General features: G+C 34.8%; 2 protein-coding genes and 1 non-coding gene across 3 annotated transcripts; 2 read left to right on the top strand and 1 right to left on the bottom strand.

Moving 5' to 3' along the window:
• Window positions 1-29,675: 29,675 nt before the first annotated feature.
• Window positions 29,676-54,817, top strand: LOC139853926 (protein HEAT STRESS TOLERANT DWD 1-like). The gene is made up of 13 exons (XM_071843263.1): window positions 29,676-29,877; window positions 49,839-49,861; window positions 49,966-50,135; window positions 50,668-50,746; window positions 51,061-51,243; window positions 51,325-51,423; window positions 51,938-52,106; window positions 52,210-52,316; window positions 52,885-53,024; window positions 54,019-54,091; window positions 54,260-54,372; window positions 54,465-54,582; window positions 54,680-54,817. The coding sequence occupies exons 1-13, from the start codon at window positions 29,676-29,678 to the stop codon at window positions 54,815-54,817; spliced, it is 1,614 nt and encodes a 537-aa protein (XP_071699364.1).
• Window positions 54,818-57,261: 2,444 nt separating this feature from the next.
• Window positions 57,262-59,138, top strand: LOC139855794 (ubiquitin-related modifier 1 homolog 1-like). The gene is made up of 4 exons (XM_071845039.1): window positions 57,262-57,405; window positions 58,404-58,479; window positions 58,579-58,661; window positions 58,852-59,138. The coding sequence occupies exons 1-4, from the start codon at window positions 57,383-57,385 to the stop codon at window positions 58,967-58,969; spliced, it is 300 nt and encodes a 99-aa protein (XP_071701140.1). The 5' UTR covers window positions 57,262-57,382; the 3' UTR covers window positions 58,970-59,138.
• Window positions 59,139-59,374: 236 nt separating this feature from the next.
• On the bottom strand, window positions 59,375-59,455 carry TRNAL-AAG (transfer RNA leucine (anticodon AAG)). Its single transcript has one exon. It is a non-coding gene; the product is annotated as a tRNA-Leu (tRNA).
• Window positions 59,456-72,089: the final 12,634 nt, after the last annotated feature.

Genomic DNA, 72,089 nt, shown 5'->3' with positions numbered 1-72,089 from the left:
ATATTATAATTATTTATTGAATAATAATACCTTTAGTTTTTCAAATACTAGACACACTTCAAAGTATAATTTAAGATCGTCTATATAATTGAAAATATTATTTCATATGATGTTTATGCTTTTAAGAATATATTTCTTTTATGCGCCAACGTTTGTTTTAATATCCTTAGGCTTTCTAAATAATATATCTTGATATCAATCGAATCGAATGACAAGTGCTACTATCGTTTACTTAACTAATTTGAAATAATAATATATATTTAATATACATAACCACGTTGTAGACACACGTTGCATGTTATTTATATACTTAGATTTACAATTACCATTTTGACCTATGTATATATTCAATTTACGTTATTTAAACAAAACCTTTTTAAATAACAAATTCTATCCTATCGAGAAACGTCTTCGTTTAATAAAGTTAAGTCACCTAATGCATAAGTCATAATGGTTCCCAGTTTCTAGATGAAAGTTCGTAAGGTTAAGCCTCAAGGATAATCAAACGTATATAATTATTTTAATGTAACGTATCGAATGGGTTTATCTAGTCGACGAACCTTATCTCAATTATTTCTTCTATATGATCAAGCATTATGAAAGTTAAATAATTAACTTAATAATAACACGAGAAAATTATTGTAAGATACGTATTAGAGATCAAACAGAAATTTCCACTAACTTTTGTCCAACTCTCGTTATGTGACACCTTGTTCTTACTTGTAAATTACTTTACCATTTATTCCGAATACCATTAAAAAAATAAAGGTTTCCTAGATCAAAGTGGACCTCATAACAGAGACTCGTAATCATAATTCAATGTATCTGATAATTCAACCACTTGATATTATCTTTTAATCTCGTCGATAAACTTACATCGAACAAATACGTTCATGTAAAGTATTATTCATTCAATACCTTGATAGCATTTCCAAGTTCATAAAATAGATCTCATAGCTTATATTCATATCAACTAATCCGTTCAATGTTTTATTAATATATATCTCAATTTAATAATCACACAATTGTATATGTATACATAATTGTTCGTGAATCTTTAGGCATGGTTAAAGGGTAATTGATTACATGAATATAGTTTCAAAGCTTTCGAGACTCAACATTAGAGATTTTGCTCATCGTGTCGGAAACATATAAAGATTAAAGTTTAAATTTGATCGGAAATTTTCGGGTCATCCCAGTGTTTACCGTTATTGATACGACCTATTTGTTTAGGTCAAGACTAGCATTGTTCTTTGCACACGTTACTTGTTGAAGTACTTATTACTCGTGCACACAAGGTGAGATCATAGTCCCATCTTTCAAACAACTTTTATGCTTTAAACTATGGGATGAGAAACATATACATATCATACTTTTACACTTTGAACACAAGTACGGAAACGAACATTTCACGTACGGGTTTGAACAAAAATCCTCAATTCAATTATCATTAGTTACACTTGCAGGGTGTAAACGTGAACTTATATTATGTAATCACATGGGCTTGACGAGCCTCATTCAGACGGTTCGCTACCGTTAGCGGATGAATATATTTTCGGGTCTAGTGTATGTTCTAACACTACGCAAAGGGTGCAAAATAGTTAAGTTTGATAATTGGGTGCCCGCGAAACAAATAACAACTTTGGAATGCAAATGATTTTAATAATCATATTATATTAAATCTTGTGGTTCAAATGCAACGTTTACTAAAACACCTATGATTTCACCAACATTTTCGTTGACAGTTTTCTATATGTTTTCTCAGGTCCTTGAATGCTTATGGATACATGCTTCCGCTTACTTTTTGATACTTGCTTGGATGTCGAGTATACGTGCATTGTTGGAGCGTCTTTTGACTAGTTTTATAAATTGTGTCGCATAGGTTTCATTTGTACGTTAAACATTGAAATGTAACTAGTCATTGAACTACTTTTATAAACTTGAAACATCCTTTTACTTATGAAATGAATGCGACATATTTTGGTCAAACGTCACGTTAAAGACTTATGACCACGTAACGGGACCTAAGTAGTCGGCGCCGTCAAACATGATTTGGTCGGGTCGCTACAGATGGTATCAGAGCGTTGGTTGTAGGGATTTAGAGGTCATTGGTATCAACCCCGAGTCATAGGGTACATTAGTGAGTCTAGACTACAACCGGCATATAGACTTGAAGTAGGAATTGCTTGACTACTTGTGCATTTATACCCGAACGTTTCTACTCATATCTACTCTTATTTCATCTTAATCTCACGTCATTTAATTTAATTGACACGCCACCTTGACTTAGTGAAATAATGTCGAATGCATATATGAATTAGGGTAATATAATTTCCGGGATTATATTACGGTGACTCATATGAACGTTCCGACATTATGACATAAAGAATTTAAGGCAAGTCAAGGAAAATTTCTCTCTATCCATATTCCATATCATGGTTAGTATTATTAAGAATACTAATCAACGATATTCTTGTGTTTTGAAGGAACAATGGCTCCTCGCTGTGGACCACGCCGTGAGACACCCGAACAAGCTCTACAACGAATGGTAGCCACCGCCGTAGAGGCGGCCATGGCCGGTAACTCTACCAACAACAATGATAATAACAACAACAACAATCAAGGGGCCGGTAACTCAAGCGACGGGTGCTCCTATAAAGCTTTCATGGGGTGCAAACCTCATACTTTTGATGGGACCGGGGGACCAGTTGTACTCACTCGATGGTTCGAACAAACGGAAGCCGTTTTTAGCATAAGCAGTTGTCGGGATCAAGATAAAGTCAAATATTCCACCCACACCTTTGCTGGTATCGCCCTCACATGGTGGAACACGTATATACAATCAGTGGGTACCGATGAAGCTCACGCCCTCTCTTGGGCCGATTTAAGGGAAAGGTTGATAGTCGAATTTTTCCCTCGTGAAGAAACCCAAAAGCTCGAACAAGAGCTAAGAACTTTAAAGGCGGTCGGAAACGAACTCAAGGCCTACAATCAATGATTCGCCGAGCTATCCTTGATGTGTCCCAACCTCGTGAACCCCGAATCTCAAAGGGTTGAACTCTATATGGATGGTCTTCCAAAGAGCATCAAACAAGGAGTGATTTCATCCAAACCCGCTAACCTACAACAAGCCTTAAACATGGCCCGCCAATTGATCGAAACGGTTGATGAAATCGTAGTTCCGGCACCTAAGGCCGAGGATAAAACGGGCGGCAACAAAAGAAAATGGGAAGCCCCCCAATCAAGCAACAACTACAACAACAACTTCATCAAAAAGCCTTACACCTCCGACGCCAAGAAAAGTTATGGCGGAAATAAACCCTTTTGCAACAAATGCCACAAACACCACTATGGTGAATGTAGCAATCTATTTTGCCACCGGTGCCAAAGGGGTGGTCATGTGGCCAACGATTGTAAAAGTGCCGCCCCCGTCACTCAAAAGGTGCCCAATGCACCAAAACCGAGTACTTGTTATGAATGTGACCAAACGGGTCATTTTAGAAATGCATGTCCGAAGAAGAAAGCCAACCCTAACACACGCGACCGAGCTTTCAACATCAACACCAAGGAAGCCCGAGATGACAATGAATTAGTCACGGGTACGTTTCTCCTCAACAACACTTATGTTACTTGTTTATTCAATTCGGGTGCCGATAAGAGTTTTGTATCCAAGACTTTGACTCATTCTTTTAGCACTCCACCACTCCTGCTAGATACCACTTATACCATTGAAGTGGCCAACAGGAAACTATTGAGTGCCGACACATATTACCGGGGGTGTACGTTAAACATTTTGGGTAATGAGTTTGAAATTGACTTGATACCCAGGGAACTAGGAAGCTTCGATGTAATAATTGGTATGAATTGGCTAGCCAAAATGAAATCTCACATCCTTTGTGATCTTAACGCAATCCAGATTCCTATCGAGAACGGCGAACCTTTGATCGTATATGGCGATAAGAGTTGCACCGGACTCAACCTCGTTTCATGCATTAAAGTTAGAAAACTACTCCATAAGGGTTGTTTTATGATCCTTGCTCACGTTAAGAAAGTCGAGTCCGATGAGAAGCACATCGATGATGTGCCAATTGTTAGTGACTATTCCGATGTATTTTCCGACGAATTGCCGGGTCTTCCCCCTTATCGACCGGTTGAATTCCAAATCGATCTTATTCCAGGAGCCGCACCCGTAGCACGTGCACCATATAGACTCGCTCCATCCGAAATGCAAGAATTGCAAAGTCAAATCCAATAACTACTTGATCGTGGTTTTATCCAACCTAGCCATTCACCTTGGGGCGCTCCGATTTTGTTTGTTAAAAAGAAAGATGGATCCCTGCGAATGTGCATTGATTATCGTGAACTAAACAAATTGACGGTTAAAAACCGATATCCCCTTCCTCGCATCGATGACCTCTTTGATCAACTACAAGGGTCTTGTGTATATTCGAAAATCGATCTCCGCTCGGGTTATCATCAATTAAGGGTTAAGGGGGAAGATGTCTCCAAAATCGCTTCCCGAACTCGTTATGGTAGTTATGAATTCCTTATCATGCCATTTGGTCTCACTAATGCACCGGCGGTGTTCATGGATCTTATGAAACGCGTGTGCAAACCGTATCTTGACAAATTCATTATACCGTTCATCGATGATATTTTGGTTTATTCTAAAAGCGAAGAAGAACACGAGGAACACCTCCGACTTGTGCTTGAACTTTTAAGACAAGAACGACTCTATGCCAAGTTCTCCAAGTGTGAATTTTGGTTGAAGGAAATTCAATTTCTTGGTCACGTTGTAAATGACCAAGGTATTAAAGTCGATCCATCAAAAATCAAAGCCATTAGTAAATGGGAGACTCCTACTACTCCTACTCACATTCGTCAATTCTTGGGTCTCGCCGGATACTATCATAGATTCATCAAAGATTTCTCTTTGGTCGCTCGTCCTCTAACTGCGTTAACTCATAAGGGAAGAAAATTCGTTTGGGCAACCGAACAAGAATCCGCATTTCAAATCTTGAAAACGAAGCTAACCACCGCTCCTATCTTGTCACTTCCCGAAGGCAACGATGATTTTGTTGTGTATTGCGACGCCTTGAAACATGGTTTTGGGTGTGTGTTGATGCAACGAACGAAAGTCATTTCTTATGCTTCTCGACAACTCAAAATTCATGAACGAAACTACACGACACATGATCTCGAACTTGGAGCCGTTGTCTTTGCACTTAAAATGTGGAGATACTATCTTTATGGAACCAAGAGTTGTAATGACCCGCACTTTTTCGATCGTTCTATACTTATAAGATTAATATTTACATAAATTAAACCTTACCAACATGATAAGCAATCCAAATTGTTGAGACTTATGTTTTTGAAATGAGTTTTACACAACGTTTGACCGTCTAGTTTGACCGATGATATCACGAACTATATAACATATGATAATTATACGTTTGTGTATATATATGTATATATACATATTTAACATGATCTAAGGATGTTTTAATATCTCATTTTGTATTAATAACAATAAGTTATAAGTATATTTTGAAACTACTAACTTAAGTTTTCAAAACGATAACCATACGCAACGTTATTTGACATAAATACTTATAACATATAATGTTTATACATATATCGTATATGTAATGTATTTAATCACTTTTAAAGACTTAAATACATAAAACAATATAAGTATATTCACAAAAGATAGCTATATTTGAATTCTCATTCCATTTTTCACAAGATTTTCTATACGTATATCTAGAGTATATGTACTCGTATCATACCTAGCTTCTATACGTATTTACTATTGGTATATACACATCAAATCACCACCAACCAGCCCTTGTTCAATGCCTTATGTATAAGGTAACTACTTTTGTTATCTAGTATGACAATTTCACATGATTAAAAGATTTTTTTCACAAAATTACAAACTTATACACCTTTTACACCACCATTTATACTCCATTCCATTTTCATTTTACTACACATTTCCTTTAACTAAAACACACTCTTAAGAAACTCCATAACCATTCAGCTAGTATCCATGAAGATCTAGCCATAAAAACATCACTTAAACACCACAAGAAAAACCTTACAAAAACACTTCAAGAATCCTTTCAAGAACACAAGTTTACTTCCAATCTTTCATCCAATTCCATCACTCTTTTGGTTCTAGGTCTTTACTCCTCTTTTACAGCAATCTTGTCCAAGTAACTTGAGGTAGTAACTATGTTCATAACCTTATTCGATTCATATATGTATAGCTATCTTATTTTATGGTATAAAATTTTAACAACAAGAACATAGTTTGAATGTTTTCAAACTTGTTTGCAAACTAAATAGATCCTTCTAACTTAACTTTTAAAATACTTCAAGACCTGTAATATTTCATAAATATATGCTAATTTAACAAGGTATAACTTGGTTTTTCAAAGAACACCTTAAAAACTGAATTTACGACGTTGGAGTGCAACCGGGGGCTGTTTTGGGTTGGATAATTAAAAACCATCTTAAACTTTGAATTGGAGGTTTATTTTCTGGAAAAATGATTTTTACTATGAATATGATAACACATAAAAATTTCATGATTTAACTCAAAGTATAAGTATTTTTAGAAAAATAATCATTTAAGGTTGTTTACATGATGGAAAATGATTAACTTCATAAGTTTCACTAAAGTTTGACCTATGACCTGTGATTTCGAATACAAACAAAGGTATTTACAGTTCATAGTCTTAAAGAGGGACTCGATCCAAGGAAGTGGCAAGTTGAATCAACGAAAACGGAGTTGTAACGAAGAAACTATGACCAAAACGAGATCGGATATCTAAGACTAGTTTAGCTACGAAAATAATTGGAGAAAATTAAATAAATCACATCTTTTTAAAATAACATGATATTTTATATATATGTACTCATAATTTAATTTTATATGGTTCAGGATCACCCATAAACAATACGAGAAGATTAATCATAAGATCCCATGATTGTACGCAACACGTCATTTGACAACACCGGTACTTTATGTACGCAACACGTCATTTGACAACACCGGTACCGTGGGTCAAGATTAATCTCGACCAATACATATACGATGGGGGTTTTTATTTATTTCATTGGGGGTTTATTAAACACTTAAAAATGAACCATTAAAATTGAATTACTAACATCGGACTGCTAACTACGGACTAAGGAATTATTAAAAGTATTAAAAGTATATATATGTGACGTTTGTTTAAAAAGAAAAGGTATTGATATATTATATATGGATAGGTTCGTGATATCAATCGGAGACCAAGTCAAAATTACATATCTTCAAGACGAAAGTGAGTATATAGTCCCACTTTTAAACTCTAAGTATTTCGGGATGAGAATACATGTATTTTATGTTTTACGTTATGGACACAAGTAACTGAAAAATATATCCTACGTTGAGTTGTACCACTGGCATACTTCCCTGTAGCTTGGTAACTGTTATTTACAGCGGTATTGTAAACGCGAATCCTGTTGATAGATCTATCGGGCCTGACAACCCCAACCGGACTGGACGACCAGTATTCAACGGTTGCACAGTACTTCGTTTTGTGACTACACTTGGTACGGTGTAGTAAGATTTCATAATAAAGGGAATATGCGACGTGATTAAATGTTAAGTATGGTTACCAAGTGCTCAACCACTTAGAATATTTTTATTAAAATGTTTATATATGAAATCTTGTGGTCTATATTTATATCGCTGCCGGCATTAAACCTATATCTCACCAACTTTATGTTGACGTTTTAAGCATGTCTATTCTCAGGTGATAATTAGAAGCTTCCGCTGCAACATGTTGAATTTAAGCAAGATCTTGAGTATGCATATTTGTGTCAAAAATAAAACTGCATATCCGAGGAATTGTAATGTAAAATATGCTAGAAATCGTATTGTTATCATCACATGTAAAGTTTGTAAGTCTAAGATTATCGCTAAACGATAATCATCTTTATATTGTCTAAAGCTTGTATTAACATAAGAGTTATGGTTTGTAATGTAAAATAAATGCAGTTGTTCTTTTAAAAATGTCACATATAGAGGTCAATACCTCGCAATGAAATCATACGTTATCTAACTCGTTCTTATGGTTAAGGACGGGTTATGACATGTGGTATCAGAGCGGTGGTCTTAGCGAACCAGGTTTGCATTAGTGTGTCCAACTGATAAGTCGTTAGGATACATTAGTAAGTCTGGACTTTGACCGGATCTGATTTAACAACCATTGCTTATCATTGTTGGTTAAAATTTATATGTACTAATGGGTTAGTTGTTGTGTGATAGATGTCGGGCTCAAAACTTATTATCACATTCAGCGACTCCGAATCAGAATCTTCAGATGGTGTTTCAGTCATTAACCTATCCGATGACGAAAATAATATCTTTGGGGAAGACTCACAAATTCCGGATGAACCAACAATAAAGAACCCGAAAAGTGAACCCGAGGAGGAAAGTGAACCCGAGGAGGAAAGTGAACCCGAGGAAGAAATACAAGAAATTACGAAAGACAAATTCGAACTAGGAAAGAAACGAAAGGCTAATGAATTAGAAAATTCAAATCCTGAGTTTAGTAAGGATGATGTGGCACCAACTCCACTAGACACTACCACCCCTATTCCCGCTATTCCTATTCATTCTATCCCGGCATCCAGTTCTTCAGCCCCACAGCCAAAATATAGGCAGACAGCCAGGATAAGCGTTAAGCGATTCTTTGAACCTAAACGTCCTAGAAAATAGACCAAACGATGCGCTGCCGTATTAAACCATGGAATCATATAATGTTTTGTATAATATTATTAGTGTGGTTTGCTTAATGTTCGATGTAAGATAAGCATATGTAAAATAGTGAAGTGTGAAATGCAATAATTTTCCATGGTTAAGTATTATTTGGGTGGTAGTAAATGATTTTCGTACTAAGCTATTAAGTATGAACTTTAACGGGTAGGTACTACCCTAGATATAATTATAAAATGCTAATAAGAAGAAAAGGCTTTTATAATAATACCTGGTTCATATTATTAACAAGCTATAATGTACTATAAATATACACTACATCTATAATATTCCATGTGAATAATTATTTTCTTTCATTAGGAAATGGCGCGATTGAATCGAATGACGGAACAAGAAGTCGAGGAATTCATCAACCAGCGAGTGAACGACAGAATGCTATGGGTCGAAGCTGCAAGAGCTGCTGCAGTTAACCCAAATCCTCGTGTAGGATGCACCTACAATACTTTTCAAGCTTGCAAGGCCTCATCATTCAGTGGAACGGAAGGACCGATCGGTTTAACCCGGTGGATAGAAAAGATGGAGACTGTGTTTAAAATAAGTGGTTGTGTTGAAAAGGACATGACCAAGTATGCATCGTGCACTTTACAAGATAGTTCACTCACGTGGTGGAAAAATTATGTGAATGCTGTAGGAGGAGATGTAGCTTATGATACTCCTTGGGAAGAATTCAAAACAATGTTAATCAACGAGTATTGTCCAAGGAACGAGGTTAGGAAGTTGGAAGATGAATTACGAAGCCTGAAGTTTGTTGGTACTGAAATCACCAACTACAATCAGCGATTCATGGAATTAGTTTTGCTATGTCCTGAATTGGTTCCAACCGAAGAACGGAAGATTGAAATGTACAAAGATGGTTTGCCCAAAAAGGTCAAGGCAAATGTTACAGCATCGAAACCTAAGACAATTCATGAAGCTATAACCATGGCAAACGAGCTAATGGATCAGGTCATCTTGGATAAGAAAGCATCCAATACTGATGTGAAGGTATCAGGTAACAAAAGAAAGTGGAATGGAAGTTATGATCGAGGTAATCAACAACAATCTTTTAAGAAACAAGAAACCACGCAAGGTGCGGGTAGTGGTTCAGGCTTTGGTTACAAAGGACAAAATCCTTTATGCAACCGATGCCACAAACATCACTCTGGTTACTGTAATGTGGTATGCAACAAATGTAATCGAAAGGGTCATCTTGCTGAAGATTGTAGGGCTCTCGTTACAAATGCAAATGGTACCAAGATTCCTGCCACCAATGCAAATAGAACTGCTTTGGCTACCATTACTTGTTATGGGTGTGGAAAACAGGGTCATTATAAGAGCCAGTGTCCGAATCCAGAGAAGAATATCGGACCTGCACGAGGGAGAGCATTTGTTATTAATGCTAGAGAGGCGTGTGAAGACCCGGAGCTTGTTACGGGTACGTTTACCATTAATAACTTATCCGCATCTATTATATTTGATACTGGTGCTGATAGAAGTTACGTGTGTAGAGACTTTCACGCTAAATTGAATTGTTCATCATTACCTCTAGATGCTAAGTACATGATTGAGTTAGCTAATGGTAAAATAATTAAAGCCGATAAAATTTGCCGTGATTGTAAAATAAATTTAGTCGGAGAAATATTTAAGATTGATTTGATACCCGTAGAATTAGGAAGTTTTGATGTAATAGTCGGCATGGACTGGATGTCCAAAGTAGGAGCTGAAGTTGTGTGTGCCAAGAAGGCAATTCGCATTCCTGGTAAGGATAAAATGCCGGTGATGATTTATGGAGAGAAGGGTAATTCAAAGCTAAAACTCATTAGCTGTTTGAAAGCCAAGAAGTGTTTAGAAAAGGGATGTTATGCTATTCTAGCACATGTTAATAAAGTTGAAAAGAAAGAAAAAGAGAAGTGCATCAACGATGTGCCTGTGGCAAGAGATTTTCCTGAAGTTTTTCCGGAAGAGTTGCCGGGATTACCTCCATTTAGATCTGTAGAATTTCAAATAGATCTTGTACCAGGAGCTGCACCGGTTGCCCGTGCTCCATATAGACTTGCACCGTCCGAATTAAAAGAACTTCAAAGTCAGTTAAAAGAATTACTAGACCGTGGATTCATACGACCAAGCACTTCACCGTGGGGAGCTCCAATTTTATTTGTTAAGAAGAAAGATGGATCTTTTAGGATGTGTATAGATTATCGTGAATTAAATAAGTTAACTATCAAGAATCGGTATCCACTACCGAGAATTGATGACTTATTTGATCAACTGCAAGGATCATGTGTTTATTCGAAAATTGACCTAAGATCGGGCTATCATCAATTACGTGTCAAAGAAGAGGACATTCCGAAAACTGCTTTTCGGACACGTTACGGTCATTACGAATTTTTGGTCATGCCGTTTGGATTGACGAATGCGCCAGCTGTATTCATGGACCTCATGAATCGAGTTTGTAGTCCATATTTAGATAAGTTTGTTATCGTTTTCATTGATGATATTCTTATCTATTCCAAGAGTGAGCAAGAGCATGAGCAGCATTTAAGTTTAATATTAGAGTTGTTGAGAAAAGAACAGCTATACGCTAAATTTTCTAAGTGTGCTTTCTGGTTGAAAGAAGTGCAATTCCTTGGCCACGTTGTTAGTAGCAAAGGAATTCAGGTTGATCCAGCAAAAATTGAAGCCATTGAAAAATGGGAGACTCCTAAGACACCAATGCAGATACGCCAATTTTTGGGTTTAGCCGGTTATTATAGAAGGTTTATTCAAGATTTTTCCCGAATAGCTAAGCCGTTGACAGCGTTAACGCAAAAAGGGAAGAAATATGAATGGACCTCTGAGCAGGAGAGTGCATTTCAATTACTGAAGAAGAAGTTAACTACGGCGCCTATTTTATCGTTACCAGAAGGGAACGATGATTTTGAAATATATTGTGACGCTTCGCGACAAGGTTTTGGTTGCGTTCTTATGCAACGGAAGAAAGTTATTGCATACGCATCCCGAAAATTGAAGATTCACGAGCGAAATTATACGACGCATGATCTAGAATTGGGAGCAGTCGTGTTTGCATTGAAGATGTGGAGACACTACTTGTATGGAGTTAAATGCAATGTGTTTACTGATCATAAAAGCCTTCAACATATTTTTGATCAGAAACAGCTGAACATGAGGCAACGTAGGTGGGTCGAGTTAATAAACGACTATGATTGTGAAATTCGTTATCATCCCGGGAAAGCGAATGTGGTGGCTGACGCACTAAGCAGAAAGGAACGAGAACCAATTCGAGTACGAGCGATAAACATAAAAATTCGCATGAATCTCAACTCACAAATCAAAGAAGTTCAACGAGAAGCACTTACTAAAGAAAACATAAGAAATGAAATAATGAAGAAGTATGAGAAGCAACTCGTTATACGGGAAGACGGAATTCGATATTTTGCAAACCGTATTTGGGTACCGAAGTTGGGTGGATTAAGGAAGTTGATATTGAATGAGGCACATAAGACAAGATACTCGATACATCCTGGAGTTGGAAAGATGTACCAAGATCTTAAGACACGTTATTGGTGGCCTAATTTAAAGACAGACGTTGCAACATATGTTGGGGAGTGTTTAACTTGTTCTAAGGTCAAAGCAGAACACCAGAAGCCGTCAGGGTTACTTCAACAACCAGAAATCCCAGAATGGAAATGGGATGGTATTACCATGGATTTCATCATGAAGTTACCAAAGACTGCCTGGGGATACGACACCATTTGGGTGATTGTTGATCGTCTCACCAAGTCTGCACATTTCTTGCCTATAAAGGAAACGGATAGGATGGAGAAACTATTACGATTGTATATAAAGGAAATTGTTTCAAGGCATGGAATACCTATTTCCATTATATCTGATCGTGATAGTAGATTTACCTCAAAGTTCTGGCAATCACTACAGGAGGCACTAGGAACTCGTTTGGATATGAGTACCGCATATCATCCGCAAACGGACGGGCAGAGTGAAAGAACAATTCAGACTCTTGAAGACATGCTCAGGGCATGTGTGATCGATTTTGGAAACGGATGGGATAAGTATCTACCATTAGCAGAATTCTCGTATAATAATAGTTATCATGCGAGCATTAAAGCTGCACCATTCGAAGCATTGTACGGAAGGAAGTGTAGATCTCCTATCTGTTGGAATGAAGTAGGAGATCGACAATTAACTGGTCCCGAGATCATACATGAAACTACTGAAAAGATAGTACAAATCAAGGAGAGATTGAAAACAGCCCGTAGTCGCCAAAAGAGCTACGCCGATGTCCGAAGGAAACCATTAGAGTTTCAGATCGGTGACATGGTTATGTTAAAGGTGTCACCATGGAAAGGTGTAATACGTTTTGGAAAAAGGGGTAAACTGAACCCAAGATATGTAGGCCCGTTCAAGATCATCGAACGCATTGGACCGGTAGCTTATCGACTCGAGTTACCGCAACAACTCGCTGGAGTACATAATACCTTTCACGTCTCGAACCTTAAGAAGTGTCTTGCAAAGGAAGACCTCACCATTCCTCTTGAAATGCTCGAAGGGGTCCCGAGTTTACTTGGGAACGAGAGGATCAGATGAAACAAAAGTATCCACACTTGTTTCTCGATGACGCAAAATAGGTACAATTTTAAAATTTCGGGACGAAATTTATTTAACGGGTAGGTACTGTAATGACCCGCACTTTTTCGATCGTTCTATACTTATAAGATTAATATTTACATAAATTAAACCTTACCAACATGATAAGCAATCCAAATTGTTGAGACTTATGTTTTTGAAATGAGTTTTACACAACGTTTGACCGTCTAGTTTGACCGATGATATCACGAACTATATAACATATGATAATTATACGTTTGTGTATATATATGTATATATAAATATTTAACATGATCTAAGGATGTTTTAATATCTCATTTTGTATTAATAACAATAAGTTATAAGTATATTTTGAAACTACTAACTTAAGTTTTCAAAACGATAACCATACGCAACGTTATTTGACATAAATACTTATAACATATAATGTTTATACATATATCGTATATGTAATGTATTTAATCACTTTTAAAGACTTAAATACATAAAACAATATAAGTATATTCACAAAAGATAGCTATATTTGAATTCTCATTCCATTTTTCACAAGATTTTCTATACGTATATCTAGAGTATATGTACTCGTATCATACCTAGCTTCTATACGTATTTACTATTGGTATATACACATCAAATCACCACCAACCAGCCCTTGTTCAATGCCTTATGTATAAGGTAACTACTTTTGTTATCTAGTATGACAATTTCACATGATTAAAAGATTTTTTTCACAAAATTACAAACTTATACACCTTTTACACCACCATTTATACTCCATTCCATTTTCATTTTACTACACATTTCCTTTAACTAAAACACACTCTTAAGAAACTCCATAACCATTCAGCTAGTATCCATGAAGATCTAGCCATAAAAACATCACTTAAACACCACAAGAAAAACCTTACAAAAACACTTCAAGAATCCTTTCAAGAACACAAGTTTACTTCCAATCTTTCATCCAATTCCATCACTCTTTTGGTTCTAGGTCTTTACTCCTCTTTTACAGCAATCTTGTCCAAGTAACTTGAGGTAGTAACTATGTTCATAACCTTATTCGATTCATATATGTATAGCTATCTTATTTTATGGTATAAAATTTTAACAACAAGAACATAGTTTGAATGTTTTCAAACTTGTTTGCAAACTAAATAGATCCTTCTAACTTAACTTTTAAAATACTTCAAGACCTGTAATATTTCATAAATATATGCTAATTTAACAAGGTATAACTTGGTTTTTCAAAGAACACCTTAAAAACTGAATTTACGACGTTGGAGTGCAACCGGGGGCTGTTTTGGGTTGGATAATTAAAAACCATCTTAAACTTTGAATTGGAGGTTTATTTTCTGGAAAAATGATTTTTACTATGAATATGATAACACATAAAAATTTCATGATTTAACTCAAAGTATAAGTATTTTTAGAAAAATAATCATTTAAGGTTGTTTACATGATGGAAAATGATTAACTTCATAAGTTTCACTAAAGTTTGACCTATGACCTGTGATTTCGAATACAAACAAAGGTATTTACAGTTCATAGTCTTAAAGAGGGACTCGATCCAAGGAAGTGGCAAGTTGAATCAACGAAAACGGAGTTGTAACGAAGAAACTATGACCAAAACGAGATCGGATATCTAAGACTAGTTTAGCTACGAAAATAATTGAAGAAAATTAAATAAATCACATCTTTTTAAAATAACATGATATTTTATATATATGTACTCATAATTTAATTTTATATGGTTCAGGATCACCCGTAAACAATACGAGAAGATTAATCATAAGATCCCATGATTGTACGCAACACGTCATTTGACAACACCGGTACTTTATGTACGCAACACGTCATTTGACAACACCGGTACCGTGGGTCAAGATTAATCTCGACCAATACATATACGATGGGGGTTTTTATTTATTTCATTGGGGGTTTATTAAACACTTAAAAATGAACCATTAAAATTGAATTACTAACATCGGACTGCTAACTACGGACTAAGGAATTATTAAAAGTATTAAAAGTATTATAAGTATATATATGTGACGTTTGTTTAAAAAGAAAAGGTATTGATATATTATATATGGATAGGTTCGTGATATCAATCGGAGACCAAGTCAAAATTACATATCTTCAAGACGAAAGTGAGTATATAGTCCCACTTTTAAACTCTAAGTATATCGGGATGAGAATACATGTATTTTATGTTTTACGTTATGGACACAAGTAACTGAAAAATATATCCTACGTTGAGTTGTACCACTGGCATACTTCCCTGTAGCTTGGTAACTGTTATTTACAGCGGTATTGTAAACGCGAATCCTGTTGATAGATCTATCGGGCCTGACAACCCCAACCGGACTGGACGACCAGTATTCAACGGTTGCACAGTACTTCGTTTTGTGACTACACTTGGTACGGTGTAGTAAGATTTCATAATAAAGGGAATATGCGACGTGATTAAATGTTAAGTATGGTTACCAAGTGCTCAACCACTTAGAATATTTTTATTAAAATGTTTATATATGAAATCTTGTGGTCTATATTTATATCGCTGCCGGCATTAAACCTATATCTCACCAACTTTATGTTGACGTTTTAAGCATGTCTATTCTCAGGTGATAATTAGAAGCTTCCGCTGCAACATGTTGAATTTAAGCAAGATCTTGAGTATGCATATTTGTGTTAAAAATAAAACTGCATATCCGAGGAATTGTAATGTAAAATATGCTAGAAATCGTATTGTTATCATCACATGTAAAGTTTGTAAGTCTAAGATTATCGCTAAACGATAATCATCTTTATATTGTCTAAAGCTTGTATTAACATAAGAGTTATGGTTTGTAATGTAAAATAAATGCAGTTGTTCTTTTAAAAATGTCACATATAGAGGTCAATACCTCGCAATGAAATCATACGTTATCTAAGTTCTTATGGTTAAGGACGGGTTATGACAAGAGTACTATCTTTACCGATCACAAAAGTCTTCAACACATCTTCGATCAAAAGCAACTAAACATGAGACAGCAAAGGTGGATTGAAACCTTAAACGATTACGATTGCGAGCTTCGTTACCATCCCGGAAAGGCAAATGTAGTAGCCGATGCCTTAAGTCGAAAAGAAAGAGCGGTGCCTCTTCGTGTCCGAGCCTTAAACATCACCATCCACACCAACCTTAATAGCCAAATTCGGGTAGCCCAAGATGAGGCTCTCAAGGATGAAAATGTTTCACATGAGCTCTTGAACATTCTCGTCTCTCGATTAGAAATTAGGGAGACCGGACTCCGATATTTTGCTGGAAGGATTTGGGTGCCTAGCTATGGGGACCTATGAAGCCTTATTTTAGATGAAGCCCATAAGTCACGATACTCGATTCACCCCGGTGCTAATAAGATGTACCACGACCTTAAAGAACAATATTGGTGGCCGAACATCAAAAGGGACGTAGCTACTTATGTTGCCAAGTGTTTGACATGTTCCAAAGTCAAAGCCAAACACCAAAGACCGTCCGGGTTACTTCAACAACCCGAAATCCCGCAATGGAAGTGGGAAAGAATAACAATGGATTTTATCACCAAACTACCAAAAACGATGGGCGGTTATGATACCATTTGGGTTATTGTTGACCGTCTCACCAAATCCGCACACTTTCTCGCCAAGAAGGAGACCGACAAAATTGAGAAACTTGCACAACTTTACATCAAGGAGATCATAGCCCGACACGGTGTACCTTTATCGATCATCTCCGAGATGGCCGTTTTGTTTCTAGATTTTGGCGTACCTTGCAAGCAGCGTTGGGAACGCGTTTAGACATGAGCACCGCATATCACCCTCAAACCGATGGACAAAGCGAACGCACAATTCAAACCTTGGAGGACATGTTACGAGCTTGCGTGGTTGATTTTGGAAAAGCTTGGGACAAGCACCTACCTCTCGCCGAGTTCTCTTACAACAATAGTTATCACGCGAGTATTAAAGCCGCACCTTTTGAAGTGCTATATAGCCAAAAATGTCGTTCACCTCTTTGTTGGGCCGAGGTAGGCGACGTGCAAATCACCGGACCCGAACTCATTCACGAAACCACCGAGAAGATCGTACAAATCCGAGATAGGCTTCGGACGGCCCGGAGTCGTCAAAAGTGCTACACCGACAAAAGACTCAACGACCTCGAATTTCAAGTCGGTGACCGAGTAATGTTAAAAGTCGCACCTTGGAAAGGTGTAATCCGTTTTGGGAAATGCGGGAAGCTAAATCCGCGGTATATTGGTCCTTTCGAAATCTTGGAGCGTATTGGAACCGTTGCTTATCTTTTAGATCTTCCACCTCAATTGAGCTCCGTTCATCCTACCTTCCATGTGTCTAACTTGAAAAAGTGTCTTGCCGAACCCGATATCGTCATCCCTCTTGAGGAACTTACTATTGATGACAAACTTCATTTTGTGGAAGAACCGGTTGAAATTGTGGACACCTCCATCAAGACGTTGAAACAAAGCCGAATTCCGATTGTTAAAGTCCGTTGGAACGCCAAAAGGGGACCCGAGTTTACTTGGGAAAGACAAGATCAAATGCAAAAGAAATACCCTCACTTATTCCCGGTCCCAGAAACGCAAGATTTCGAGGAAGAAACAATGACTACTACGCTTACTTAAATTTCGGGACGAAATTTCTTTTAAGAAGTAGGTAATGTAACATCCCGCCTTTTTCTGTTTACTTTTCCGTTTAATGATTTAAATTCCGTTATATGTTTATGACATCCCTCGTTAATACGCGTTTTAAAATATCTCGTTTAGGTAATTCACGCACCCGCAACCAAACTCGAGGGACTAGTTTCGCCAAAGTGCCAAGGAGGTGACTAGCTTTTGACTAGTCAACCCCACCTCCCATCTTTTTCATTTCATTTCTCTTTTCTTTCATTACTTCCTTATTTTCTTTCAAATCTCCATTACAAGAATCATCATCTAATTCCAATCGAGCAAGCTTCAATTAAAACAAATTACATATTTGGAATCCTTGTGACTTCCTCTTCGATTCCATACCGATTTCATTACATTTGGGTAACTTTCTAAAATCACTAGATTTTGTGTTCTTGAAGTTTTTAACTTATAAAGTTGTTAATTAGTGTCTATGGCTCAAGTCTAACATGAATATATGATTTATATGTTCGATCTTGTTATTTTTGATAACTAGCATGAACTTGAAAGTTTGGTGTGTTTGATTGGTGATTTGATTGCTTAAATGTTGATTAATGTTATAAATGCATGTATTAAATGTGTTCCTAACATCACTAGCTTCAATTTGATGTGTAGGTTGTTTTAGAAAACTTCATAAATATGATTAGTGATTTTGATGTTATTGGTTAGGGTTTGATAGAATTGAATGTGAACATTTAATGTATTGAATGCCATGAATTGTTGTTAGTAAGTAGTTAGTTGTATTGTATGCTTGATTACCTACGAAACGGCGCGTTATATGGATGCATTTAATTCCCGAATCAAAAAAACGTGCATTGATGAACTTGAGCATTAATTGAGCATTAAATGTTGGAAAGTCGGTTATTTGAAATGATGTTTTTGGTTGGTGAAATGTAATTAGTTGTGTTCTTTGTCAAATTACCTTTCTAACGATATAAGATACGAGTTCTAAGTGTTTACGGTTTGTGTTTTATGTTTATTTGAATTTTGGTTTGGGACTTAGATAATTGAGACTGACCAGGTACCAGCACCCGTTATTCGCCGCGGCGCGGCCAGCCTATGTCGCGGCGCGACAATAGGCGTAGTTTGATTCTGACCTACATGGTCAAAATTCGAAAAATGTTTGCTATGCTACGCACCTCCGATTCACATGTAACTTGTTCTAACATGCTTATATATGAATAAAAACCTCAGAAAAATAGTTCGGGACCCGACCCGAACGTTTTGACTTTTTCGTTGACTTTGACCCGACCAAAGTTTGACTTTTTGTCAAACTTAACCAAATACTTATACAATCATTCTAACATGCTTTTATACTTGTACCTTGCATGAAACTTGATAATTTGATTCACATGCTATAATGATCGAGTCGTAACGAGCCATAGGACTAATTGAACATCTTTGACCTATCGTGTTTACCGTTATTGATACGACCTATTTGTTTAGGTCAAGACTAGTATTGTTCTTTGCACACGTTACTTATTGAAGTATTTATTACTCGTGCACACAAGGTGAGATCATAGTCCCATCTTTCAAACAACTTTTATGCTTTAAACTATGGGATGAGAAACATATACGTATCATACTTTTACACTTTGAACATAAGTACGGAAACGAACATTCCACGTACGGGTTTGAACAAAAATTCTCAATTCAATTATCATTAGTTACATTTGCAGGGTGTAAACGTGAACTTATATTATGTGATCACATGGGCTTGACGAGCCTCATTCGGACGGTTCGCTACCGTTAGCGGATGAAATATATTTTCGGGTCTAGTGTATGTTCTAACACTACGCAAAGGGTGCAAAACAGTTAAGTTTGATAATTGGGTGCCCGCGAAACAAATAACTTTGGAATGCAAATGATTTTGATAATCATATTATATTAAATCTTGTGGTTCAAATGCAACGTTTACTAAAACACCTATGATTTCACCAACGTTTTCGTTGACAGTTTTCTATATGTTTTCTCAGGTCCTTGAATGCTTAAGGATACATGCTTCCTCTTACTTTTTGATACTTGCTTGGATGTCGAGTATACGTGCAATGTTGGAGCGTCTTTTGACTACTTTTATAAATTGTGTCGCATAGGTTTCATTTGTACGTTAAACATTGAAATGTAACTAGTCATTGAACTACTTTTGTAAACTTGAAACATCCTTTTACTTATGAAATGAATGCGACATATTTTGGTCAAACATCACGTTAAAGACTTATGACCACGTAACGGGACCTAAGTAGTCGGCGCCGTCAAACATGATTTGGTCGGGTTGCTACAAGTTAGAAGGATTAACTTTTATTTTCGAACAAGTTTAGAATTAACTAAACTATGTTCTAGTGATTACAAGTTTAAACCTTCGAATAAGATAGCTTTATATGTATGAATCGAATGATGTTATGAACATTATTACTACCTCAAGTTTTCTGGATAAAACTACTGGAAATGAGAAAAATGGATATAGCTTCAAAGGATCCTTGGATGGCTTGAAAGTTCTTGAAGCAGAATCATGACACGAAAACAGTTCAAGTAAGATTTTCACTCGAAATAAGATTGTTATAGTTGTAGAAATTGAATCAAAGTTTGAATATGAAAATTACCTTGAACTAGAAAGATAACCTACTGTAAATAACAAAGGTTCCTTGATCTTAGATGATTACTTGGAATGGATTAGAAAGCTTGGAAGTAGACTTGCAAACTTGGAAGTATTCTTGATTTTTATGAAACTATACTTATGGAATTTATGAAGAACACTTAGAACTTGAAGATGGAACTTGAGAGAGATCAATTAGATGAAGAAAATTGAAGAATGAAAATGTTTGTAGATGTTTTTGGTCGTTGGTATATGGATTAGATATAAAGGATATGTAATTTTGTTTTCATGTAAATAACTCATGAATGATTACTAATATTTTTGTAATTTTATGAGATATTTCATGCTAGTTGCCAAATGATGGTTCCCACATGTGTTAGGTGACTCACATGGGTTGCTAAGAGCTGATCATTGGAGTGTATATACCAATAGTACATACATCTAAAAGCTGTGTATTGTACGAGTACGAATACGGGTGCATACGAGTAGAATTGTTGATGAAACTGAACGAGGATGTAATTGTAAGCATTTTTGTTAAGTAGAAGTACTTTGATATGTGTCTTGAAGTCTTTCAAAAGTGTATGAATACATATTAAAACACTACATGTATATACATTTTAACTGAGTCGTTAAGTCATCGTTAGTCGTTACATGTAAATGTTGATTTGAAACCTTTAAGTTAACGATCTTGTTAAATGTTGTTAACCCAATATTTATTATATCTAATGAGATGTTAAATTATTATATTATCATGATATTATGATATATTAATATATCTTAATATGATATATATACATTTAAATGTCGTTACAACGATAATAGTTACATATAAGTCTCGTTTCGTAATTCTTGAGTTAGTAGTCTTGTTTTTACATATGTAGTTCATTGTTAACACACTTAATGATATATTTAAATATCATTTTATCATGTTAAATATAGTGTATCAATATCTTAATATGATACATATGTATTTAGTAGACGTTATCATAACGATAATCGTTATATATATCATTTCGAGTTTCTTAACCTAGTAATCTCATTTCTTATGTATATCACACATTGTTAATATACTTAGTGAGATACTTACTCATCATAATCTTATTTCAACCATATATATATGTCAATATATATACCACAACATGTAGTTTTTACAATTTTGTAACGTTCATGAATCGCCGGTCCACTTGGGTGATCAATTGTCTATATGAAACTTATTTCATTTAATCAAGTCTTAACAAGTTTGATTGCTTAACACGTTGGAAACATTTAGTCATGTAAATATCAATCTCAATTAATATATATAAACATGGAAAAGTTCGGGTCACTACATACCATCTCCTATCGATCTCTTGAACGAACTTACGAAAGGAATATTTAGGTCTTCAATTAGCAACCTGCAAAGATAATGTTGTTCCAAGTACCGAAAGTCGAGAGACAAGCAAACCCGCCTCCCAACCTCAAGCCACCGTCAATTCCATAAATACTTCGAATAATTTTGACCCATAAGCAATTCGCTCCGGTTTTAAACCTCCGCCACCACTTGGCCAAAAGAGCAAGATTTTTTCTTTTGAACGACCCGATGTTTAGACCCCCCCCCCCTCCTGTATGGTAAACAAGTGGTCTTCCAATTAACCCATGGAATTTTATTACCCGAAAGATCCCCGCCCCAAAAAAAGTTACGTCTCACACTCTCAAGAATTTTAAGCACACAAGGTGGAGCACGGAAGAGCGCGAAATAATACAATGGAAGACTATTAAGCACCGATTTTAGGAGAACCAACCGTCCACCAAAGGACATCGTACGCATTTTCCATTCCGAAAGCCTCTTGATGTGCGTAGAGGTGTATACGAAATAGTGATATTTTTACAAGGAAATACTATTAAATACGATACAATTTTACACAAGTTATTTAATTATTTATAGAGTGGAAATACCTAAACCTTGCTACAACACTTATAGGCAGTGTACCTAATCGTACAGTAGTGTAGTTTTTAGTAAGTCCGATTCGTTCCACGGGGAGCTAGCCAAGTTTAACGCTATATTTTTAAAACTATATTTGTAAATATATAAATATATATATAGGTAGTATTATTATTATAAAAGGGGGATTTTACCATTTAATGACCGGTTTGTCGATTTTAAAACTTTAGCCGCAGTTAAAACCTAATGTAAAATATTAAAAATAAAACTTAATTTAAAGCATAAAGTAAATGACAATAATTAAAGTGCGATAAATAAAAGTGCGATAAATAAAATGATAATAAATAAAATTGCGATAATTAAAAAGTACGATAATTAAAAGTGCAATTAAATAAAACGACAGTAAATAAAAGTGCGATAAAATATGAAATAAAGGAATTATGCTTATTTAAACGTTCCGTAATCATGATGTTCGACGTATTGATTTTAGTTTATTACCATGGGTTAATTGTCCTTTGTCCTGGATTATTCAATATGTCCATCTAATTTTTGTCCATAACAGTCCATCAGTCATAAATATAAAGTGCGAGTGTCCTCGTCAAATTATCCTTATATTCGAAGTCAAATATTCCAACTAATTGGGGACTTAAACTATAATTACACCAATTTTCCTTGTATATAATTCACCCCTGTTTTAATAAGTCCATTGACTATTAATCCATTCCCGTGTCCGGTTAAATGAACGATTATTAGTATTTATAAATATCCTGCCCATCGTGTCCGATCGAGTGTATGTGGTTATTTATAATTACGTCCAATTGTAAATCTTTATATTAAATTAATGAACTATCATTCAATTAAACAAATATAAAGCCCATTAATAGCCCATAGTCTAATTTCCACAAGTGTCGTTCTTTTGTCCAAACCCCAATTATGGTACAAAGCCCAATTACCCAATCTTAATATTTAGCCCAACATCACGATTACTTCGGCTTAAATAAGCATAATAATAACTTAGCTACGAGACCTTAATTTAAAAAGGTTGAACATAACTTACAATGATTAATAATAGCGCAGCGTTACACGGACAGAATTTCGACTTACACACTTACAACATTCGCTAACATACCCTTATTATTATTAAATTAAAATTAAAATTATAATATATATATATATATATATATATATATATATATATATATATATATATATATATATATATATATATATATATATTACTGGAGAGATAGAGAGAAAAAGGTGTGTAACATTCGGCCGAAAACTGCGAAATTTATAGATGTGGCCAGAGTTTCACTGCCATGCGATCGCATGGAAATTGTGCATCCTAGCCATGCGATCGCATGGCCAGCTGGATCAGCTCACATGTTGTTGTTTTCTAGTTTGCCGATGTTTTTAATATATAATACAATATATATATAATTTTAAGAATTAATTATATATTATATTATATTCATGTGCATAGTTGACTTGTAATTTTTAGTCCGTTGCGTCGAGCATTGAGAGTTGACTCTGGTCCCAGTTCCGGATTTTCGAACGTCCTTTCGTACTATTTAATATCCTGTATTTTGCGTTTTGTAACTTGTACTTTTGTAATTTTGAGACGTTTCTCATCAATAATTTGAACCACTTTGATTGTACTTTGTACTTTTTAGCTTTTTGGTCGTTTGCGTCTTCAAATCGTCGAATCTGTCTTTTGTCTTCACCTTTTATTATTTAAACGAATATCACTTGTAAATAGAACAATTGCAACTAAAAGCTTGTCTTTCTTGAGGGATAATGCTATGAAATATATGTTCGCTTTTAGCATTATCACCTCTTCTTAATCTTAAGGATTACCGGATCCCAATCTTTTACTTTCCTCATTTTGGCACCGATAGGCAATCCTAAATAAATAAATAAATGGGAATTTTTTGGCTTGGCATCCCATTCGTCTTGCTAGACTTTCAATTTCACCCGCATTGGCACCCACACCTTAAAGACAACTCTTGTTGAAATTAACTTTGAATCCCGAAGCTAGCTCACAACATTTCAAAATATTAGTGAGATTACGCGCATTAGCTTGAGACCACTCACCAAGGAACATCGTGTCATCCACATATTGTAAGTGTGAAAGTAGAACCTTATCACTACCTACTTCCACCCCATTAAATAGACCCTTAGATACCGCGGCTTTGGTGAGTATATTAAGGCCTTTCGCAGCAAGAATGAAAAGAAAGGGAGATAATGGATCTCCTTGTCGAACCCCTCGCCCAAGATAGAACTCACGGGTAGGAGATCCGTTGATAAGAATGGAAATACTAGCCGATTTCAAGCAAGCAAGGATCCACTTACACCATTTCTCACCAAATCCCATACATCTCATGACTTCAAGGAGGAAATCCCAATTCAAACTATCAAAAGCCTTTTTGAAATCAACCTTAAATATAAGCCCTTTCTTCCTATTTGATTTCAAGTAGTCAATAGTTTTGTTTGCAACAAGAACGCCATCAAGAATGTACCTCTCACTTAGGAATGCACTTTGCTCTGAACCAACTAGCCCAGGAATTACCTTCCGTAACCGATCATACAAAATTTTGACAATTATTTTGTAAAAACTACTGATTAGGCTAATAGGTCTATAGTCGCCAAGTGTGATGGGATCATTCTTTTTAGGAATCAATGTAACAAAGGAGGCATTACATCCTTTCAAAAATTCCCCCTTTTCCCAAAACCACGAGATAGCATTTATCACATCGCCTTTAATCACCCCCCAAAACTTCTTAAAAAATCTTAAGTTGAACCCATACGAACCCGGGGCTTTACCGCTACCACAATCGTTAATTGCCTCTACAATCTCTGCCTCCTCAATAGCTACCTCTAGCCCGTACGCCTCTTCACTGGATAAAGTCGGGTAGTTTAGCTCATTAAGACTAAATCTGGGTCCCGAGCGTTCACTAAAGATGTTTTGAAAGTGATTGTAAGCCGCCTCCTTTATGTCAAGGGAATCCTCACACCAAACGCCATTAATACTTAAACCCCTAATATTGCATTTGTTGTAACCCCTTTTTATTACCGAGTGAAAGTACCTAGTATTCTCATCACCTTCAAACACCAAACGAACTCTCGCCTTTTGTTTCAACATGTTGCTTTTCATTTTCTCCTTTTGAAACCATTCCTTCCTAACCTTCGGCCACTCGACTCTTTCATCATCATTTAATTGCCCCGTTTCAGCCCGAAGTTCAAACGCATTAGCCATCGCTCTAAAAAGCTCAATCTCACCCTCTAGATTGCCAAATTTTTGTAAACTCTTTGACTTTAGAGTAGCTTTCACTTTTTTAAGCTTATTTCTTAACCGACAGTCTAAACGCGAGCCACCACCAACTTATTCATCCCACACTTCTTTTATACAGTCCTCAACTCCTTCGAAATCTAGCCAATCATCAAACACCTTAATCGGTTTCGGCCCAAAGTTTTTGACATCATTCTTTAGAATGATCGGACAATGGTCTGACTTCCCTCGTTCCAATGCAACTACCGATAAACAAGACCACATATGATGAAACAAATCGTTTACAAGAAAACGATCTAGCTTACTGAATTTGAGACCATCATCACTGACACGAGTGAAAATACGTCCCCCCAACGGAATATCAACTAACTTGGTGTTTTCGATAAAATCGTTGAACTTTTTCGACCTGGCTTCAATAAAATTACAATTGAACCTTTTGTTAACATTTCGAACCTCATTAAAGTCTCCACCCATTAACCAAGCCTGATTATTGTTGCTCAACACCAAATTATGGAGAAAGTCCCACATTTTTTGCTTGTTGGAATCATCGTGTGGTCCTTAGACATTCAAGATGTTGAACTCCTTATCCGTGTTCTTCAATTTACCTCGAATCCCAATACAATGATCATAAATGAACGAGTTAGTCATCTCAAAACAATCAACATCCCATATGATTAGTTGACCCCCTGACTTCCCGACCATCTCTTTTTGTATAAAATTATAGTTACAATTACCCCATAAACCACGAATCTAATTAAGATCAACAGTGTGTAATTTCGTTTCTTGAAGCAACGCAAAATTAGGCCTTACACTACGACACAACCCTTTAAACCAACCCACCTTACTTTCCTTCCCCACCCCAAAACCCCTTATATTTAACGACATGATTATCATAAAAAGTTGAAAGAACGAACAGAAAACATAACCAGTGGGTTAGTGAATGGATTTATCCACCCACTTCAACCCCATTTGTTGCCCAAACTCCTTAAGTCCCTCATTATCAATGGAAAACGATGAAGACATAGAATTAAAATTCGAAGCTTGCCTGTTATTGCTCTCTAAATTCACTATGAGATTCTCTCCAGCAGATCGAGACGGTTTCGAACTTTTCTTGGCAGCAAAATTATGAGATAAGATCCTAGAAGATGCCTTACAATTCCTTAAATGGGTTCTCCCACCCTCGGATTTCTTTGATTTCTTAGGCGTATGCCTAGTTTTCTCAGTCACTGAATGCCCCAATTTCCTAGATGCCTCTTGTTGATTTGGTTTAAGGCACTCATTAACACGAACCGTAGAGCAAGAATCGACTGGGGTATCATTTAGATCAATCGACCCAAGCCCAGTGTTAAAAGTATTGGGTACGACATCCACTTTAATTGGGTTAGTAGAATTAACACATGTTGGGCTAGTTTGTAATGAATCCTTGTTATCCGAGTTTGCTGCACTAACCCTGATGGGGCAGGATTGGGCTTCAAACAAATGGATATCGTTGGGCCCAATTCCACCCGAAGAATTACCCATATCGTCTTGGGCTGCCTCTAGCCCAATAACACTAGCAATATTCTCTACACCTTCCTGAGTTGCAACAGGCCCATGCTCATTATTCCTGTGAACTTTAGAATTTTGGCCAACTGTATCATTATAATCCTTAGCCGTTTCATGTTCAGCATCATTGAAGCAACCTGTACCGATATTTGTGTAGTCGCCAACACCATCATTAAGAACATTCTCCAATGTGCTTTTTCCTCCAAGATCTGCATGCCCTTAAGTTTTCCCATGACAATTTTCTTGAATGATGTAACCTGCATTAACTCCACTCGATTCTCCATCTTCCTCCACATGTTCCTTCGTCTTCTCTATCTGAACAGGATCATTCACCTGAGAACAGCTACCGGTTTTTTCATTTGACCTTTGGTGACCCAAATTAGGTTCCTCAGCAAAGATAGGGAACTCTTCATCATACAAATCGAACGTATCATCCACATATTCCTCATCTGAACTGCTATCTTCATAACCCCCATCTTCTACATGTGCTCCTGAAGGATTTGTGGAATCGATATCCAATCGTATAACACGGTCAGTGTTTTCTTTAATCGTTGCAAATACTGGGACAAGATTATCAATCACAATGTTAACCAAGCCATTGATGTGGCCTGTGTCACCCATATGCAAAAGAACATGCCCAGTAATCAGGTTTTGATTTTCCTCAGTGATATTACAATTTTCCATCGAGACTACCCTACCACATTTAGCAGCGATGGAACTAAAGACCTCCTCATTCCAGCAAGTGACAGGAACTCCATTAATATCTACCCAGACCAGCCTACCATTGGAAGGCCAATAATTCAACCCTAATCGTTTAATATTATTACACCACTTATATATCGAATGGTTTTTGTTATTAAGCAGAATCTCGATAGCATCCTTTGACTTGAACACAATCATGACTTCAAATCCCCCAAGATATTTAATATGGAAGTCGACCAATCCATCTGCTAAGCATAGAGATTCGAATTGATTAAGTAATTCCATCCTTTTGAGTTCTACTACGATACATCTCTCTAACAAATTAAGGTTACAATCCTGTTTGCTGGCCGTGACAATCCTTTCATCAAGGATTTCATCTTCCACATTCTTTCCTTTATCCTCCTCCTTCTTTCCTGTTACATTACGATTCAGATTGTGCCTTAGATCTTCTTTGTTTTTGTTGATGATGTACCTTAAATCTTCATCAGGGTTTTTGATAACCTCCTTAAATCTCCTATCATCACGATGGGCAGTGAAACTAGTGCCCGAAGTGTATCTTCTATCATCATAACCCTGATTAAAGGGTATACCAGTGTCACGTTTACTCCCATTAGCAAGAAAAACCCTAATCGGGTTCCCATCAAACTTGATGGTCTCGAGCCGATTTAACAATCTGTTAACATTCTCCTTATCACCATAACGCACGAATGTGAATCTCTGACCATTACGCAGCCTTTTCCTTACCATGTAGATATCTTTGAGGTTACCGTAATGCTTGAAAACCATCCAAAGATCCTCCATGGTCCAACTCTCTGGATAGTTGAAAAACATGAACGAGATCCATTGATTTTTGGTTAATCTCGGAAAATCGTCTTGAAATCTTCCATTGTAGTGTCCGTGCATCGAACCACCTCCATTGAAGAACCTTGTGTGCTTATTACTCTCTCTCCTCACACTCTCTCTCACACACCCCATTTTTTATGTAATTACTTAGCTCATTTCTAAATTCTCATATAGTCAAAAAAAAAAAAAAACTGCTACTATCATAAGTAGATCCAATCCAAATGTCAAACCAATCAATCCATTGTTGATGAATATTGAAATAAGGAAGATCGCAATCAATCCATAAACAAATCCTGCTCTAAACTTGTTTTGAGGTACCGCAGTCGAAGAAAAAATGATCACAAGACTCAATACCACATGCACAAGATTCAAGATTGCATTTATGGTCGATTAAGACATATGAGTTTGATTTTCGATTCAGTTTATGTTTAAACCAACATGATGAATTCACCGATACAAACTTAGCACGTGAGCTTTCACGTAATTTTAATGATCGTCAGTCGGATGGGCTTTCCATGTAAAGTTTGCATAGCACGAAAAAGCCGGTGGCGGCCGGTGTAGTGGCAACATCGGTTTACCTTTTTAGGCTGGCTGCGTGGGTCCATAACCCAGTTGGCAGTGGATACCCATTGTTTATGAGGTAGTGGAAGGTTATGGATGGCGAGTTTTCGGTCGCCAGTTGGTTACTTGTTGTCATGTTATCGTTGTCGAGTCCATTATTTTTCAGTTGTGACTTCATCGTTGGACCATGTGATGATCTCCGTGTTAGAGATATGGTTTATGCGCCCGGGGTGGAACAAGTATATTGTGGATGGGATCTTCTTTGTGGTGGCTTAAGAAGTTTTGTGGCTATCGGTATTCTCTTATTTTCAGTGCTGAATCGGTCGTTGGCGTTCTCCCGATGGTTTAAATGTTTCGTCAAAAATGGTTTAGGTTCTTCTGGTTTTTGCGTATTTTTTTAGACAGCGAAAGGGATCCCCCGAGGGGGACTAAACCACCCGTTGCGATCATCTCCCGTTTCGACTATGCCGATGCAGTGATAATAACCCCACCCTCATCACTGCCCGGGAGGAAACCTTGAAACCGATCCAAGGGCACGCCCAAGTAAAACCCCCATCCCCTTTATACCCCCTCCCAAACGATATGAGAAAGGTGCCATGGGTGGATACTTCATGACAAAGATGAAATTATGTTTTTAAATATGTAGCCAATGGTGGTCGAACTCCTGACCTCCTTAAAGGAGGCAGACCACCAACCGTTGGACCACATCACAATTTCTACGTATTAGTTTTATAGGCTTAGTTTTACACCAATTTCTCCCGATTAGATGGTTTGTGTTCGACTGTTGCGATATATTTTGCCTTTCATTCAGTTTGTACGTTGTTGATCATCAAATCCCTTTATTTATAGTATCATTGTTTGCTGGGACTTTTTTGCGTTGGTGGTTTCTCGTTTATCCATCAAACTGCATGTCGCGTACCTGTTATTTTTTTAGCTCAACTAGTCCATTGATTTTACAAATGTTGCTTTGATGGTCCCTCCATTAACTTTTTGTTAAAAGTATTCATTAAGTGTCACATCACGTGATGTCGAAGAATTAAATGTCATAAAATGAGATCACATGATGATATTTAACGGACATTTTAACAAAAAATAGATGGAGAGAGCAAGAATGCAACATATGTGTAATTAAGGGACTACACACGACAAATAATTTAATGTATTAACTAAAGACCACCTGGGGAAAAAATTCCTGGGAAAAAAAAAACTGGTATAAAAACCCTAAATTTCTAAAACCTTGTTTTTTCATCAACGTGCTCTGTTCTTTATTTACTTCTTCCCATAATTAAAACATGGTTCGCAGCATAAAAAACCCAAAGAAAGCTAAACGGAAGAACAAGGTGAATCCCAGTCAATATAGTGTTGGTTTGATTTTTGGCTAGTTGTGATGACCCAGAAATTTCTGACCAAATTTAAACTTAATCTTTGTATGATTAACATTTCCGACACGATAAGCAAAGTCTGTAAAACTGAATCTCAAAATTTTTGAACAACTTTTATATATTTAAATACCCTTCGGTTGTTTTCGATGATCCGCGAACAATTATATGTAAATAGATACATATATACTATAACTTGAAAAGTTAACAATGTATTAATTGTTTGATACTGTACATTAAACTTATTGGTTTAAATATCTATTTGAATATATATGATAAGTTGAAATACTTATTATTAAAATTTATTTATAAATAACTTCTAATGTGTATTTAAAAACTGATTTATGTATATTAAAAAGATATATACATATATATAATTTCAAGTTATTTAGTAAACGATAGTAACATTCGTTTATTGATTCGATTGATATTCAGATAAGTTAACTAAAGCGTTTAAGATGAACCAGTATGCTACAGTATTTTCAAATTGCTACAGTACCCAAAAATGCTACAGTGTTTTCGAAAATCACTACTTGCTACAGTGAAATTGAATTTGCTACAGTGAATTTGCTACAGTGAATTGCTACAGTAACTTTGCTACAGTAAACACTATTTTAAAATGTATTTTAACAAATAGCGAGACGATGATTTATAGAAGTAAATGACCAAAACACTCAAAAGTTTAAGATATACTTTGAGTGGTACAGTTTATGGATAATTTAAGGCTATATTTTGACAAAGGTACGTGTCACGAAACATAAAGTATTAGTTTTCTAAGCGTACGAAAATGCGTTCGAGAAACTGGAACCGGGACATAAGTCGAGTGACAACGTACGACTTATCGGAACAAAAATTACAAGTCCACTATGCACGTGAATTTAATATAATATATAATTAATTATATAAATTAATTATATTATATTTATAATTAAATAATATGTAGACAAACAACGAGACAAAAATTTGTTAGCTGTAAATCCTTCCCATGCGATCGCATGGGAAATGTGCTTGAAGGCCATGCGATCGCATGACAGTCTGTATCTGGCCACATCTATAAATTCGAGTGTTTTTCTGATTTCTGATGCACTCCAACTCTTATCTATCTCTCTCGTATTATATTTATATATTATTATTATTATTATTATTAAGATTAATATTATTATTAATCTTATTATTATTATTATTATTATTATTATTATTATTATTATTATTATTATTATTATTATTATTATTATTACATAAAATATTACGACGAGGTTATGGGCGTGTCACTTTCAAAACGGGTTTTCGAGCGGGATAGAGATAAGAAAACTATGGGTTATAGCTATGGACATTATGGATAATGTTCAAGGGTATTGTTCTCAAGTCAAACCTAGTGTTTATCATCTTCGTTGCGTCTACGTACTTTTCTGAAATATTGAATCACAATATTGATACGTAAGCATTTATATTTTATCTTTTATAAATTAATAGTGTATCCATGTCTAGTACTCGAGTATATATGTTTATGCATGCTTGATACTAAATTTCGTCGTTAAACAGTTTATAATGAATCACTAATTAAATACATATATTACTGGTAAAAGGTATATGATATACATGTTTTTGGAAAGCTGGCGAAAAATCAATAACTTTTCATTTAGATATCGAATAGTTTCGATGAACGGATTAAAAGATATGATCAACTGAATTATGATTGACGTTAATCGAAATTGCTTTTGAATCTGCAATTAAGATTTAAACAACTTGTTTACGAGATTTATAAAGTGAACTTTTAAATATTATCAACCGAGTAAATGAATCCTTATATAAGGTACGTCTCGTTTGTTGAACTATTGTCAAAATTGACTTTTTGAAACAACATTGGATAACTTTTGTATGTCGATATCGAGAATTAGGATTGTGATACACTATGACCTGACCTAGCTTGATAGACATTTATTGACCAACATATGAGTAACATCACCATCAGCCCGTAGTATGATATTGTCCGCTTTGGACACAAGCCGATCACCGACGGGCTACCCGCGCACGAGTACTGAAATGTCCCGTTCTTATTGATTAAAAACGTTCCATATTAATTGATTTCGTTGCGAGGTTTTGACCTCTATATGAGACGTTTTTCAAAGACTGCATTCATTTTTAAAACAAACCATAACCTTTATTTCATAAATAAAGGTTTAAAAAGCTTTACGTAGATTATCAAATAATGATAATCTAAAATATCCTGTTTACACACGACCATTACATAATGGTTTACAATACAAATATGTTACATCGAAATCAGTTTCTTGAATGCAGTTTTTACACAATATCATACAAACATGGACTCCAAATCTTGTCCTTATTTTAGTATGCAACAGCGGAAGCTCTTAATATTCACCTGAGAATAAACATGCTTTAAACATCAACAAAAATGTTGGTGAGTTATAGGTTTAACCTATATATATCAAATCGTAACAATAGACCACAAGATTTCATATTTCAATACACATCCCATACATAGAGATAAAAATCATTCATATGGTGAACACCTGGTAACCGACATTAACAAGATGCATATATAAGAATATCCTCATCATTTCGGGACACCCTTCGGATATGATATAAATTTCGAAGTACTAAAGCATCCGGTACTTTGGATGGGGTTTGTTAGGCCCAATAGATCTATCTTTAGGATTCGCGTCAATTAGGGTGTCTGTTCCCTAATTCTTAGATTACCAGACTTAATAAAAAGGGCATATTCGATTTCGATAATTCAACCATAGAATGTAGTTTTACGTACTTGTGTCTATTTTGTAAATCATTTATAAAACCTGCATGTATTCTCATCCCAAAAATATTAGATTTTAAAAGTGGGACTATAACTCACTTTCACAGATTTTTACTTCGTCGGGAAGTAAGACTTGGCCACTGGTTGATTCACGAACCTATAACAATATATACATATATATCAAAGTATGTTCAAAATATATTTACAACACTTTTAATATATTTTGATGTTTTAAGTTTATTAAGTCAGCTGTCCTCGTTAGTAACCTACAACTAGTTGTCCACAGTTAGATGTACAGAAATAAATCGATAAATATTATCTTGAATCAATCCACGACCCAGTGTATACGTATCTCAGTATTGATCACAACTCAAACTATATATATTTTGGAATCAACCTCAACCCTGTATAGCTAACTCCAACATTCACATATAGAGTGTCTATGGTTGTTCCGAAATATATATAGATGTGTCGACATGATAGGTCGAAACATTGTATACGTGTCTATGGTATCTCAAGATTACATAATATACAATACAAGTTGATTAAGTTATGGTTGGAATAGATTTGTTACCAATTTTCACGTAGCTAAAATGAGAAAAATTATCCAATCTTGTTTTACCCATAACTTCTTCATTTTAAATCCGTTTTGAGTGAATCAAATTGCTATGGTTTCATATTGAACTCTATTTTATGAATCTAAATAGAAAATTATAGGTTTATAGTCGGAAAAATAAGTTACAAGTCGTTTTTGTAAAGGTAGTCATTTCAGTCGAAAGAACGACGTCTAGATGACCATTTTAGAAAACATACTTCCACTTTGAGTTTAATCATAATTTTTGGATATAGTTTCATGTTCATAATAAAAATCATTTTCTCAGAATAACAACTTTAAAATCAAAGTTTATCATAGTTTTTAATTAACTAACCCAAAACAGCCCGCGGTGTTACTACGACGGCGTAAATCCGGTTTTACGGTGTTTTTCGTGTTTCCAGGTTTTAAATCATTAAGTTAGCATATCATATAGATATAGAACATGTGTTTAGTTGATTTTAAAAGTCAAGTTAGAAGGATTAACTTTTGTTTGCGAACAAGTTTAGAATTAACTAAACTATGTTCTAGTGATTACAAGTTTAAACCTTCGAATAAGATAGCTTTATATGTATGAATCGAATGATGTTATGAACATCATTACTACCTTAAGTTCCTTGGATAAACCTACTGGAAAAGAGAAAAATGGATCTAGCTTCAATGGATCCTTGGATGGCTCGAAGTTCTTGAAGCAGAATCATGACACGAAAACAAGTTCAAGTAAGATCATCACTTGAAATAAGATTGTTATAGTTATAGAAATTGAACCAAAGTTTGAATATGATTATTACCTTGTATTAGAATGATAACCTACTGTAAGAAACAAAGATTTCTTGAGGTTGGATGATCACCTTACAAGATTGGAAGTGAGCTAGCAAACTTGAAAGTATTCTTGATTTTATGAAACTAGAACTTTTGGAATTTATGAAGAACACTTAGAACTTGAAGATAGAACTTGAAAGAGATCAATTAGATGAAGAAAATTGAAGAATGAAAGTGTTTGTAGGTGTTTTTGGTCGTTGGTGTATGGATTAGATATAAAGGATATGTAATTTTGTTTTCATGTAAATAAGTCATGAATGATTACTCATATTTTTGTAATTTTATGAGATATTTCATGCTAGTTGCCAAATGATAGTTCCCACATGTGTTAGGTGACTCACATGGGCTGCTAAGAGCTGATCATTGGAGTGTATATACCAATAGTACATACATCTAAAAGCTGTGTATTGTACGAGTACGAATACGGGTGCATACGAGTAGAATTGTTGATGAAACTGAACGAGGATGTAATTGTAAGCATTTTTGTTAAGTAGAAGTATTTTGATAAGTGTATTGAAGTCTTTCAAAAGTGTATAAATACATATTAAAACACTACATGTATATACATTTTAACTGAGTCGTTAAGTCATCGTTAGTCGTTACATGTAAGTGTTGTTTTGAAACCTTTAGGTTAACGATCTTGTTAAATGTTGTTAACCCAATGTTTATAATATCAAATGAGATTTTAAATTATTATATTATCATGATATTATCATGTATGAATATCTCTTAATATGATATATATACATTAAATGTCTTTACAACGATAATCGTTACATATATGTCTCGTTTAAAAATCATTAAGTTAGTAGTCTTGTTTTTACATATGTAGTTCATTGTTAATATACTTAATGATATGTTTACTTATCATAGTATCATGTTAACTATATATATATCCATATATATGTCATCATATAGTTTTTACAAGTTTTAACGTTCGTGAATCACCGGTCAACTTGGGTGGTCAATTGTCTATATGAAATATATTTCAATTAATCAAGTCTTAACAAGTTTGATTGCTTAACATGTTGGAAACATTTAATCATGTAAATATCAATCTCAATTAATATATATAAACATGGAAAAGTTCGGGTCACTACAGTACCTACCCGTTAAATAAATTTCGTCCCGAAATTTTAAGCTGTTGAAGGTGTTGACGAATCTTCTGGAAATAGATGCGGGTATTTCTTCTTCATCTGATATTCACGCTCCCAGGTGAACTCGGGTCCTCTACGAGCATTCCATCGAACCTTAACAATTGGTATCTTGTTTTGCTTAAGTCTTTTAACCTCACGATCGATTATTTCGACGGGTTCTTCGATGAATTGAAGTTTTTCGTTGATTTGGATTTCATCTAAAGGAATAGTGAGATCTTCTTTAGCAAAACATTTCTTTAAATTCGAGACGTGGAAAGTGTTATGTACAGCCGCGAGTTGTTGAGGTAACTCTAGTCGGTAAGCTACTGGTCCGATACGATCAATAATCTTGAATGGTCCAATATACCTTGGATTTAATTTCCCTCGTTTACCAAATCGAACAACGCCTTTCCAAGGTGCAACTTTAAGCATGACCATCTCTCCAATTTCAAATTATATATCTTTTCTTTTAATGTCAGCGTAGCTCTTTTGTCGACTTTGGGCGGTTTTCAACCGTTGTTGAATTTGGATGATCTTCTCGGTAGTTTCTTGTATAATCTCCGGACCCGTAATCTGTCTATCCCCCACTTCACTCCAAAAAATCGGAGACCTGCACTTTCTACCATAAAGTGCTTCAAACGGCGCCATCTCAATGCTTGAATGGTAGCTGTTGTTGTAGGAAAATTCTGCTAACGGTAGATGTCGATCCCAACTGTTTCTGAAATCAATAACACATGCTCGTAGCATGTCTTCAAGCGTTTGTATCGTCCTTTCGCTCTGCCCATCAGTTTGTGGATGATAGGCAGTACTCATGTCTAGACGAGTTCCTAATGCTTGCTGTAATGTCTGCCAGAATCTTGAAATAAATCTGCCATCCCTATCAGAGATAATAGAGATTGGTATTCCATGTCTGGAGATGACTTCCTTCAAATACAGTCGTGCTAACTTCTCCATCTTGTCATCTTCTCTTATTGGCAAGAAGTGTGCTGATTTGGTGAGACGGTCAACTATTACCCAAATAGTATCAAAACCACTTGCAGTCCTTGGCAATTTAGTGATGAAATCCATGGTAATGTTTTCCCATTTCCATTTCGGGATTTCGGGTTGTTGAAGTAGACCTGATGGTTTCTGATGCTCAGCGTTGACCTTAGAACACGTCAAACATTCTCCTACGTATTTAGCAACATCGGCTTTCATACCCGGCCACCAAAAATGTTTCTTGAGATCCTTGTACATCTTCCCCGTTCCAGGATGTATTGAGTATCTGGTTTTATGAGCTTCTCTAAATACCATTTCTCTCATATCTCCAAATTTTGGTACCCAAATCCTTTCAGCCCTATACCGGGTTCCGTCTTCCCGAATATTAAGATGCTTCTCCGATCCTTTGGGTATTTCATCCTTTAAATTTCCCTCTTTTAAAACTCCTTGTTGCGCCTCCTTTATTTGAGTAGTAATGTTATTATGAATCATTATATTCATAGATTTTACTCGAATGGGTTCTCTGTCCTTCCTGCTCAAGGCATCGGCTACCACATTTGCCTTTCCCGGGTGGTAACGAATCTCAAAGTCGTAATCATTCAATAATTCAATCCACCTACGCTGCCTCATATTCAGTTGTTTCTGATTAAATATGTGTTGAAGACTTTTGTGATCGGTATATATAATACTTTTGACCCCATATAAGTAGTGTCTCCAAGTCTTTAATGCAAAAACAACCGCGCCTAATTCCAAATCATGCGTCGTATAATTTTGTTCGTGAATCTTCAATTGTCTAGACGCATAAGCAATCACCTTCGTTCGTTGCATTAATACACAACCGAGATCTTGCTTTGATGCGTCACAATAAATCACAAAATCATCATTCCCTTCAGGCAATGACAATATAGGTGCCGTAGTTAGCTTTTTCTTCAATAACTGAAACGCTTTCTCTTGTTCATCATTCCATTCAAATTTCTTCCCTTTATGCGTTAATGCAGTCAAGGGTTTTGCTATTCTGGAAAAGTCTTGGATGAACCTTCTGTAGTAACCAGCTAGTCCTAAAAACTGGCGTATGTGTTTTGGAGTTTTCGGGGTTTCCCACTTTTCAACAGTTTCTATCTTTGCCGGATCCACCTTAATACCTTCTTTGTTCACTATGTGACCGAGGAATTGAACTTCTTCCAACCAAAATGCACACTTTGAAAACTTAGCGTACAATTCTTCCTTCCTCAATACTTCTAACACCTTTCTCAAATGTTCACCGTGTTCTTGGTCATTCTTTGAGTAAATAAGTATGTCATCAATGAAAACAATGACAAACTTATCAAGGTATGGTCCACACACTCGGTTCATAAGGTCCATGAACACAGCTGGTGCATTAGTTAAACCAAACGGCATGACCATAAACTCGTAATGACCGTAACATGTTCTGAAAGCAGTCTTTGGAATATCATCTTCTTTCACCCGCATTTGATGATACCCGGAACGTAAGTCAATCTTTGAATAAACAGACGAGCCTTGTAGTTGATCAAATAAGTCATCGATTCTCGGTAGTGGGTAGCGGTTCTTGATGGTAAGTTTGTTCAACTCTCGGTAGTCGATACACAACCTGAATGTACCATCTTTCTTCTTGACAAACAAAACAGGAGCTCCCCACGGTGATGTGCTTGGTCGAATGAAACCACGCTCTAAAAGTTCTTGTAATTGGCTTTGTAGTTCTTTCATCTCGCTGGGTGCGAGTCTGTAAGGAGCACGAGCTATTGGTGCAGCTCCTGGTACAAGATCTATTTGAAATTCAACGGATCGATGTGGGGGTAATCCCGGTAATTCTTTCGGAAATACATCAGGAAATTCTTTTGAGACGGGAACATCATTGATGCTCTTTTCTTCAGTTTGTACTTTCTCGACGTGTGCTAGAACAGCATAGCAACCTTTTCTTATTAGTTTTTGTGCCTTCAAATTACTAATAAGATGTAGCTTCGTGTTGCCCTTTTCTCCGTACACCATTAAGGGTTTTCCTTTTTCTCGTATAATGCGAATTGCATTTTTGTAACAAACGATCTACGCTTTCACTTCTTTCAACCAGTCCATACCGATTATCACATCAAAACTCCCTAACTCTACTGGTATCAAATCAATCTTAAATGTTTCGCTAACCAGTTTAATTTCTCGATTCTGACATATATTATCTGCTGAAATTAATTTACCATTTGCTAATTCGAGTAAAAATTTACTATCCAAAGGCGTCAATGGACAACTTAATTTAGCACAAAAATCTCTACTCATATAGCTTCTATCTGCACCCGAATCAAATAAAACGTAAGCAGATTTATTGTCAATAAGAAACGTACCCGTAACAAGCTCCGGGTCTTCCTGTGCCTCTGCCGCATTAATATTGAAAACTCTTCCACGGCCTTGTCCATTCGTGTTCTCCTGGTTCGGGCAATTTCTAATAATGTGGCCCGGTTTTCCACATTTATAACAAACTACATTGGCATAACTTGCTCCGACACTACTTGCTCCGCCATTACTCGTTCCGACACCATTTGTTCCTTTCGTTCTATTAACCCCTGGTCCGTAGACCTCACACTTCGCCGCGCTATGACCATTTCTTTTACACTTGTTGCAAAATTTGGTGCAGAACCCCGAGTGATTCTTTTCACACCTTTGGCATAGCTGCTTCTGATTGTTGTTGTTGTTGCGGTTATTATTGTTGTTGGGGTGATTGTTGTAGTTGCTGTTGTTGTTGTTGTTGTTGTTGTTGTTGTTAGGCCGTTTGTTGTAGTTGCGATTGATGTTGCGATTGTTGGGATAATTGTTGCGATTATTGTTGTAATTGCTGTTGTTGTTGTATTGGTGATTCTTATCACCGTTTTCCTCCCACTTTCTTTTGACTTGCTTCACATTGGCCTCTTCAGCAGTCTGTTCTTTAATTCTTTCTTCAATTTGGTTCACGAGTTTGTGAGCCATTCTACATGCCTGTTGTATGGAGGCGGGCTCGTGTGAACTTATATCTTCTTGGATTCTTTCCGGTAATCCTTTCACAAACGCGTCGATCTTCTCTTCCTCATCTTCGAATGCTCCCGGACACAATAGGCACAATTCTGTGAATCGTCTTTCGTACGTGGTAATATCAAATCCTTGGGTTCGTAACCCTCTAAGTTCTGTCTTGAGCTTATTGACCTCGGTTCTGGGACGGTACTTCTCGTTCATCAAGTGCTTGAATGCTGACCACGGTAGTGCGTACGCATCGTCTTGTCCCACTTGCTCTAGATAGGTATTCCACCATGTTAACGCAGAACCTGTGAAGGTATGTGTAGCGTACTTTACTTTGTCCTCTTCAGTACACTTACTTATGGCAAACACCGATTCGACCTTCTCGGTCCACCGTTTCAATCCGATCGGTCCTTCGGTTCCATCAAATTCCAAAGGTTTGCAGGCAGTGAATTCTTTGTAGGTGCATCCTACACGATTTCCTGTACTGCTAGATCCAAGGTTATTGTTGGTATGTAGCGCAGCCTGTACTGCGGCTATGTTTGAAGCTAGAAAAGTACGGAATTCCTCTTCATTCATATTCACGGTGTGTCGAGTAGTCGGTGCCATTTCCTTCAAAATAGTTAAATGGAACAAGTTAATCATACAGAATATTAAGAGTAGTTAATAGTATTTCGTAGCATAATATGAACTCATTTATAAAAGCTTTTTCTTCATATTAGCGTTTTATAAGTTTAAATTCGGGTAGTACCTACCCGTTAAGTTCATACTTAGTAGCTAATATACAATTCAACTACTACAATTCTATATGAAAAACTGATTATAATAATATTTTGCGTTCAAACTTTTATACAATATTTTACAAACTTACAATACCGCTTATTTTACATAAAGCATGAAATATAGCACACAATAACTTTGATACAAGATAGTTGTGAAGATAATTCTAGCTAGTACACAATTCGTTCAGCAAAGGCAATAAAGACACGTAATTCATACGTCCAGAAACAAGTCATGCATTCTGGTTTTACTAGGACTACTTCCCATCCTTGGTCTTGTGCAACATAACCGTTATGGCCGTTGATAAGACAGCGTGTTGTAACGTCGTCAAAGGGACGAGGGTTACGTAATGTCCAACAGTCCCGTAATAATCTAAAAACCTCATTTCTTACCCCAATTACCGACTCCGTCACTTGTGGAAACGTTTTGTTTAATAGTTGTAGCCCGATGTTCTTGTTCTCACTTTGGTGAGAAGCGAACATTACTAATCCGTAAGCATAACATGCTTCTTTATGTTGCATGTTAGCCGCTTTTTCTAAATCACGAAGTCCAATATTCGGATATATTGAGTCAAAATAATTTCTTAACCCGTTGCGTAAAATAGCATTTGGGTTCCTCGCAATATATGCGTCAAAGTAAACACATCGTAACTTATGGGTTTCCCAATGTGATATCCCCCATCTTTCAAACGAAAGTCTCTTATAAACCAAGACATTCTTGGAACGTTCTTCGAATGTCTTACAAACTGATCTCGCCTTAAATAGTTGTGCCGAGGAATTCTGGCCGACTCTAGACAAGATTTCATCAATCATGTCTCCGGGTAGGTCTCTTAAAATATTGGGTTGTCTATCCATTTTGTGTTTTTAAACTGTAAAATAGACAAGAGTTAGATTCATAAAAAAATACTTATTAATACAAGCAATTTTTACATATATCATAAAGCATAAGAACACTATATTACATATATTACACCACACGAATACAACTATCTTATTCCGACTCGCTCGTTTCTTCTTCTTCGGTTTTGGTTCGTTTTGCCAAGTTTCTAGGGATATATGATGTTCCCCTAATACGAGCCGTCGTTGTCCACATTGGTTTAGAAAAACCTGGTGGTTTAGAGGTTCCCGGGTCATTGTTACAACTTAAGGACTTCGGGCGTTGACGATACATATAAAGTTCATCGGGGTTGGAATTAGATTTCTCTATTTTTATGCCCTTTCCCTTATTATTTTCTTTTGCCTTTTTAAATTCAGTTGGGGTAATTTCTATAACATCATCGGAATTCTCGTCGGAATCCGATTCATCGGAGAATTAGTAATCCTCCCAATATTTTGCTTCCTTGGCGGAAACACCATTGACCATAATTAACCTTGGTCGGTTGGTTGAGGATTTTCTTTTACTTAACCGTTTTATTATTTCCCCCACCGGTTCTATTTCTTCATCCGGTTCCGATTCTTCTTCTGGTTCCGACTCTTCTTCCGGTTCCTCTTCGGGAACTTGTGAATCAGTCCACGAATCATACCAATTTACATTTGACTCTTCATTATTATTAGGTGAGTCAATGGGACTTGTTCTAGAGGTAGACATCTATCACATAATATCAAACGCGTTAAGAGATTAATATATCACATAATATTCACATGTTAAAAATATATAGTTTCCAACAAAATTTGTTAAGCAATCATTTTTCAAGTAAACACGGTCGAAGTCCAGACTCACTAATGCATCCTAACAAACTCGATAAGACACACTAATGAAAAATTCTGGTTCTCTAAGACCAACGCTCGGATACCAACTGAAATGTCCCGTTCTTATTGATTAAAAACGTTCCATATTAATTGATTTCGTTGCGAGGTTTTGACCTCTATATGAGACGTTTTTCAAAGACTGCATTCATTTTTAAAACAAACCATAACCTTTATTTCATAAATAAAGGTTTAAAAAGCTTTACGTAGATTATCAAATAATGATAATCTAAAATATCCTGTTTACACACGACCATTACATAATGGTTTACAATACAAATATGTTACATCGAAATCAGTTTCTTGAATGCAGTTTTTACACAATATCATACAAACATGGACTCCAAATCTTGTCCTTATTTTAGTATGCAACAGCGGAAGCTCTTAATATTCACCTGAGAATAAACATGCTTTAAACGTCAACAAAAATGTTGGTGAGTTATAGGTTTAACCTATATATATCAAATCGTAACAATAGACCACAAGATTTCATATTTCAATACACATCCCATACATAGAGATAAAAATCATTCATATGGTGAACACCTGGTAACCGACATTAACAAGATGCATATATAAGAATATCCTCATCATTCCGGGACACCCTTCGGATATGATATAAATTTCGAAGTACTAAAGCATCCGGTACTTTGGATGGGGTTTGTTAGGCCCAATAGATCTATCTTTAGGATTAGCGTCAATTAGGGTGTCTGTTCCCTAATTCTTAGATTACCAGACTTAATAAAAAGGGCATATTCGATTTCGATAATTCAACCATAGAATGTAGTTTTACGTACTTGTGTCTATTTTGTAAATCATTTATAAAACCTGCATGTATTCTCATCCCAAAAATATTAGATTTTAAAAGTGGGACTATAACTCACTTTCACAGATTTTTACTTCGTCGGGAAGTAAGACTTGGCCACTGGTTGATTCACGAACCTATAACAATATATACATATATATCAAAGTATGTTCAAAATATATTTACAACACTTTTAATATATTTTGATGTTTTAAGTTTATTAAGTCAGCTGTCCTCGTTAGTAACCTACAACTAGTTGTCCACAGTTAGATGTACAGAAATAAATCGATAAATATTATCTTGAATCAATCCACGACCCAGTGTATACGTATCTCAGTATTGATCACAACTCAAACTATATATATTTTGGAATCAACCTCAACCCTGTATAGCTAACTCCAACATTCACATATAGAGTGTCTATGGTTGTTCCGAAATATATATAGATGTGTCGACATGATAGGTCGAAACATTGTATACGTGTCTATGGTATCTCAAGATTACATAATATACAATACAAGTTGATTAAGTTATGGTTGGAATAGATTTGTTACCAATTTTCACGTAGCTAAAATGAAAAAAATTATCCAATCTTGTTTTACCCATAACTTCTTCATTTTAAATCCGTTTTGAGTGAATCAAATTGCTATGGTTTCATATTGAACTCTATTTTATGAATCTAAATAGAAAAGTATAGGTTTATAGTCGGAAAAATAAGTTACAAGTCGTTTTTGTAAAGGTAGTCATTTCAGTCGAAAGAACGACGTCTAGATGACCATTTTAGAAAACATACTTCCACTTTGAGTTTAATCATAATTTTTGGATATAGTTTCATGTTCATAATAAAAATCATTTTCTCAGAATAACAACTTTAAAATCAAAGTTTATCATAGTTTTTAATTAACTAACCCAAAACAGCCCGCGGTGTTACTACGACGGCGTAAATCCGGTTTTACGGTGTTTTTCGTGTTTCCAGGTTTTAAATCATTAAGTTAGCATATCATATAGATATAGAACATGTGTTTAGTTGATTTTAAAAGTCAAGTTAGAAGGATTAACTTTTGTTTGCGAACAAGTTTAGAATTAACTAAACTATGTTCTAGTGATTACAAGTTTAAACCTTCGAATAAGATAGCTTTATATGTATGAATCGAATGATGTTATGAACATCATTACTACCTTAAGTTCCTTGGATAAACCTACTGGAAAAGGGAAAAATGGATCTAGCTTCAATGGATCCTTGGATGGCTCGAAGTTCTTGAAGCAGAATCATGACACGAAAACAAGTTCAAGTAAGATCATCACTTGAAATAAGATTGTTATAGTTATAGAAATTGAACCAAAGTTTGAATATGATTATTACCTTGTATTAGAATGATAACCTACTGTAAGAAACAAAGATTTCTTGAGGTTGGATGATCACCTTACAAGATTGGAAGTGAGCTAGCAAACTTGAAAGTATTCTTGATTTTATGAAACTAGAACTTTTGGAATTTATGAAGAACACTTAGAACTTGAAGATAGAACTTGAGAGAGATCAATTAGATGAAGAAAATTGAAGAATGAAAGTGTTTGTAGGTGTTTTTGGTCGTTGGTGTATGGATTAGATATAAAGGATATGTAATTTTGTTTTCATGTAAATAAGTCATGAATGATTACTCATATTTTTGTAATTTTATGAGATATTTCATGCTAGTTGCCAAATGATGGTTCCCACATGTGTTAGGTGACTCACATGGGCTGCTAAGAGCTGATCATTGGAGTGTATATACCAATAGTACATACATCTAAAAGCTGTGTATTGTACGAGTACGAATACGGGTGCATACGAGTAGAATTGTTGATGAAACTGAACGAGGATGTAATTGTAAGCATTTTTGTTAAGTAGAAGTATTTTGATAAGTGTATTGAAGTCTTTCAAAAGTGTATAAATACATATTAAAACACTACATGTATATACATTTTAACTGAGTCGTTAAGTCATCGTTAGTCGTTACATGTAAGTGTTGTTTTGAAACCTTTAGGTTAACGATCTTGTTAAATGTTGTTAACCCAATGTTTATAATATCAAATGAGATTTTAAATTATTATATTATCATGATATTATCATGTATGAATATCTCTTAATATGATATATATACATTAAATGTCTTTACAACGATAATCGTTACATATATATCTCGTTTAAAAATCATTAAGTTAGTAGTCTTGTTTTTACATATGTAGTTCATTGTTAATATACTTAATGATATGTTTACTTATCATAGTATCATGTTAACTATATATATATATCCATATATATGTCATCATATAGTTTTTACAAGTTTTAACGTTCGTGAATCACCGGTCAACTTGGGTGGTCAATTGTCTATATGAAACATATTTCAATTAATCAAGTCTTAACAAGTTTGATTCCTTAACATGTTGGAAACATTTAATCATGTAAATATCAATCTCAATTAATATATATAAACATGGAAAAGTTCGGGTCACTACAAGTACAACCCCGGATCGCACTTCTACCTCACGGATTTGCTTCTCGGGTAAACACCCTCAAAACTCGTCATACCAGAAGAGGTATCCACACCCTTATAAGGAGTGCTTTGTTTTCCTCTCCCACCGATGTGGGACGAGTCTGTTACAACTCTCCCCCCTTCGGGACACTGCATCCCCGCAGTGCAAATCGATGCGGGCCCCAGCTCTGATACCATAAGTAACATCACCATCAGCCCGTAGTATGATATTGTCCGCTTTGGACACAAGCCGATCACCGACGGGCTACCCGCGCACGAGTACAACCCCGGATCGCACTTCTACCTCACGGATTTGCTTCTCGGGTAAACACCCTCAAAACGCGTCATACCAGAAGAGGTATCCACACCCTTATAAGGAGTGCTTTGTTTTCCTCTCCCACCGATGTGGGACGAGTCTGTTACAATATGTTCTCTAGGTTGAGATCTACGATTATTTGGTAATCCGAGTTTCGGTCACATTTTGGTGGACGACTTTATATGCTGCTAAGGTGAGTTTCATTGATCCCTTTTTAATTGCTTTTGCAATATATATTTTTGGGCTGAGAATTCATGCACTTTATTTTAAACGCAATGGATACAAGTACATACTAAATTCTACACTGAGTTTGAACCGAAAATCCCTTAGCTTTGGTAACTGTTAACTGCCAGTTATAAGAACTGGTGGGCGAGAGTAGTAGTATATGGATCCATAGGGCTTGATATCCCCGTCTGAGCTAGAGCACTAGCCTTTTAACAGACGTATGCTATTTGAGAAGCGTACACGTTGGTTTGCGTGTATTATTAAGATGATTATACAAAGGGTACAAATTATATATACGTTAAGTTTAGTTACCAGGGTGCTCAATTTCGTAGAATATTTTGATAAACGTTTCTGGATTGAACAACTGAAATCTTGTGATCCACTTTTATATACAGATTATGCGAAACACTAAAACTATGAACTCACCAACCTTTGTGTTGACATTTGTTAGCATGTTTATTCTCAGGTTTCCTAGAAGTCTTCCGCTGTTTGCTTATATGATAGACAAGCTATGTGCATGGAGTCTTACATGGCATATTTTTCAAGAAAACGTTGCATTCACTAAATCATCACCATGTATCTTATTTTGACTGCATTGTCAACGGAAGTACTATTGTAAACTATTATTTACAGTGATTGTCTATATGTAGAAATCATCAGATGTCGAAAACCTTTGATTTAAATATTCATATTTGGTTTGCCTTTTCAAAAGAATGCAATGTTTATAAAACGTATCATATAGAGGTCAAATACCTCGCAATGAAATCGATGAATGACGTGTTCGTCCATATGAATTTGGAGCGATCGTCACACTAGTAGAAGAAATGTTTTTTGCTTAGTCCCACATCGGTGGATGGAAAGAGTGGGAAGTAATCTCTTTGGTTATAAAAGGAGCTTATGGGATTACTTCCAAATTGCACCAATCAATACACTTTAAATATTTGATTATTTCTTTCTTTCTTACTCTTGTTTGAGAGTTGTATTAGTTAAATATTTTGGAGAGTGTAGTTGGTTTAAGAGAGCCGTCTATATCATTGTAACAATTTGTGATATAGTGAATTTCTCTCTTTGGGGGCCGGTGGTTTTTCTCCTGTTTTGGAGTTTCCACGTTAAATTCTTGTGTTGCGTATTGTTCTTATTTCTTTACTATTATTGTTGGGCTGGGTGGTGGGAATTAGTGAGACCGTAATTTCCCAACAACTGGTATCAGAGCGTCAGGTTTGACGGGGGGTCTCGGTTATAGGAGTCGGAGTATGCTCTGTGGTTGCCACGGGAGTGGATCGTCCACATCAGAAACGAGTTCTATTGATCGTATTGGGTATCTGGTTAGACAATATTTTTTCTGATTCGTAGTAATAGTTGGATTTGTTAGTGGCGAGTTGTGGATTTCCGATTTAAAGGGTCCTGGCTACCTGCTACATCTTTTGGCTATTCGAAACGTGAGCAAAATTAGAGAAAGTGTTGTTTATAGGATACGGATACGATGTCGAAGTTCAGTCCAATGAGGTTTGATGTAGAAAAATTTGATGGGAGGATCAATTTTGGCTTATGGCAGGTTCAAGTCAAGGATGTGTTGATTCAATCCGGTTTACACAAGGCGTTGAAAGGTAAACCCACCTTTGTTTCTGGCAGTGATTCTAGCAGTAAGTTCGATGAAGAAGAATGGGATGATATGAATTTGAGGGCAGCAAGTGCGATTCGTTTGTGTCTTGCAAAGAACATGCTTGCAAATGTGCACGGGTTATCAACGGCAAATGAGCTTTGGGTTAAACTAGAGCAGTTGTACCAGGGCAAGGGCATCTCAAATCGGTTGTGTCTTAAAGAACAATTTCATACTCTGCGTATGGATGGGGGTTCAAAGATTTCAGATCATCTAAATATTCTTAACGGTATTGTTTCAGAACTGGAGGCTATTGGAGTTAAAACGGATGATGAAGATAATGCTTTGAGGTTGATATTATCTTTATCATCGTCCTATGAGCACATGAAACCTATTCTAATGTACGGGAAAGAAACGTTGAAGTTTGAAGATGTTACTAGCAAGCTCCTATCCGAGGAGAAAAGATTGGAAGGTAACCGGGTCTCATCATCAGAAGCTACGGTACTGTTGTGTTCGGATAGGCATAAGAGAAACTCTAGAAAGAATCTGACATGCTGGAAGTGCGGGAAGACTGGGCATGTAAAGGTTAATTGTCCCGGTGGAGCTAATCCAGCAAATGGCTCCAAAGATGCTAACATTGTCTCCGTCGTTACGGAGAGTGACGAATTCTTCTGAAGTCACGTCATCCTCATGGTGTGTCCGCGCCACCATGAAAAAGGATATTCGTTAGCGGTTCCACAATTGCACATGGGCATTGGTTTGGCGTTTATGCAGGTTGTGTGGTGGAAATGGATGTTTTAGCTGATGAAACTTCCAGGGAAAGCCAAACAGGAAGTTGCACCATAACAGTTCAGCTAGGTATACAACATGTAGCGATTTAAAATGCTTGGAATGTGATATTCTAAGTGCTATACTCTTTATGGTGGAGTATGATAATTCTGTTAAGGGTTATGATTGTCTGTTATGACAATGATTGTCGGGTCTTGACAATGTTCGATGAAGATGCAAGTTTTGTCTCTTGGGAGATAATGTCAACGGCATGAAGATGAGGATCTTGAAGTTGTCGTCGAGGAAGCGTCTACATCGGTTATCCTTGCAATGTGGAAGCATGGTTATCTTCTTCTATCCAAAAGGTGGAGATTTGTTGGTTTGATTTTTGGCTAGTAGAAGAAATGTTTTTTGCTTAGTCCCACATCGGTGGATGGAAAGAGTGGGAAGTAATCTCTTTGGTTATAAAAGGAGCTTATGGGATTGCTTCCAAATTGCACCAATCAATACACTTTAAGTATTTGATTATTTCTTTCTTTCTTACTCTTGTTTTAGAGTTGTATTAGTTAAATATTTTGGAGAGTGTAGTTGGCTTAAGAGAGCCGTCTATATCATTGTAACAATTTGTGATAGAGTGAATTTCTCTCTTTGGGGGCCGGTGGTTTTTCTCCTGTTTTGGAGTTTTCACGTTAAATTCTTGTGTTATGTATTGTTCTTATTTCTTTACTATTATTGTTGGCTGGTTGTTGGGAATTAGTGAGACCTTCATTTGACAACATATAGTTCTTCCACTATTAATTTGAACCCACTTTATTGTTAATTCGTTTAGGTAATTTGATGTTTCATTGTACTGTAAGCATTTATTATAATTATATATTCTGTGTATTGAGTGTTGTTGTTGTTGTTGTATTTGTTTTTAACAAAATGCGGTTGCATATTGTAATTGATTAAATTAGGGTTCAAAGAAAGGGGAAGGGTCAAGTTCATCATCAAATGCAATACCATCAATTCCAGCAAAAGTATGGCAACCAGGTGTTGATGCTTTAGAAGAAGGTGAAGAGTTGCAGTGTCATCCTTCTGCTTATAATTCACTTCACGCCCTTCACATTGGCTGGCCTTGTTTAAGGTTTGGGTTCTATTGTTTATGCTTCTAAAGATTGGTATGTTATTAAGGATTTATATTTTTTAGTTACGATATTCTAAAAAGTTGCTTGCTTTTTTATAATTCAATAATTTTAAATAAGGTATCAATTATGTATCATTAATTTAACTTGATTCTATCTTGAGTATGGTTTATTGGGTCATAGCGTTGTTTATGTGTTTGGATTGTTAAATTCAAGTCATGGTTTGAAAGTTTAAATTATACAATCATATATCTCTTTTGCAAGTACAGTCTCATACTTTGCAAGTCCTGTCCAGAAACTAGGCCAATGTTCAATCACCTCTACGAAGTATACGGACAAATTCGTTATTTATCAGTATACATGTATGCCTTTTGTAGAATTTTAATCATAGGAAATTGCAACTATGAACCCATTTTTGTTTGGACTGATAGGCACGGTTATTAGCTGCTCTAATTGATCTAGTTGAAAATGATGTAACAATCGCTTATTATATGTTTGTTGAAATTAAGTTAATCTTTGTTTACTTTGATGTAGCTTTGACATTGTGCGTGATTCACTAGGGTTGGTACGGACAGAATTTCCCCATACTATTTACTGTGTCACTGGCACTCAGGTAATAGTATTTGGTTAGCATTATTATTAAATTAATTGTTATCAGCTATGGTTTGCTTATGTTATCCGACTGCGCTGACCAATGTTGACTTTTATCTGATATACAAGTTTGTAACTTTAGCTTCAAGTAATCAGAATAAGGTCCCTAATTTCTTTTATCAGTATAAGCCCTACACTTGCATATGCTGCATCGGTGCTAATTGCATATATCTTTCCTTTCGATTCCGTATACCTTTTTGCCATTGTTTCCCTTCTCTTTTATTATCCTTTTATGATTATGACGATGATGATGATTATTATTATATGCTTAACCAGGCAAACAATGCTCCCAATTCAATTGGAGTATTTAAGATATCAAACATTTCTGGTAAGAAACGCGAATTAGTACTGACAAAAAAGAATAATCACGACACTGATATGGACTGCGAGAGTAGTGATAGTGATGATGATGATGATAGAGAAGTTGATAACGATGGACCTAAAGCTCCCGTCTTTCAGGTAACACATGCAAACGTTTATGTTTTTATCAATTTATGTTGTTTAAGAATTTAGTTAACTTGATAAAATTTCAACTTACAGGTACAAAAGGTGTTTCATGAAGGTTGTGTGAACAGGATTCGTGCGATGCCACAAAAACCCCATATCTGTGCATCTTGGAGTGATACTGGTCATGTGCAGGTATAGTTGACTTCTGCGATACAAACATATGTGTGCATGTCATCAAACAGTTGTTCAAAGTTTATGATGTTTTATAGTTAAAATTTCAATTATTTTTTATTTTCTTATTGGGCAAAAGGGGACATTATCCTCAAAATATATAAGAAAACCATATTTCAAAAAGCAGAACCTGCAAAAACTTGATGCATTCCTCAAGAAAGCATCACGAGTTCATAAACACTAAAATATCTTCCTAAAAATCAGAACTTTTCTCCGTATTGAATATTGATTAACGCTTTAAGCTAGTGATTCTTAAAAAAATTCATTATTTTGCCTCTAGGAATAATAAACCTACCATATCCTCCGAATCAACAGATTTGCATAGGAACACTTGGAAAACCGATAACCACGATCTTCTTGTTGTCTCATACATAATAATCATCGATCGATATATGTCATATTCTTTCTTTAGCTTATTCTTAAAAGGCATTTTATTATTATTCTTATATTTAAATGTACGCCTTACGCCATGCAGATTTGGGATTTTGGGTCTCAACTAAATTCTTTGGCTGAAACTGAGACTAATATTAGCAAGGATGCTACTACAGTTTCTAATCAAACTTCATTACTTAAATTTACTGGTCACAAGGATGAAGGATATGCAATTGACTGGAGTTCTCTTGTTACTGGCAAGCTTGTGTCTGGTACGAACTATGCATTCACATATACATTTTACATATATGATAGAATTAATTAATTGATTGTTTATTAACAATTTGTTTTTTTTTTTTTTTTCATTCCTAAAAGGGGACTGCAAGAATAACATTCACCTATGGGAACCAGCTTCTGACTCAACATGGAATGTTGATAGTAACCCGTTTGTTGGACATACTGGTAGTGTTGAAGATTTGCAGGTACCCACTCCACCACTTCATTTTTTAATGCCGAATGAAATGTTGCTCTTCCCATTAAATGTAGTGTTGGAAACGGCGGCCGTCTTGGCCGACTAGTCGGTTTGGTGACTGGCCCCTTCTGTTTCGCCTATAAATGTCTAATTGACCCCTCAACGCTAAAACGTCAGGTCAAAGTCGGTCTGAGTGTGTCCGAGTCGGGTCTAAGTCGGTCAAAGGTCAAGGTTGGTCAAAGTTAAGTCAAAGTTTTAATACGAGTATTTATTTTGTACTTGGGTTTTGTGCCTTATACGTATGTTCAAAATATATACGTTTGAAAGCAGGCTGGCCTGCCAATTTACTTGCAATTTTATTATTGTCTCAATATGACTACAGAACATATATTAGTTCAATGACTTGATATTTTGAACGATGCACTTTAGGAGGTTTCATTCTATAAAAGTACACAATGAATGACTTTGATTGTTGATAATTTAATAATTGATGTCAATATTATAATCTATAAAATGGTTATGATAAGATTAATATGCAACCATTTGCACTAAAATGTTTCCAACTTTTTTTGATGCAGTGGAGCCCTACAGAAGCGTCTGTGTTTGCTTCTAGCTCTGCGGATAAAACCATAGCAATATGGGATATTCGTGTAGGGAAATTGCCAGCGGCTTCTTTTAAGGCACATAACGCAGATGTTAATGTTACTTCTTGGAACAGGTCTGTACTTAAGTTTTTTTGTTTAATCCGACGGCTTTTATCTATATATATATATATATATATATATATATATATATATATATATATATATATATATATATATAAATATATATATATATATATTTTTTATGATACAATTATATATATATATATATATATATATATATATATATATTATTAATGATATAGTTTTTATATTAATAACTTATTTATATATTTCATTATTTAATTAAATGTATTCATTTTGTATATACAATAATTAAATATACTTTTGTGTAATTATCCTAATATATATATATATATAATTTTTAATGATAAAATTCATTATGATAATTGTACCAAGGATAATATTTTTCCTAGTAATAACGATAATATTAATAATCAAAAATAACAATAATAATAAATATAAAATTTAGTAACTACCTCTCAGAATAAGTTCCAAAAATTAGGTGCCCTTGCCCAGGCTCGAACCCACAACCTCTCGAATACGAAAACACCCTCTAACCACCTGAGCTATATCGATCTTCTGTTTAAAATCAGATACGCTTTATATATATACCTCGTATTCTATTTTCTTTATGACATCATCATCACTAATAATACTGGTGTTAATATTAATATTAAATGTAATAATATTAATGAAAGTAATAATAATAATAATAACAACTTATGTCATAACTTGTAATTAAATTTAATATATTAAAATTACATATTTTTAATTATATCCAATTATAATATCATATAATATTTATCCAATATGTATATCATAATAATTATTTATAGGACTCATACACATCTATATATAACTTTATTTTAATAACGAATTTATTATCTTGTAATTTATTTTATATACGAAATCTTACTGATCTATTGTATTTTATTATTTTAAATCATTATATATATACTTTTGTTTATATTCATATATATATATATATATATATATATATATATATATATATATATATAAAACTTTTGCTTAGTTGATTTCTATTAGGCTTGCAAGTTGTTTTCTGGTATCTGGTAGTGATGATGGGACATTTTCAATCCATGACCTTAGATTGCTTAAGGTACGAATTCTGAAATATCTCAGAAAATAAAGACATACACCGTTTCTGTTTATGATTTTTATATGTTTTAGGGTCAAAATAATTATATTGAATTGAGCCGAAGTTTTATTACGTTTATTTATTTATTTATTTTTCTCTTATTGTTCTGTATGTCTTTTTATTCTGCAGGGAGATTCTTTAGTGGCTCATTTTGAGTACCACAAACTTCCTATAACATCTATTGAATGGAGCCCACATGACACTGCTACCTTGGCGGTATCATCAGCAGATAATCAACTTACGTATGATTTTTTATACAGCAAATATTACAAAATCATCTGAATTATTTTCACAAGATTGTCTCTGTATAACACCATCTTTAATCTAATTTCAGAATATGGGATCTGTCTTTAGAACGTGACGAGGAAGAGGAATCTGAATTTAAATCCAAAACGCAAGAACAAGTACATGCACCCACCGATTTGCCTCCACAACTTCTTTTTGTTCATCAGGTTAGTTACCGTTTTGTGAATCTTGATGGTATCAGTTCGAACCTATTTTAACTTTAAAAAAAAACTTTTGTTTAGATTTTGTTGCTACGATGAACAGGGCCAAAAAGACTTGAAAGAAGTTCATTGGCATACACAGATTCCAGGGATGCTGATTTCTACAGCTGCTGATGGTTTCAACATTTTAATGCCTTCAAATATCGAAACTAATCTTCCTGTAAATCAAGCTGCTGCTTGAATGCTATGATGATCTTATAGGTCCCATTCTTGAAAACAAAGATTTGAAGATTCGGGAACGATGAGATAGCCAGATGGGAACAACTTTCGTAGTTTATGGTTTTCAAATTTAACGCGAGCGTTACATGAAACGTACTGTTTGTATGAGCGTTTTGGACATTGAGTTGTGTGAAATCGGGTTGAATGGTAGATTTTTACTTTACATTTCCCCCCCCCCCCCCCTTTTTTTTTTTTTTTTTTTATGTTTTTGGGGTTTGATTCGTACACCACCTATTGTTATCCGTACATAAGTATTCATGCATTAAAATTTTGTATAGTACAACACTAAAAATCATAGTGGTGCACAGAAAAAAGTGATGACCTATGTTTTTAGATTTTTAGATCTACATACAATCCTGTGTTCTGAGTCTCTATTTATGTTAATGTTTTACTACTCTATATATAACACTATAAGAGTCTGTTTACTTGTCACTAATGGTCAGCTCTTAATTCAAGAAGTAAAATTGTTATTTCTTTGCCACTTAATCTGCTACTTAATATGAAATTTGCTCTGTTTTCAGAAGAGTTGGTCAGATGGAATCAGACAACTCTCCAGAAACAGAGGCAAATAGAAATAGATGCAAATTCAAAGAAAAAGTAAACAACCCCCAAGTATATATTGCAAAAAGAGATGTGAATTTAGACACCTATATATAATTGCAAGATTTTACAAGTGATTTGTAATGTTTTAAGTTTGCACTTCTACCCTTATTGAAAAATAATATAGGAGTAATAAATCAATTTGATAGCTTACCCTTTTAGTTTGCATTTTTTTTAAGTAAAAAATGAATTGTTAGCAATGTATTTACTGTATTCTGAATTGGGAAACATAATCATAGCACTGTTTGGAGGACCTTACGACGATGTTATACAAAGAGTAATATACATAAGATAAGTAACATAACATACTGTATAATAGTTGGTTAAATTTATTCTAGGGTATGCTTGGTGTATAGCTTATCAGAGCTTATAAAAGTTTGAAGCTTATGATATTAATAAGCTTCAAATCATAAGCTTTGTTTGGTAGTAATTAAAAAGTCGAGCTTATTAGATTCATAAACCCTTAAAAAAGAAGCTCCTTCATACTAGCTTATGAAAAAAAGTAAAGCTTATGAATAGTAAAAGTACTAAAAAGCCCTCAATTATAGTATTTTACATTATTATTGTTGTACTATTTAGTCAATATACATTAATAAGCTCCAACTCCAGCTACTTACTAAAACACTTATAAAAAATAATAAGCTCTAGCTTACAGCTCCAAAGTTAAACTCCAGCTCCACTCGAACTCCGGCTATAAGCTCAAGCTTCAGCTAGTTTAATCCAAACACACCTTATGTCTACTAAATACTGTAAACAATATTAAAATTTGACTAAAATGTGGGATGTGTGTTTGCCACAAAACTATGTCATGTTAACTAATTACTCCGCGACTTTATAATGATACTATTGTTTTGGATTACAATTAACTTTTGTCTGATCTATATCTATATTGTATTTATTTAACTTCAATTTAGAACTTCCAGTTTTTGTCTGTCGTGTGTATCGGATTGTTTATTCGTTTTGTAATGTAGCGAATGTATAAGTCACCACTTCATCTTTCATGTCATCAAAAATGAGTATCACATCAGCTAAGGTTATTTTTCAATGCGACGATGGTATATGCCACCACTTCATCTTTCATGTCATTGAAAATGAGTCATGTCACCAGTTGAATGCATAAAATAGAAATGATAGACTAAAAATCGAAAGTTCATACACACAATAGACAAAGTTAAATTTGAATACACACTACAATTTAGACAAAAGTTAAATATATAAGCAACCACTAAAAGAAAGCAGATGTCTTTTTAATCGATAGAAATGAGATTATCGTCAACACAAAACATTCAATTAACAAATTAACCCAATTTGTTTGGTGTAGAGGCAATTAAGAAAAACTACTAGCTTTAAATATAACTATTAGAATCAAGGTTGGAGAATTCAGATATCGGGTAGATCTCGTTTGGACTTTTTAGGGAGATCTCGACATCTCGAAATAATTTCGGGGAGATCTCGTACGTTGACTTACGTTCACTTTATAGTTTTTTTTTAATAAAAATACATAAATATATGTATATTTATATACGTTTTTACGAGATATTACAAAATATCCGAGAAATGAGCGAGAAAATCTTAGAAATTACGAATTTTACAAGAAAATCTTACAAATTAGTAAGAAAATCCGAGAAATCGTGGCTTTGACTTAGTTTTTAGCTCTAGTTTTTTTATTTTCCATCTAAAATTTAGTTTTTTTTTTTTTTTTTTTTTTTTAACTAAAATTCTTTTCAGTAACTCAAAAATCTATCAACCAATGAACCAAATATACAGTGTAGGGTTTTAAAGGAGTAGTAGGAACGCCTTCCGAATAAAAACCATCAGCTGCTTCACTTTGACGCTTCGTTCCTTGGCGATTTCAGTTCCATCATATTCTCCAAATTATAAAAACATCTCATTTTTAGGGTTTAATCCGTTTGCAGGAGTATTGAAGATGCAATTAACTCTTGAATTCGGGTAATTCTGTATTCCTATTCCTATATATATATATAATTAAACTTAAATTTCGGTTAGTTAATTAACTGATATTTGGAATAGCTTTGGTACATGATTGATTTATACTTGAAATCACGTTATTTGTTTGCACAAACTTAAATACTGTGATTGAAAAGTTTTAACTACATAATATTAAAATTTGTCACTTCTTATACAACATATGCTTGTAGATGTTAGAGGCTGATATGTATGCTTGCAATATGAATCATTTGTACCTAATAGAAGCATTTAGGACCTAGTTTTCTAGTCGAAACATTCGTTGCAAAATCAAAGGTATTGGCATGTGTTTATGCCATGTAATGTGTGGTACTATAGTCTATAGCGTTGCGATTATATAGTGTCTAAGGCCATAATTAAGTATCCCTCTCAATCGTTGGCCAATTAATCTTAGGAACGTAAGTATAGGTTCTAGATAGAATGCACATCCGTACACACGTGTACAGCCCATTACTGACCCAGGAAATAAGGAATGCACTTGAAGTGGCGTGCATAGTTGACACACCTATGTGTTTAAAAAAGGTTCAATCGTTCAAAACGATGCTTATATATGGTACGAAATGGTGGGCAAGACAATATGACACTTCGAAATGCATAATGGATTAGATCATGTACTAGGTGAGGTAGCTACATTAATCGGATTTTTTAAATAGTCTGACACATGTTGCAATTACCTTGTTGTGCCTAAATATGTGGTCCCTGAATCTGAGTAGAACTGCTGCCAACGATTTAAGTGAAATAATACCATTACTTTTTTCGGACTACATCTGGTTGATTAGATCATTGGATTGAGACTATAATCTATATGAAATATATGAAATATTATATAACTCTGTTACAACTTTATGTAATATTTCATTTTGTTGTTGCCTATTTTGCTTATTAGATGAACCATGATGCTTTCTTTGTCCTAGTATCTTGTCTCATGTACTATTTGATTTTCTTTTTGTTTCAAAATCTAGTGGAGGACTAGAACTTCTTTGTGACTCGGTGAAGATCCATAGCGTCAATGTTGACTTACCAGTTGAAGAAAAGAAGGTGCCAAACTAAGTTGTCGAAATTATAGTTCTAGCGCTAGTTACAGGTCTTGACATTATTAGATGTATAATATAATTGTTCTTTGACTCTGTTTCTTAGTTAACCATGAAGCACCTGCTGGCTTGGGTTCGATCCAATCTAATCAAAGAGAGGCCTGAAATGTTTATGAAGGAAGACACTGTGTAAGTTCCCACTCGTTTCTTGATTTATTTTTCCCGAATACACTGTTGACCCATCTGACCCATTAAAGACAAACTTTACAACCGTTCATAAGTTAATGGGTCAAAATTTCCATCTATACTGAAAGCTAAATACAGTCAAAATGTAGCTTTTGCTCTGTTTTGTAAATAAATTTCAGATAATATTGTGCAGGCGACCTGGTGTTCTTGTTCTTGTGAACGATTGTGACTGGGAATTGAGTGGTCAGCTTGATACAACATTGGAAAATAAGGATGTTGTCGTTTTCATTTCTACTTTGCATGGGGGATAGATGATATGTGCACCAGTACTTATTTTACGGTTCCTTGATAAAAGGTTGGAAGATAAAGTTGTTTCCGTTTTATTTGTACTGTATACCAAGGATAGTTGCAACTTCGCCCATTACACTTATTATTTGATCCTGGATATTCTGTGTTATAAAAGATTGATCAATGATAATCTAAGTACTAATTTAGTGACTGTCTACAAGGCGTCGTAGTATTACATATCAACTACTAGGGTTTATAGAGTTGTAAACTTAGTTCATTATTGCAAACTTGAAAGTAACATGTCCATCTATGTAAAACAAGTATGTTTAAAACCAGAATATCAGTAAAAAGAAAACAGTATAAAGGTTGTCTATTATAGAGTATATATAATTTATATTTACAATAAATATACATAAAAAAGTAATAAATGTCGAGAGTGGGATTTGAACCCACGCCCTTTCGGACCAGAACCTTAATCTGGCGCCTTAGACCAACTCGGCCATCTCGACTTAATGGGATATTTTGTTATCTAATTTTTATATTAAAGATTTTTGTTTGCAAAGTCATTGCATTGACAACACATGCACGTACAAAAAATGGTAACGTTACTAACATCTTGCGTGCTACTCATTAAATTTTCGACCATCTTTTTTGATATTATCAATTGCAGGTTCAATGACTTAATTATTCTCGGTTTCGCATTACTAAAGTAACAGTCCATACGGTTTATCACTAGATGGCATGTGAGGTGCAATAATGTCATGGTTCAGTTCCTGATAGGTTTTTTTTTTTTTTTTTTGGCATCAGTAGATCTAACACACACGTTCGGGCGGAAACTCGAACCCGATCGACGGTACCAGGGAACACATCTATTCGGGCAACGGTACCCGGGAACACATCCATTCGGGCAGTGGTTCCGGGTAGGGATCCGTGAACGAATCCGGTAAAACCTCCATGTAGGGTCAATATATACCACCATTATTGGTGTTCAATTGATTTAAAGAAAATCATGTCATCCCTAAGGATTGAACCCATGACCTCTCCATATTCCATGACACAAAGTACATGGGGAGAACCGTTGGGCTATGCCCGCATACTTAACTTCAACGGGTGCCCTTGTAGTTGAAGGCTTAGGGATTTCCAATAAAAGTTAAGCCCATGAGCTGCAGGGGTTTTATTTATTATTTTCTTTCAAAAAAGCAGCTTACACACCTACTACTAGCTACCCAGTGGCGGAACTAAGATTTTTTTTTACTGGGGGTAATTTTTTTTTTAACCATAGCTGTGATGGCCCCGTCAAAACACTTAACGGCTCCATCACTTGGTCCCATAGCATGATCGAACTTAAATGAATTTAACAAACGACATTGCATTCTTTTATTTCAAAAGTTTCCCAAAAAGGAAAGCATACCAAAATATGTAGTTTAAAAGTAACCCAACATATTAATAATCCAAAGTTGACACAAAACATTGTCAACAACCCACAAGTAATAATTATTCAAAAACCGAATGCAAGCCAAAGTTTCATAAATTGTTTCATAAAAATCTGCCCAAATGCATGCAGACTTTTCTAAACACAGCGGAAGCATCACATAAACTCAAGTACCTGTGAAAACATGCGAGTAAACTGTCAACACAAAGGTTGAGTGAATTATAGGTTTAAATAATTGAATAAACTTTAGACCACAAGATTTAAAAATGTTAGACAACATTAAACATTATTCCATTATCAATGAGCCACCTGGTAACCACTTAACCCTTTATTTACCCTTGCCAGACACAATAAAAATATACACTGGACAGTGTATCTACAACAAAATACGAAGTACTAAACATTCCGATTATAAATTGCTAGCGCGACTAGCTCGAAATGGGGTTGTCAAACCCGATAGATCTATCCGTAGGATTCGCGTTCACCGATAGAAACCAATGATTACAGTTACCAGACTAGGGAATATTTTTGTCCAACTCACAATGAATAATTTAAATTTAATTGTCACTTGTGTCTAAACGTGAAATAAAATGCATGTAATCACATCCCAAAAATATACTTTGAAAAGTATGAAAAACGGGACTATAACTCACCTTAATAGTAATGAAGTAACCAACACAATTAAGCGAACAGCAAATGTAGTACAGTGATCAGGAATGATCACAACGCCGACCTATAAATAAAGCAGGTCGATATAAATAACTAACTTAGGTCAAGTCTCAGTATGATAGCTATTGTACATGTTGAAAGTAGACATAGAACAATACTCAATATGCATCGGTTTGATCGGAACAGCTTACGGACACACACTTTCTATTTTTAGAAAGTTTCTATTTTTAGCAGGTTTTCATTTTTGAAAAGTTTCTATTTTTGGAAAGTTTCTATTTTTGGAAAGTTTTCAAATTTAGAAAGTTGCTATTTTAGGAAAGTTTATAAGTTAGGAAAGTTTCCTTAATTAGAAAGTCAACAAAAGTCAACTGAAAGTCAAAGTCAACTGAAAGTCAACTCAAAAGTCAACCTTGGTCAAACATGGTCAACGTAAATTTTAAAAGTATAAGTTACAATAATAATGTAAGTTATAATGTTTGTTAAAGTTAAATATGTCTAATTATGTCATAACATAAATTTTATTAAATTAAAATGAATTATTAAAGTTAATATAAATTTAAATGATATAATTTATATAACATAAGTATTTAATTAATTAATTAAATATTAGTCGTAATGTAAGTATTATTAATTAACAATAAATTTTAAATCATATCATAAGTATTATTAATTAATAATGAATTATTAATCATATCATGAGTTTTTAATTATAATTATTAAATCATAAATATTTAATAATTAAATTATAATTAAATAATAATTAAGCCTTATAATAATTAAATAATTAATTAATCCTTATTATAAGTCTTATAATAGTAATCTCATAATATAAGTTTAATACTTATCATAAGTATTTTCCATTAATAATGAAGTATTATTAATCATATGTTTAATTAAAATGTTACTTAAATCGTAAGTATTAATTAAATGATATAATAAATATATATCATAAGTCTTAAATAATAATAATTACTTTTTTTATCATAAGTAATTAAATGATATTGAAATCCATTAATTATATCATAAGTTTAATAATTAATCATAAGTTTTAAATCAAAAGTTCATCGGGTCGTATCCTGAGCCCCGGGTGTCGGTTTTTGGCGAGCCTTACATATATCTCCGCCTAATCAAACCACCCGACACTTTGGTATACTCAAGAACACACCATGAACAGCCCACAAGTCGTGATATACAGCCAATACACTACTTGGAACTTCAATTCAATCAAAAACGTGTTTTAGACGTAACGGGTGATTCGTGGCTCGGATTGAGATGACCCGAACATGAAAGTTCGTCCCACCATCAGTCCTAACACACCAACACACCCTAAAGTCACCGAATATGGTCACAAAGTCGGACCAAACCTGGTTCATACCAAAATCACATTTCAATCTTAACAAAATACCACTTTGATCATATCTAGGGCTCCGAAAATCGAAACGACATGAATCCGGAGTCTAAAATTAATGTCTTGATGAGAGGAACTCATTTATATACTTTATTTTATGATAAACATCAGTTACAATATCAGAAACACACGAAAAAGCTGCTGTCCCAATTTTATCAAACCGAAAAATATGCAATCGAGCAATTCTACGCATGCAATCAACATTACAACAACTAATAATCATCATACTAATAATATAAACATAAAATACAGAAAAATAAATAAAAATTAAAAGTTCTAGGGTTAGGGTTTATACCCTAATCAAGAAACAATTGGTATGATCGCGTAGAGAACGGAACGAGGAATGCGTTGGTATAGATGATCTCTTGATCCAAGCTTGAAAAATTGATGAAGATGATTATGTTATGGTGATGGTTGGAGACGGCAAAGAGAAGAGGGAGAGAGGAGAGAGCACCAAAAATAATATTAGGTTAAGGGATTTTGTGGAATGGAAAAATAAAACATCAAAAATAGAAATCAAGGGAGTAATACTCCCTCCCTTCCCCCATTCGGCCGAATATGGATGGGTGGGCCCCATGGTGGGCCAACTTGCTAAAAGATTATTTCCTGATGGCCCGAAAGCCCGAACGAGTCCCGAAACGCGAAAACGCATTTACGTGATTAAAAATCCGGAAAGATAACAAACGTGTGACGTCAAATAAATATAAATACCCTATATAATAATATGATCTTAAAATATCATATTTAAAATAATTAGGATTTAAATATCCCAAAAACGCGACCGTTGGTTTAAAAACCGAAAAGATTCGCCGGATAGAAATCCGCGACACGTAGAAACGTATAAATTAAAATATGAATACAAATATTCACATAACACTTAATAATTAATATATTATTATTAATATAATAATATAGGCCATAGAAATGACGTAGCACAATTAACAGTTAACGGTCGTTAAATAATTAACGATAAAAGATAACGGAAAAAGTAGGGTCGTGACAGTACCTTCCCGTTACGGAAATTTCGTTCCGAAATTTAAGCAGGTGCAGGGGTTGACTCAGCATCTAGGAACAAATGCGGGTATTTCTGCTTCATCTGATCTTCACGCTCCCAAGTGAACTCGGGACCGCGTCTGGCGTTCCATCTAACCCGGACAATAGGAATTCGGCTCTGCTTAAGAGTCTTAACTTCTCGATCCATAATTTCAATAGGTTCCTCAATAAAGTGTAGTTGCTTATCAACATGAAGTTCTTCCAGAGGAATAGTCTTATCGGCCTCGGCCAAACACTTCTTTAGATTCGGTACATGAAAAACATCGTGAACAGCACTGAGTTCTTGTGGCAAATTCAAACGATAAGCCGCCGGTCCAACTCTCTCAACAATCTCAAACGGTCCAACAAAACGAGGACTTAGCTTTCCCCTTTTACCAAAACGGATCACACCCTTCCAAGGTGAAACCTTTAACATAACACGATCACCAACTTGAAATTCCACATCTTTCCTTCCCCTATCGGCATAACTCTTTTGCCGACTTCTAGCGGTTCTATGACGATCGCTCCAAATCCATATGGACGAACACGTCATTCATCGATTTCATTGCGAGGTATTTGACCTCTATATGATACGTTTTGTAAACATTGCATTCTTTTGAAAAGGCACACCATAAATGAATATTTAAATCAAAGATTTTCGACATCTGATGATTTCTACATATAGACAATCACCGTAATATAATAGTTTACAATGATACTTCCGTTGACAATGCAGTCAAAAATAAGATACTTGGTGATGATTTGGTGAATGCAACGTTTCCTTGAAAAATATGTCATGTAAGACTCCAGGCACATAGCTTGTCTAACATATAAGCAAACAGCGGAAGACTTCTAGGAACCTGAGAATAAACATGCTAACAAGTGTCAACACAAAGGTTGGTGAGTTCATAGTATTAGTGTTTCGCATAATTTGTATATAAAAGTGGATCACAAGATTTCAGTTGTTTCATCCAGAAACGTTTATCAAAATATTCTACGAAATTGAGCACCCTGGTAACTAAACTTAACGTATATATAATTTGTACCCTTTGTATAATCATCTTAATAATACACGCAAACCAACGTGTACGCTTCTCAAATAGCATACGTCCGTTAAAAGGCTAGTGCTCTAGCTCGGACGGGGATATCAAACCCTATGGATCCATATACTACTACTCGCGCTCACCAGTTCTTATAACTGGCAGTTAACAGTTACCAAAGCTAAGGGATTTTCGGTTCAAACTCAGTGTAGAATTTAGTATGTACTTGTATCCATTGCGTTTAAAATAAAGTGTATGTATTCTCAGCCTAAAAATATATATTGCAAAAGCAATTAAAAAGGAATCAATGAAACTCACCTTAGCAGCATATAAAGTCGTTCACCAAAATGTGACTGAAACTCGGATTACCAAATAACCATAGATCTCAACCTAGAGAACATATGTTGGTCAATAAATGTCTATCAAGCTAGGTCAGGTCATAGTGTATCATAATCCTAATGCTCGAGATTGACATACAAAATTTATCCAAAGTCGTTTTAAAAAGTCAATTTTGACAATAGTTCAACAAAACGAGACATACCTTATATAAGGAGTCATTTACTCGGTTGGTAATATTTAAAAGTTCACTTTATCAATCTCGTAAACAAGTTATTTAAATCTTAATTGCAGATTCAAAAGCAATTTCAATTAACGTCAATCATAATTCAGTTGATCATATCTTTTAATCCGTTCATCGAAACTATTCGGTGTCTAAATGAAAAGTTATTGATTTTTCGCCAGCTTTCCGAAAACATGTATATCATATACCTTTTACCAGTAATATATGTATTTAATTCGTGATTCATTATAAACTGTTTAACGACGAAATTTAGCATACAAACATGTATAAATATATATACTCGAGCACTAGACATGGATACACAATTAATGTATAAAAGATAAAATATAAATGCTTACGTATCAATATTGTGATTCAATATTGCAGAAAAGTACGTAGACGCAACATAGATGATAACAGTAGGTTTGACTTGTAAATAATACCCATGAACATTACCCATAACCTCCATAGCTATAACCCATAATTTCCTTAACTTTATCCCGCTCAAAAACCCATTTTTGAAAGTGACACGCTCATAACCTCGTCGTAGTATTTTATGTATAATACTAATTAATAATATTAATAATAATAAGATTAATAATAATATTAATCTTAATAATAATAATAATAATAATAATAATAATAATAATAATAATAATAATAATAAATAAATAAAATAAATACGGAGTAATATATAATTTAGAGAAAGAAGTGTGAAAACTGAGCAATTTATAGAACCTTTTCTGAAAAAGTACCCCATGCGATCGCATGGGATTTGTGCTTCAAGTCCATGCGATCGCATGGCCCTCTGATCCAGCTCACAAACTTTTAACTTTTTGTTTGTCGACATAATTTTATATAATATATATAATATATTTAATTTATATAATTAATTATATATTATATTAAATTCACATGCATAGTTGACTTGTAATTTTCATTCCGATGACTCGTACGTTGTCGCTCGACTTATGTCCCGGTTCCAGTTTCTTGAACGCATTTTCATACGCTTAGAAAACTCGCAATTTACGTTTTGTGACTCGTACCTTTGTCAAAATATAGTCTTAAATTATCAATAAACTATATCATTTAAAGTGTATCTTAAACTTTCGAGTGTTTTGGTCATTTACTTCTATAAATCATTGTCTCGCTATTTGTTGATATATAATAACAAATCGTTTTATGACCAAGTTAATATATATTTTCAACATTCATAAACACGTTTTAAATATACGTCGCAATTTATTCATACAATTAATATTCCAACTTATCATATATATTCAAATAAATATTTAAATCAATAAGTTTAATGTACGGTATTAAACAATTAAAATGTTGTTACGTTTTCAAGTTATAGTATATATATGTATCTATTTACATATAATGGTTTGCTCGAAGGGTAATTGAATAGTTCAAAATTTTGAGATTCAACTTCATAGACTTTGCTTATCGTGTCGGAAACGTTAAAAATTAAGTTTAAATTTGGTCAGAAATTTCCGGGTCATCACAGTACCTCCCCGTTAAAGAAATTTCGTCCCGAAATTTGAGTGAGGTCGTCATGGCTAACAATAAAAATGTTTTCATGACGAATATGTGTTGATAAATAGAATTTTTATCACCGTTGAATAATATGGATAAAACAATCCAATTACTCGAAGTGTATGAGAGAAGTTATCGTAATAGAGTGAAATGAAAGAATAGAGATTCGTCTTAACTTTTGACGTAGTTACGATTGATTACCGGAATTTAAGGAATAGAAAATCTTCATAATTTAAATAAAATTTGATTCTTTGGAATTTACGAAAATTAGGATTTTCTTTGATTAAATGCGTATCTGCCTCGATTGCTATGTTTGATATTTCGCTATAAATTGACCTCTTCCGTTTCATTTATTTTCAACACTCCTATAATCTTCTTTCTTATTTCATACATCCCAATAGATTGTGAAAATGCTTAATCCAGTTCTGATTCTTGATATTTTCCTAGCTATCGTATCCTTCATTCTTCTTTTTCATCTGCCACCAGAGGAAGTTATTTTCTTCTACTATTACCTTGGGGTTATAGTGTTTTTCATTCTCCCGTGTCTTTATATTGCTATACGCATTGATATACACGGTTTGTAATTTCGGGGTTGTTATCGGGCTTTATATTCTCCATTATATTTCGGAGCTTCATGCTTTCGTTTTCTCTTCCCGACCTTAAGTCAAGCGGATAATGGTCCAGAATTCGTAGGTATGAAGTTTCAGATGAACATATCTAATGTTCTAAGAAAGAAATGGTAATAGCACAATCTGACTTGTCAAATTACCAGAATACCTCAAAAAAGACCGAATCATTAAGAAAATATTTTCTTGATATTTTTAGAGATTATATAGAATGAAAGAGTTATGTAACATGGTTCATGATGAGGGTATGATCTGTGAACCTTTATCACGTTCCATTAGAAACTCAGCATGACTTACTGTAATATAATCACGTTGATCAAGTGTCATTATATTATACTAACTCATGCTTCAATTCCTAACATTACTTCAAAACATTTATATTTTAAACTTGAAAGTTTCAGAATTTAGAAACTAAAATAGTTTCTTTTATGGTGTAACACAGATATCGTAAGGAGAAAATTGATTTCCGATAAGAATGATTATGGAATTATCTCCAGAAATATGGAGGATATTTATAATGAAAGATACGATGATATCTTAGAATTTCTAATATCAGAGGATGATGAAGAATATTGTCCGCAAGGGTTTAGATTCGAAAGCAAGGTATTCGTTAATGGCTTCAGCAGATACTGAATCATTTGGATTCTTTGAAGGCAGGTTTAGTCTTTGTGATTTATCCACAGCCTCCTTCATACTTTGCTCAATCCGTTTTCCAGTTCCAAACCTTCTCTTTTTCTGAGCTTTGACAACACACTATTCTTTATCATCAAACTTGTGGCTGTTAAGGTCGTTTATAGTTTTTACTGCTTTATCAGCATTCAAAGTTATCATAACCGAATCGTTGGTTATCAATCCGAGGTGTTTTCAAAAGTTTGAAGGGTTTGCATGAAGATTGTAATTGTCAAGATACATATGATGTTCTAGAATTTTGAACGATACAAATTTTTTTTTTCTTTTTTTTTTCTGGGTTTATGAATAGAAGTGATGTTCTAGCACAGTTTTGAAGTCAAAGTATAGCAATTGAAAGATGTAAGAATCTAAGAGTGATGTTTTCTGTTAAATCTTGGCTTGGATTCTGATTTTTCAAAATCAGAATATGTAATTGAATTTGTATGGAAACGATTGTATATCGCTGTGAGCATAGTTAATAATTTTTGAATCAAAGTTGAAGAATGTACAGTATAACATATTAATTGTGAACTTATATATTTCCCGAGTATTACCTACCCGTTAAAGATTTCACAATTAATACTTTGTACAAAAGAATTTTTTTATTACCGTCTTTATGAAAATATATGTATGTATATTTTCTTCAGATGTAATACAGATTTGATGAGTTAATATCATATTAAGCTCATTTGATTTTTAAATAGAATGAATAATCTCTAAAACATTAAGGATTACATAATCTTTGCGGAGTATTTCACTAATGAAATCAATACTTCATTATTTATTCTTATTCCTCGATGAAGGATGTTGATGCCCGTGGAATTCTTATGAACTTCATAAGATATAAATGATGTTTTCTAGAAAGTTTCGAGTACATCGAAGATAAAAGTGTAAAATCAAACATGTAATTGATTAATACACTAAGTTCATTATGAAATGGAATTCATTGAGTTGAAACAGATATTTGTAGTTAACGATGGTTAAGTTGTTAACGAAGGATGTACATCATAGCATATTAGTAATATGAATTAACCGAGTAGTATCTACCCCTTAAAATTCACACGTAATAGCTTAGTACGAAAAGATTCATGATGGTTTTAAAATTCATATATATAAGATATACATATAAATTCTTTAGATGTATTGAGTTATTACTTCATAACTCATTGATACAATATACTCGTTGTTGACACGTAATGATGTCCACGGTGCTTTCTTGAACTGACGGAGCTTGTGATGTTAGAGGTGCTGCTGATTCTGACGATGTTGATAGCACTGACTGTGCTGGTGAGGCTAAGGGTACTGTTGATGCTGTTGGTAAAACAAGTCTATCTTGTACCTTACGTACCATTCTTGTCAGGGTTTTTACTCTTCCTTATATCATTTCTATTCATTAGATTTACGGTTAGAACTGGGATAAATAATCTCTAAGATTTTAGAGATTACCTAATCATCGTAGAATATTTCTCCGATGAAGTTATGAATCAATACTTCATCATTTATTGTTATTGGTACCCCTTGGTATCTATGGTGAGTATGATGTTGATATCCGAGGTACATATTGTGATATTGAGATGTGTGATGGGGATGTTGTTATTGGTGGTGGTAATAATACTGTTGGTGTTGATGATGGTGGTACTGGTTATGCTGCTGGTGCTGCTGCCGGTGTTTGAAATCCTTGCACCATATTCTCCAAAGCCACTACCCGAGCGCGAAGCTCGTTGACTTCTTCTATTATACTGGGATGATTGGTGGTTCGGACAAGCGGATGAATAAGATTTAGAATATTGGATATTACGTAGTCGTTGCGAGCTGTTCTGGAAATGAGTGTGAAAATGGTGTTACGAACGGGTTTGCCGGTAAGTGCTTCAGGTTCTTCACCAAGAGGTGAATGTGGTGGATGGAAGGGATCGCCTTCTTCTTGTCTCCAATGATTAAGTAGATTACGAACCCATCTCCAATTCATCCAGAATAGATGATGGCTAATTGGTTGATCCATTCCGGTTACACTGTCTTCGGAATTCAGGTGAATATCCATATCAGAATAGCTGTCAGAGTTTAAGGAATTTGAACTAGATACGGGATCCATCTTGTATAATTAGGGAGATGATTTTTGATATGAATTAGATTATAGAATTTAGTTTGGTATTCTTCAATACATAATTTACATATGTATATATAATACCAAATTCCATAAATCACGGAGAAATTTTCGGAAGATGTTAGGAAAAGTTTACAGTAACAGATACGCTAAGATATGAATTTTGTCTATACACTATTCATGCAATCAATGCAGTAAAACGTGTTTAGACTAGGAATGATAGGCATGTAATTTCCGACAAGAAATGATAAGCAAAACTTTTGACATGCACACACGGTCGAAGTCCAGACTTACTAATGCATCCTAACAACTATCAGTTAGACACACTCATGCAAGACCTGGTTCGCTAGGACCAACGCTCTGATACCAACTATGACGATCGCTCCAAATCCATATGGACGAACACGTCATTCATCGATTTCATTGCGAGGTATTTGACCTCTATATGATACGTTTTGTAAACATTGCATTCTTTTGAAAAGGCACACCATAAATGAATATTTAAATCAAAGATTTTCGACATCTGATGATTTCTACATATAGACAATCACCGTAATATAATAGTTTACAATGATACTTCCGTTGACAATGCAGTCAAAAATAAGATACTTGGTGATGATTTGGTGAATGCAACGTTTCCTTGAAAAATATGTCATGTAAGACTCCAGGCACATAGCTTGTCTAACATATAAGCAAACAGCGGAAGACTTCTAGGAACCTGAGAATAAACATGCTAACAAGTGTCAACACAAAGGTTGGTGAGTTCATAGTATTAGTGTTTCGCATAATTTGTATATAAAAGTGGATCACAAGATTTCAGTTGTTTCATCCAGAAACGTTTATCAAAATATTCTACGAAATTGAGCACCCTGGTAACTAAACTTAACGTATATATAATTTGTACCCTTTGTATAATCATCTTAATAATACACGCAAACCAACGTGTACGCTTCTCAAATAGCATACGTCCGTTAAAAGGCTAGTGCTCTAGCTCGGACGGGGATATCAAACCCTATGGATCCATATACTACTACTCGCGCCCACCAGTTCTTATAACTGGCAGTTAACAGTTACCAAAGCTAAGGGATTTTCGGTTCAAACTCAGTGTAGAATTTAGTATGTACTTGTATCCATTGCGTTTAAACTAAAGTGTATGTATTCTCAGCCTAAAAATATATATTGCAAAAGCAATTAAAAAGGAATCAATGAAACTCACCTTAGCAGCATATAAAGTCGTTCACCAAAATGTGACTGAAACTCGGATTACCAAATAACCGTAGATCTCAACCTAGAGAACATATGTTGGTCAATAAATGTCTATCAAGCTAGGTCAGGTCATAGTGTATCATAATCCTAATGCTCGAGATTGACATACAAAATTTATCCAAAGTCGTTTTAAAAAGTCAATTTTGACAATAGTTCAACAAAACGAGACATACCTTATATAAGGAGTCATTTACTCGGTTGGTAATATTTAAAAGTTCACTTTATCAATCTCGTAAACAAGTTATTTAAATCTTAATTGCAGATTCAAAAGCAATTTCAATTAACGTCAATCATAATTCAGTTGATCATATCTTTTAATCCGTTCATCGAAACTATTCGGTGTCTAAATGAAAAGTTATTGATTTTTCGCCAGCTTTCCGAAAACATGTATATCATATACCTTTTACCAGTAATATATGTATTTAATTCGTGATTCATTATAAACTGTTTAACGACGAAATTTAGCATACAAACATGTATAAATATATATACTCGAGCACTAGACATGGATACACAATTAATGTATAAAAGATAAAATATAAATGCTTACGTATCAATATTGTGATTCAATATTGCAGAAAAGTACGTAGACGCAACATAGATGATAACAGTAGGTTTGACTTGTAAATAATACCCATGAACATTACCCATAACCTCCATAGCTATAACCCATAATTTCCTTAACTTTATCCCGCTCAAAAACCCATTTTTGAAAGTGACACGCTCATAACCTCGTCGTAGTATTTTATGTATAATACTAATTAATAATATTAATAATAATAAGATTAATAATAATATTAAT

This window comes from Rutidosis leptorrhynchoides, chromosome 6 (assembly GCF_046630445.1).
Source record: "Rutidosis leptorrhynchoides isolate AG116_Rl617_1_P2 chromosome 6, CSIRO_AGI_Rlap_v1, whole genome shotgun sequence".
In the NCBI taxonomy this organism is placed as follows: domain Eukaryota; kingdom Viridiplantae; phylum Streptophyta; class Magnoliopsida; order Asterales; family Asteraceae; genus Rutidosis; species Rutidosis leptorrhynchoides.
The sequence above is the reverse complement of the archived record's forward strand: the minus strand, read 5'-3'. Positions and strand labels throughout refer to the sequence as shown.

Excerpts from the sequence above, each read along its gene's own strand:
- LOC139855794 (XM_071845039.1), top strand. The coding sequence starts at position 57,383 with ATGCAATTAACTCTTGAATTCGG. Across the intron at positions 57,406-58,403 it reads CAATTAACTCTTGAATTCGG|TGGAGGACTAGAACTTCTTT; the intron begins GTAATTCTGTAT and ends TTCAAAATCTAG. Across the intron at positions 58,480-58,578 it reads TACCAGTTGAAGAAAAGAAG|TTAACCATGAAGCACCTGCT; the intron begins GTGCCAAACTAA and ends TCTGTTTCTTAG.
- LOC139853926 (XM_071843263.1), top strand. The coding sequence starts at position 29,676 with ATGGATGGCGAGTTTTCGGTCGCCAGTTGGTTACTTGTTGTCATGTTA. Across the intron at positions 52,317-52,884 it reads GTAGTGTTGAAGATTTGCAG|TGGAGCCCTACAGAAGCGTC; the intron begins GTACCCACTCCA and ends TTTTTGATGCAG. Across the intron at positions 53,025-54,018 it reads AATGTTACTTCTTGGAACAG|GCTTGCAAGTTGTTTTCTGG; the intron begins GTCTGTACTTAA and ends GATTTCTATTAG.